The 60948-nt window shown below is 38.8% G+C and overlaps 1 protein-coding gene across 1 annotated transcript; it reads right to left on the minus strand.

Moving 5' to 3' along the window:
* Positions 1-13611: 13611 nt before the first annotated feature.
* On the minus strand, positions 13612-56095 carry PAPSS1 (3'-phosphoadenosine 5'-phosphosulfate synthase 1). Its single transcript, XM_027736292.2, has 12 exons — positions 55827-56095; positions 47091-47205; positions 43776-44011; positions 42302-42440; positions 40091-40209; positions 33676-33789; positions 31661-31772; positions 29059-29264; positions 26855-26990; positions 26363-26631; positions 22635-22864; positions 13612-14648 (listed from the first exon to the last, which is right to left on the minus strand). Exons 1-12 carry the CDS (start codon positions 55884-55886, stop codon positions 14510-14512), a joined length of 1875 nt encoding a protein of 624 aa, XP_027592093.1. The 5' UTR covers positions 55887-56095; the 3' UTR covers positions 13612-14509.
* Between the last annotated feature and the right edge of the window lie 4853 nt (positions 56096-60948).

Genomic DNA, 60948 nt, shown 5'->3' on the forward strand with positions numbered 1-60948 from the left:
GCTGAACAATCAAGCTATGCCTCTTCTAGGTTCTCTTGTTTACCTGATATTCACAGCAAATGGTTGCTGACACTAGTTACTGAAAATCAGCAAAACATACAGGTGACACAAAGCCAAAGCAGTGTATTAGAACCATCCATCCATGTGCATTTCACACTTGCCAAACAGAAATGTATAACGGATATTACTGTTTAATAATACACACATTTTCAAACTTCTAATAAGCCATTACCAACCATGGTGGGTAACAAAAATTTAAACTTAACAGTAGTGAGCAACATTGTCTTTTGGAAGAAAAAGAGCTAAACCACAGTTTAGCAGTTTTAACTGTGAAACGAGTTCTCAGTAGAATTGCCTGCCTGCCTGCTGTTTATGATTTCCCTATTTCAAGAGGTTTTCTGTAATAAAGCCACAAAACCACCAGGCATTTACCCTTATTGGCTTTTCTGGAGTTCATAGATCCATGAAACAGCGCAGTCAGGAAACACGTTGTTCCTCTTTTGACATCATTATCCGGCTTATGTTCCCCTCAGCCTTATAAGGAAGAAGAATTTGATCACATCTGAATGCTACTGCAAATCTTATTCCTTTGTCATTACAGTCAGTGTGACATACACAATCTGAGATCTTCTCATTCAGGACCAATGACAGTAGAGATGAATATATTCTGGAGGGGCCCTCCTGTGGATCAACTGTATGCCTTTGTATAGCTCCTCCTCTTACCTACAGTATTTCATCTGTTTATAACAATTAAGAAGTGCAGTAGCCAATATAGTTGTACTGCAAATAAAGTTGCAACATTTTTCTCATTACACCACGACTCCTTTCCATGTTTGCACTCTACAGTATTTGCATGCTATGCTGATCATCCCTCCATTTGAACCACAGTCTCTATGAGGGGGAAAAAAAAAAGAGGAAAAAAAAAGTTTAAAGAAAATTTGCTGCTCATCCACTGGTAAATATCAATTATGAAACACTAAGGACTACTAAAGAATCATTTTCTGAAACATAAGAATCTTGCATTTGGAGAAGGAAGGTCAACTTTATTTTTTAGAAGGTAAAAATATAAACCAGGGCTAATGAATTATTAGAACTCATAGTTTTGCATTACAATAAGACTACCTTTCAAGGCTCATCTTGTAAGTTGTATTTCATTTATTCCGAGAAACATATCTCTTCCAAAGCTCTCCATGAAGCTACTTTGATACTAATACCAACTAAAAGACAAACTACAGCAATGGTGTTTAAAAAGGAAATCCAAAACACCACACTCTTCAATTGACTTCACAGTAATTTTTAGCAATAGGAATAGAATTAATATCTTTTAATCAGTTCCATATTCTGTTGCCTTGAGCAATACAGGTGCCCAAAACTCAGATGAAACTTGGAGTTCATACATGCTTTCAGAGGTCATGTGTTTTGGGGTTGTTCCTTTTTTCTCTTCTTTCTAGTAATCTACAAGACTCCTGGCTATAAATTGTTCCTTCTAGCAACCACATGCCAGGATTTTGCTGGCTATTTTTATTCATTAATACCAGCTGCTTCACAGTGCCTGGATGTAACAGCAAAAATATGTATATGTGTTTTAACCATATGGTAAAAACTGATGAAGGCCTTTTATGTAGGATAATCCATACACCCGGGGTATATGAATCTCTTATGCAAAGACCAGGCTAAAAGGCCTGCTCTCCACTTGAACCTTCAAGGACTCACATCACTTTCCGAGCCAAATCCAAAAGTGCATGTTTGTAATGCTCCCATTTCCATCAGTGTGTGTTTTCTACTTAAGTGGTAAGCAAGCCTTTATTAACATGCTGTCCAGGGATAGCTTTTACCGTTGCACTTAAGGCTAGAAAAGCATAGGCTTCCCTCTCACAAGCATTAGGCTTTGGAACACTTTGGTTCCAAGAATGTTCTGTTGCCGTTATAGACTAACCAACCACTTGGCTGATTAAGCAATATGGCATCCAACTCCTTCTTCCATAGCTGTTTTAGCCTCCAATCCCAAAAGGGATAATCAAATGGCTTTGTCACTGAAGAAAACAGATGAAACTCAAGAGAAACATATGTTGTGGTTAAGATGCTTTCTGTCTTTTCCCATATCTCTCTCTATATCACTATACACGTACTTAGAAATACTTACAAACACCTCAGTATCTCTTGAATGGAACAACACTGAAGAAAAAAAAATATGCCTCTCAATTGTCACTTCATATAAAAAAAATCTTTTCATTACAGGCATATCTTTTATTTCCCGTTACGTGATTCCCACTAAATAACACTTAGGACTAGAATTCTACAGAACTAATTCTGTAAGCCAAAAGGCATCAGCAGGAAACTCACCCCTTGATTATAAGTTAGGATAAAACTCATCTAGTAACATGATTTCACCATACTGAGTACACCTTGGTCACCCTTTAGGCACCCTGTCCTCTGGAAACAGATTTGCATATCTAGTGCATAATTCCAGCAAATCAGGAAATCATCACCACATGAAAAAATTTATAAAATTTTAGTTTGAAAAAAAATTGCTTCTAAATTGCTTCTAAATCTGAAGATTTATGTCTAGTTCTAATGTTAATTGAACCGGTTAAGCCACAAGTAAAACGGTTTGATTCATGAGCGATAACTATCATTTAATAGAAATCCAGAGAAACCAATAAACCAAAAGTGAGGGAAGTTAAGATTTGGTGAGTTCTTCTGAGAAGCAATGAAAAGCCCAATCAAACTTTAGAAAGATGAATCTAGTCTAAATTATCCCCTCATGCTTGAATAAGAATTCTTTAAGATGAAACACAACCCTATAAAACTACATATCCTAGAAACTAAAATGCAAATATTTTTGCTTAGGACTTTCAGTGGGAGAAAAATTAATAATTTAATTCACTATTTTATTTATTACAGAAGTAGTCTGATGTCATTACACTAAATGTATGCTTCTGTCAGAAGGAAACAAAACAAAACACAACAAAACACACATCAGTGGCTAGATATTTCTTTCTTAAGAAGATAAAATGGAGAGTAGAAAGGACCATGTTTCAAAAGTTCTACACAGATAAATATACACTGCACAACTATCTCCATAAAACAAAGCTTAAATAAGCCCATAATTAAACCCTATTCTGTTCCTGCTTTTTATTCGGGCAAAAGATCAGAGCAAATGCAAGTAAGCATGTCACATATGAACAGCAGGTCTAGCTGGTATTTAATTTTGAGGAAAACCGATATAGTCCCGCTCGTTCAGCAGAACTCTGCAAAGGGAAGACTTTTATTCTTCTACACGCATTTACAGAGAATGTTCAATTTTACAAAATAAGACAGAAGGGCAACCACTAAGTTTTCAACAATATACTAATCTCCAAATTAAGTCATTCTAATATACAAGACAGCAAGGCCTGTTCAGCAGCATCAGGAAAAGATCATGTACTGACTCCTGCAGCGAAACCACAATGCTCTTTTTTTCTTTTACAAAATTACTTTTCCAAGGACAAGATTCACCTCTGAACATAAGAGGGCATCTGCCAGCACTGTCACAGAAAAAAAGTCCAAATGTCTTGAAAGTCTACCAAGGCAAGAACATGCTAAACCAGCTGTTTCCATAGAAGCCTGTTCTCACAGAAATCTATGTAGCACTTTGCACTTCACCCATTAAATTAATTCCAGAGCATGATCAGTAAGGGCAGATCTGCTGTTAGCCCACTGGGAATACATCTTCTAATTATTGCAAGGTCAACAGGCCCACTGAGAGGCTCTGGCAGAGCCAGAGACATGTTCACGTGTAATAATCACCGATGTGCAGATTAAACATTGTATTTTCAGGCTGGGTTGAAAACACTCATGGGTACCAGAGAAAGGAAAAATCTGAGACATCAAGAAACTTGTCACTTTCCAAGTGCCCTTTTCTATCCTCCTACAATTTAAAAGTGCTATTAATTAAAACAAATTTAGCTGCTCTTGGATAACTGAAAGTCAGTTTAGAAACAAAAAAAGATGATACTCAGTTCTTTGAACAACCTTAATCTTGCAGCTTTTATGCAATCAGCTCTTTAATATAGAAATCTGCTTATGATTAATATCAATGAAAGCACTAAATTCCTTTAGTATTCCATCTGTGCTGATTTGAAATCTTGATGTTCTCCCATCCCCTGCCCTCACTGCAAGATTGGCATGTTTCTACTTGAGAACTGCCAGCTTCTCTTTTGCTCTTTTGTTTCCAATGAAACCTGTAACAAATAAGTCTTTTCTGATTATTTCCCAGGTTGTGCATCAGTTCCATAGATGGTGGTAGAACAATTCTGTGAACACCTCACAAATGAAGTGCTACCAGATGCAGTTTAATTATGTCATACCACAAACAAAAAGGCTTTCCTCATTAGCATAATTATGTATCATTTACCTTGAAATACTGAGAAATCACAGCCTTTATGTCAGATTAGTAGCAAACAAGGTTTAATCTCTTTGATCCATGTTGCTCATCAGGCAATCATTGGAGAAAACAAAATACAGAACAATGATGAGGTCAAAAGATGAAGTGTGTGTTAAGAGACATTAAGAGAAAAAAGTAATTCAGAATTCTTCACTTTCTTCAGTTCAGAATTTCAGCTGCTTCCATGTCACTTAAGCTTGTATTATTTTCCTCATTTTTGAGAAGAAACCATTCTGGTTGCTGCACTAACACTGCGATATATCATGGCAAGAATAAATAGCCTCCTACAAATAAATGCAGTGCTCTACTTTGCAGATCTGGCACAAATTCCTTCAGCAGGCTTCACATGTACATTGCCACTTGGTGTTCCACAGGTAGAAGCATATAGAATTAGCAGTAAAAGCATACGGAAGCAGAGCAGTCACAAGTAGTTGCAATTGTTTTTACTATCTGACTACATCAGAGGAGAAGTTTCTGCCAAGTATGGAAATATCCCAGGATATCTGGAGCTGCAGCTTTTCCAACCTTCACAGCTCTTGTGAAGAAACAAAGGTTTACTGGGTTTGTTTGAGATGGAAATAACTTTCTTCACAGTAGCCCACATGACACTGCATTTTGTATTTGTAACTTAAACAACACTGGTAACACACCAATGTTCAGGCTATTGCTGCATATTGTGTGCTTGCACAGTATCAAGGCATTCTCTGTTTCTCAACAAGTAGGCTGTTGACTGGAAGTTGTGACATAAAAAGCAGCAGCAAAAGCATAGAGAGATGGTGAACTAGGACACTTTGGTTTATACTACACTAACTGTTGTTTTCAGCTTCACATATATGAGGAGGCAGAAAGGGAAACCACATGCCCAAAACCATAGACCACGAAAACATGCTCCAGTGACAATAAAAATAGCAGAGCTCACTGAAAATCATGCTCAGGAAACCCAAAAATTCTGGCTGTGAAATAGACTCGGCATCTGCCACAGTTAGGAAGCAGCTGAGCCCAAAGAGAACGAACTCCTGGAGTCCCACAATGCTAGCTAAAGTCCAGGTGAACCCTAAGTATGGAAGTCCAAGGCTGTCAGGTCCAAGACCAATAATCTCAAAGGAACAAAGGTTAAGGCACAACCACATGGCAGACAATACTTGCTTTTCTAAAGAGAAAAGCAAATAGAAGAATATTAATTCTCTATATGATTTCTTCTTACACAGACGAAGTTCAACACATTGTGTACACAAGATTATTCTAGATGAACATTCTACCAGAGAAAGTAGTGGTATTTGCCTTGGCTCCAACTTGTTATCTAATGTACAAAAGATCCAATCCCAAAGTTCAGGGTCTCAGTTCCCCTTTACTCCACTTCTTTAACTGGAGTGCAAGAGTTGTCTTTCCTTCAAATGTTTGCCAAAGCTTGATTGATTCAGAGTTGCTGTCTTAGCTGCTGGGTTCTTACCTGTGTTTTTCAAGCCCAGAGAGCTAATATATACCAGCAACTTTCTTGTATGTGGCAGATGTAAAACGGAGTTTGGCCTAAAGGGGAACATGCTAACCCCTCAAATACTGCCTACTCCATTCATAATATTTTATTTTTTCTTTTATTTTTATTCTTGTTTCTTTGAATGTTCTATACTTTGTGATTTTATATAGACAAAATAATGAAAACTTGTTAACTGTTATTCTAGAGCAATGGTTTTGAACTTTCGAGCTATGCTTCTCAGAAAGGCTCAGACTACCATTATAATACCCTTAGAAGTTAAGTACATAATAACAAGATGTCAGTCTGACTAATGTTTACTAAAACAAACAAAAACCCCAAACAAACAAAAAGCCCCCTACACAGCAGTAGTAGTCTGCAAACAAAAAAAAAACAGACCATATGCCCCTGTTACATTGACCCTGACCAAAATCAGAAACTCTATTGTCACAGAACACTCTCCAGTCCCTTCTCTCATAGTTCGCACAACTGACTGATGAAACTGTAAACTGCATGAGTTCCCTTTCAAACTGCGATGTTTCCCTCTGAACATACAAGCTGAGAAAATTTTCAGCCTGAAACAATAATAGTATTTTATGAGAAAAGGAAGAAGATGATACAAGAGGAGAATGTATGATGTTACGGTATCGTATGAATGTATGATATTTTATTAAAACTGCACGTGGAGATCGCGCAGACATAGAAAATTCCACAAGAACCATGAAATGCATAATAAATTCATGCTGCAAAAAAATCCTCTTCAGTGCTGGAATTCTTCACATTAATGGTAGTCTCCCTGGGGAGTATACACAGGCACAAAACTCTTGGTTTTACTGGGCAGACCTTCTTTAATTTGTACTGATCATTTTGTAAGCCACATTTTTGTCTTTATTTGGCTAGCTAAGTCTGTTTCTTCTGAAAACCTAATTGTGTCACATTGTAAAAAAACAGTGGCTTACCCCTCTTCTGTCAAAATAAAAGGCTCTGTGTAGTCTAACATTCTGTCACAGGCTGAAGTCTCAGTTTGCTCAAAGAGCAAAGAGTTAGTGCACACTCTGGAGGCTCTCAATATAATCAGATTAATTTCTCCACAGGCAGACAGATCTTTTTTCAAGCTCACATTGATGAACACCAAAGATGTCTTCCAGAGTTAAAGTTCTTTCATTAATTTCATGGTTATGCAGAAAAATCTCTGATGAAGAGTTATTTCAAGTTACAGGTGAAAAAAGTTAATTATGTATGTCTAAATAAAAATATGAGTTGGCTTGTTCAAAAGTGTCTAGTGCAGGATTGGTCTAGATTGACCAGGATTTTCAATTCTTTGCCAATCCTCATTCAGCAAGTCCTCAAACTGAATACAATGCAATTTGTTGAATAAGAAAGAGAAAACACATTGGTCTCCTACCAAGACACATATTTAAGCATAGAAATTGAAAGATCAGGATATTTATGTTTAATTTTTCAAGCACACTAAAAATGTGACAAGAAAGCCGCTTTTTTTTTTTCTCCTGAAAACTGACTGAAGAATATTCATTGGTGGTATGCTCAATGCCTCCATATTCACATGGAGCCCAGTGACAAATAGTGTCCCTCAGGGCTCTGTCTTGAGACTGGTGCTTTATAATATCTTTATCAATGGCATTAGGGTTAATGACCTTTCCCAAAAATCTTCGCTCGCCGAAGACTGGCCATTATATATATCAATGGCACAGACAGCAAGATCAAGTGTACCCTCAATAAGTTTGCAGATGACACAAAGCTCAGCGGTGTAGTTGACAGAACAGACAGGATGCCATACAGGGGGACACGGACAGGCATAAGTGGGCTCAGGCTTAAGAAGTTCTCACCTAACGGAGTTCAACAAGCCAAAGTAGAAGAGGCTGCATCTGCAACAGGGCAATCCCAGACATGAGTCTAGACTGGAAGAAGAGCTCATTGAGAGCAGCCCTGTGGAGAAGGATTTGGGCATTCCGGTGGATTAAAAGTTGGATATGAGCTGGAAGCGTGTGCTTGCAATCCAGAAAGCCAACATTATCCTGGGCTGCAACAAAAGAAGCCAGCAGGGTGATCCTCCCCCTCTACTCTTGTCCTCATGAGAACCCACCTGGAGTGCTGTGTCCAGCTCTGAGACCCCCAGCACAAGGAAGATGTGGATCTGTTGGAACAAGTCCAGAGGAGTGCCACCAAGATGATCAGAGGGCTGGAGCACCTATCCTGTGCAGACAGGCTGAGAGAGTTGGGGTTGTCCAGCCTGGAGAAGAGAAGGCTCCAGGGAGATCTTACTGTGGCCTTTCAGTACCTGAAAGGGACTTGCAAAATATAAGAATAGTGACTTTTTACATGAACACAATTTTAAACTAAAAGAGAAGAGATATAGGTAAGATGTGAGGAAGAAATTCTTTACTGTGAAGGTGGTAAGGCACTGGCACAGAATGACCAGAAAAGTTGTGGATGCCTCATCCCTGGAAGTGTTCCAGGTCAGGCTGGGTGGGGCTTTAAGCAACTCGATGTGTCTGCCCATGGCAGAGGGTGGAACTAGGTGATCTTTAAGGTCCCTTTCAACCGAAAACATTCTAGTTTTCCGTTATTTCTTTCTGCACATCTTTTAGGAAGAACATGCTGCTTTAAATTTGCATTTGTACCCTAATTACGATTATAGAAAAGGCACAATATTCTTTTGAAGGTGTGCTAGTTTTGGCTGGCAGTTAGTTTTCTTCACAGTGGCTACTATGGGTCTATGTTTTGGATTTGCGCTGAAAACAGTTCTCATAAAAGAGAGATGTTTTCATTACTTTGCTGAGCAGTGCTTACACAGTGTCAAGGCCTTTCTTGCCTCTCACACCACCCCACCACCAGGGAGACTGGGGTTATGCAAAAAGCTGTGAGCAGACACAACTGGGACAGACGATCCCAGTTGACCCACGGGATATCCTGTAGCACATGTCAGCATGCTTAGCATAAAAAGCTGGGGGAAGAAAAAGGAAGGAAGTTTACATTTGGAGTGATGGTGTTTGTCTTCCAAGTACCCATTACACATGACGGAGCCCTGCCTTCCTGGAGATGGTTGAACACCCGCCTTATTCAACCGTAAGAAGTGGTAAACAAATTCCTTGGTTTCTTTACTTGTGTGTGAGTCTTCTGCTTTAGCTATTAAACCGCCTTTATCTCAACCCATGAGTTTTCTCACTTTTACCCTTCTCATTCTCTCTCCCATCCCAACTCAGGGGGAGTGACTGAGCAGCTGTGTGGGGCTTAGTTGCCAGCCGGGGTTAAACCACATATTAAAAGATGTGGGTTTTCATTGTCAGTGCTTGAATGAGGTTGTATTTGACAAGAAATCCTCACAACAGGAATGAAGCACATCCCTGAACCAAAGGCTTGTATGAAAAAGAACCAAGCTAGAGTTGTTTTAATAGTTGATGAAAATTCTGTACACCACCTCTACATAAGATTGAGGTTTACAAGATGACTTCTTTGTACAGAGGGGAAAATGATCAAACTACAATAACCAAAATAGCCAAGAACGTTTACAAAGAAAAACTTTAAAACTTGAATGTTCTTTGCAAAGCCATTTCGTGGTAGAGCTCGGAAGTGTGCATCTATTTAAAAATACAGCACATCAGAAAAACTGGGAAGAATCACCGCTATTCTGAGTGTCTCTAACTACCAAGTAAGGCATACACATTTTCAGTTTTCAGAAAGCAGTATTTTTCCTTGAAGAAATAATGGACAAAGGAGTTATAAATAACTGTCTCTAATGAAGTGTCAATAATAAAGTGCATTTTGCACTGTACTTACAATGTTGACTGATGATATGTTTAATGCTCTGCTGTCACATAGTATGATAGGAAATTTTTGCTCATATAATTGTAATGCTGGATCTTTCAGACAGTTTATATTTAAACTAAGATACAGTAATAGCATAAAACTTTTTCCTAGTGGAAAGTTATGCTTAAGCATGATCTTGTCTCATAATTGTCTTCACTGTCTGGAAACAATTGAATCAAATTATTAAAATATTGTTTTTCACAGGTCGTAGATGAATTATAAACCAGGCAGAATTCAATGTCATATGAGCAATCCTGCAAATAACCTTCCACGGACTATCCAACGGCAGTTTTCCATTGTACAACAGGCAACCCATTTGAACCCAATGTTTAAGGGTCAAAGAATCTCTTCTGCTTTCACTTGTCTTTGAGAAAGCTGTCGATGAAATCAAATTAATAATACAAAAGCCTAAACATTCTCTGAGGAGCACTCTTGACATCAGAAAGATGTTTCCATGTTAGAGTGGGTTTGTCCTCCAGAAGAAAATGTCGTGTTTTGTAATAAAATGTATCGACAATATTCAGGAACTATTAATACGTGGATACTGGTGTCTTTCATCTGTCTCATCACAATTATTGCAATGAACTTTGCTATCAGTCATTACAGAAATAATTGATTTAGACCACAACAATTCAGACACAAGTCATCTTGTTGGAAAGCCTGAAGATGTGCAGGTGCCCAGCAAAAACCTGAAAACTCACAGCTTAGACTGCAATCGTAACTGCTGTTATGAGGTGAAAATAAGCAGATATGGCCAAAATGTTTGTATTCTTCTCATACAATGCAATTGACAGTGATGAAAGTAGGACACCACTGACAAAACAGCTTTGCTTGCAGAGAATAAAAGCAAGATTTGGGCACTATTTCCAGTCCACTAAAGTTTATAATGAAACTGATTTTTTCCCCTCTTTTTATACATAGACGGGTATCATTCTGACTACAATCATACTTCAAAGCATTGTGTAGATGAATTTTGACAAGAGGGTCGGATGACTGCTCTTATACTGCATCCAAGACTTCTTGAGTTTTATGGCATATAAAATCTCTGTATTCTCTGTTTTAAGTTGGAGCCACTAACAGTCTAAGAATTCCAGATGCGGCTTTAAAGCTCTGTTTTCTAGCTTCCAGTGTAGTTGCCTTTCCCCCTCAGCTTCAAAATTATATCAAGATGAGGTTTCTAGGGCAAACAGCTCTGGAAATACTGAAGGCATGATTCTGGCTCACGTGCATATGTAACCTCCATAGAGAACAAACAAGTGATTTTAATAAAGACTAAATAATGAAAAGCAATACAGGTAAAAAAAAAATGCTAATACCACAAGAGCAGACACAGAGCTTGCAGGAGACACAGAGAAAACCCTTCAATGGACACCTCAAAATCCTAGTAAAAATCCAGCTATATTCATAATCAAAAAGTTTTTTTGTGAATGAGAAAGCAAATTTAAAAGAAGCACTGGTATTCCAGCCCTCAGGCTTTCTTCAAGGTAGAACAAAACAAATAAGCAAAAACCTCTGCATAGTCTTCCTTTAAATCACATTTACATCACACCTGTTTGGCTGCTGGCAAGGAAATCTCTTATCCAATGAATTCGCCATTGAAGGCTTTAAATTTCCCCTTTGCAATCTAGCTTTTCAGCTCCATCTTTACAAAACTAAACATTAAAAAAAAAAAAATTGAACAAGTGTCACTATTTTCACTAACAGCATCTAAATCATGCATTTTGGTAAGCAAGATCAATTTGTATAGAACAACAAAATACTAATTCTTAGCTATGGTTGCTTTCATTCTAGCATTTAATTTGGCCAAATCACTCCAGGCTGAAGTTCCTGGGTTTTTTATGGGTGATGGTGAAAGATTTTGTGTCAGGTTTAAGGAGTAGAATACCATCCCTACACATTTCCTAATAGTTTTCAAGCACCACAGTAAATTACACTGCTACAGATAGATAAACAGACATACTGCAAAGTCAAATAAAGATTCAGTTTCAATCTTATTTTTTCCCATCAGTTCTCCTGTACTATATGAAGGAAAAGTTTTTCCTTTCCCTGTCTTTGGAGACAGTCACATAGATGCAGTAAACTGATCTTCTGACTCACAGGGAAGCAGAGATGAGAGCTTTTTTCTGTTCCTACAACGCCTAGCACAAAAGATCAAAGGTTCATGACCAGAGATACAAGGAATGATGTGTGTGTGAATACTGAAAGTCACACACACACACACACACACACACAGTTTTTGAAGGTGTCAGCATTTATAGGGAATGGCAATAATACACTGATTAGCACCTAGCACCTAAACTGTTGGGAAGGGAAAGGAATCGGGTCTTCACTGTTAGTATTTATTTAGGATGCTCAAAGTAACTTTTGTTCCTTTTCTAGTGTGGAAAAACAGTAAGTTTAACCTCTGACCCATTTGGGAAACTTTTTGAAATTAAGGAAATATGAAATGCAAGGGAGGTCCAAATTCAGGCAAATCACAGTATTGGCTACACAGGCCCTGGTAGCCTTTTTCTACATCCAGCAACATCATGCCACAACAGCCCTTCATTTCCTCCCCCTCCTGACTTCTACTGAATTATTCCAGATGTAGAAGCTTGATTAGCTAAAAAAAAAAAGACTTGTGACCTAGTCTACATTCTCCATTTTGCATCTCTGATGTATTACTGAGTTACTACTGCTCAGATTCCCCACTGAAAGAATCAGACAGAAGTCAGCATCCTCAGCATTTATCTTTACATCACAACCTGAAAATCCTTACCTGAAAAGTTACCCTGAATGTTCATATTAGTCAAAAAAAGGCATACAGAAACTCACATAAGAAAAGATGAATTCTCAACCACGAGATTCTTTATAAAAAGTTTCCATTTTCTTAAGTTGCTCATGGGTACTGAAGGAGTCATTTCACCTAGGAGAAGCAGCAATTTTGTAACATTTATTTAACCTTAAGGATTAGGGTTTGGTAATCTCCACCTACCTCATTTATCTTGTAATTTGAAAAGCTGGATCCAGATTGTCTTTGTATCAGCCATGCAGATCAGGGGTGTTACTACTTCCATATATCACAGGTCTCCTCATCACAACTATGAGCAATGAAGAAATGGGACTGCACACACACAGGATTTGGTCTTTGGGATTCTCCACGGATCTCTTTCTGCATTTCCCTTTTATTCATACTCTTACGTAAACAGCACCTGGTGTTGTCTTTCAGTTAACCAGAATTCCCAGGATCTTGCTAAACTGGTGTTTTGATTCCACACATTCACACTCGTATCATGTTGTGACTGTTTTCAGTTGTGGTAAAAACCATGCAGACCAAGCAGATCGCTAAGCAGTGATCCATTTTAAGAACACAGCACTCCCTTTGTCAAAACACCAGTCAAGGTTGACCCTCCTTTTTGGTTCTAATTAATGAATGCAGGTGCAGGCTGACTCAGTTTGTTCCCACAAGAACCTTCCTGCCATCCAAAAAATCTAGATGAACACATGCTTCCTCCAGTAGCAACATTCTAAAAGCAATTTTGAGCTGGTTCCTCTTATACACACTGTTTAACAACAAAAAAATAAGTGTCTGTGACAAGGATGTAAGGGTAAGAGAGGTTATGACTGTTCCACTGATTACCTGCAAATGCTTGAAAATATCCCAAAAGGTCAGTGTTACTTCACACTTTAAAAAGTGGTTTGTTTATTTTTTTTATATTTTCCTTTAGCAGTTAATGTTTCACATACTGAATTAACCAACTTCAGGATTTCTGAAGAATCCTAGAACATCATATGCTTTGTCTTTCAAGCAAGCAAAGCTGACTCAAAAGAAGAAGACTATTCTTTGGAGACCTTGAAAAATAGCCAGAAAATTAATCTCCGAACTAAGCATTTTTACCACAGGAAATGCCAAGATCTAAGGATTTATTTTTTTTTTATTGCAATAATTAAACATGAATTTAAGTTTGGTCTGTCATGCTTTTTTAAAGTTGTAGTAGGCTGAACACGTATATCTAGAACCAAAAACTGGCAAGTTATATCAAATGAAGTAAAACATTCCCTGTTGACACTTATGGCAGCAAGCATATACAAAAACAATATCTGAATTTTTTGACAATTCAAAGTGAAAACTAGACATTTTATTTTATTAATTATGGCCATCTTTACAGGTCCACAGCAGAAAAGAATCACCATACAACACAATGAACTCCAAAATTAAGCAAAGAAAGCAAAATTTTAATTATGCTACATAAAAAAAACAAACCAACCTTCTGTTTTTTCATTACATATAATGAGAAATAAATTTTAAGTGCTTCTGGACATGATGATGAGATAAAGATGAGGACACTTTTACAGATGTTTTGAAACTGACTTTACTTTTTTGATTTATAGATAATCTATCCATAGTTAAGGGACTAACCATTACATTTTGTCCTACAAACTACAAAAACCAGACACTAGTCAGCACTTTAAATAACATATGAATGAGCTGCATCTATTTAAAAGCTGCAGAACTCAGGACAGAGGCAGTAAAATATAAAAAAAATACAAGAGTTAAAAATCCTACTGCAAGAATATCAACTGTAATAAAAGAGAAGACATTAAAACCAGCAGCTAGTTAGGTGCCAGGACATAATAGAACCCATAAGGACAGGCAAAGAATGATGCTAAGTTAGGAAGAAAGAGTCTGCTTTCAGAGAACTTCCTGACAGACACCACAACAAAGCAACATGAATGGTGACTGTGTGGTCCCCTTCTCGTAAATAAATCAGGCGTCAAAGGTTGATCTGCAGCTAATAAGAGGCCTAAGCCTTCTCCAAGGATTTGTAGTATTCTGTCAGCACGGTCCAAGCCTTAGGAGCCATGAAGCCTTCCGGCGGGTTTTGTCCTTCCCGAGCCAGCTTGCGCATGCGGGTCCCCGATATAAATTCAAAGTCTTCATGGCTGAGAGAGTAGGAGTGGGGGCAAAAGGAGGGGGAAAAAAAGAACATACTTTAAAAGCAGACAAAGTTGCTCATATTCCTTCTGCTTTCTTGATACTTTATACATTTCTTCTTGTGAGTATAATGCTGTATAGCAACTATAATTTCCAGACATTTGCCCCGTACTGCCAGTAAATCCCAAGAATATACACCCCCTACAATATTCAGTGTAGGTAACTCTTGAGGTTTTAGCAGCACGGCCCAACTGAACTACTGTGGATTTAATTCAGTCTGTCCTTCCATTGAGCCTGGCTTGTTCTCTGTGAGGAAACAGAATTCCTGTTGAGGGAGAACCATCTACTCTACCTACTGTCTCAGCCCTTTGTCAAAGCAACAGCAGCCATCCTGTTTTGCACCTTGCCTTGCCATGGCAGGAAACCTGCCCTATGAGCTGATTGAATGCACCTGTGCCAGTTGAAGAAGGTCATTTCAGCGCCACCTTGAGAATGAGTAAAAAACAGCATTGCAGCAAACCTTAGTGACGGATCAATGGCAGAACAGAGAAAGCAAAAGACTCAGAATCTAGAGGAAAGCTCCACAACTGAGCCATTGCAAGACACTGAGTACACGTATACATATATATACATATCAATGATGTGGCACATACAATTCAAAATAAAGAAAAAAGCAGGGGAATAGTAAAAATACCTTCCCCTAAAGATGCTTCTCCCTAAAAATCAGAATTCAATTGGACAAATGCATAAATGAACACAGATCAGAATTGTTTACCATTGTTAACATAAGAATCTAAATCATTATCATTAACTTTTCAGGTATGTGGTCATAAGCAGCAAAAGCTCCACAAGTTAAATTACTCCTCACAGGACTGAGACAGTAAAAGCAAGACAAGAATGCCAGAGTTCTATCAAACGCTCCAAAGGAAAAAATTATGTATTCTTAAATTAAGTAGCAATTTTACTTATGCCATTCACTCAATTTGCAGCATGTATGCATTACTCATTCTTTACTTGTCTGTTTGAAATAAAAACCAAGTATTGATCTCAGATGCACATGCCTTAGACAGAAACAAGAGCCAAGTGTGCATATCAGAGGGCAGAACTTGGCTCTAAGTGTCGGTCTACACTCAGTAGGGTATGGCAGTTAGCAAGATGCAGAAAGCATTCCACAGTTCCCTCTCAGAACACCACTAGCCCCATAACTTTTTGATTTGCCCTCCCATACATGTTCTTTTCTTGTTGCTTTCAATTTAGGACTGTGGGTTCCTGAAGTGTCGCAACAAGGCAAAAAATCCCTACTGTACTTCAATTCTGCAAAATATGAATTATATAAAAATGAAAACGTAAGGTTGATGTAATTCCATGGGAGAACAAGTTGTCACTACTATTTATAACATTAGAAAATTTTGTTCCTTAGCAGAGAGATGTCTGCCCTTCACTAACACTGCCTGAAGGTAACTTGTGTTCTTTGCAAAGAACTATTTCTATAAAATATATATGAGGAAGTGATAAGCCTGGTTAATTCTGTTAAAAAAATACCAAGTCTTCAAATGATCTGTAAAAGAAGAGTAAGGTAAGTGCTATAAAGTTTCTCCATGTGTGGTTTTCTCCTCAGTGTGGTAGCAATACCAAAGTTTGAGCGTTAAAAAACAAAAAGGTGCTTTATACTGTCCTTGTCTGCTAAGTTTTCAGAAAACCACTCAACTTCCTCTGGTGCCCTACAAGTGAAATAAAGGTACTAAAGTTAGATAAGTCACGTAAGTCTGTTTCAACAGACAGTCAGTAAGACAATTCCTTTAGCTTCTTCCTACTCCGAGTAGCACAAAAACCAGTTAGGAATTCAAAATATCAAGAAAGAGAGAAACATGAAAAGAAGCTAAGGAGATCTACAGAAATTATAAGAAAATGAAAGAAAATAATGAGTAAGGACAATCTCAGAAATATAGTACATTCAGCACCTCATAATATTTCTAGAAATGTTTCCAAAATATTATTAAAAAGTACAAAAGTACTAATGATGCCCACTCATTATAGCAAACTTCTATTTTGAATGGATTTTTCTTTATAAAAAAAATTACTTTTATTAGTAATCACTAAAGTGACTCAAATGGAGCTTTGGCAAAATATACTGTATGTATTTTTGCCATTTTAAAAATTACGGCATTTATAATTCTCCAGTTTAATCTCTGCTTTCATATATAAAACAGAGTATTTGAATAACCACTCAATATTCATTGTCTTTACTAATGGCAAAAATCAAATCTCTTGAATACCAGAAACTGAGATTTCTGCTAAGCAGAAAAACCTTATCAGCACTGTCACCACTGTGGTGGGATGTGAACCACAAGCATTTTGAAATAAAACATATCAGTATGAATAGTTTGCTTCAGCAGAAAGAGAAGACAAAAAGAGTCATCAAGTAATTTTGTTCACAGTGAATTTTGAGGATATTAAGAGATATCCTGTATAAGACGGATTTGAGTGGAACATGAGAGGGGGAAACATTTGACCATTAAAGACACTATGAAATATAGATGCCAAAGCCATACAAATTCTTTTCTCAAGTCATATTTGAAATTACTCTCAATGAAATTTAATCCAAGCCTTTTCTGAGGATGGGATTTAAGTGCTTTTGAAATTTTTATTCAGTGGCTGCTGGAATTCATTTTCTTTGAGCCACACTGTATGCTAGTAAATGCTTGTAACATTGATTTGACCTTTTACTACCAATTGAGTTTGAATAGTACTGACATAATACTTTGTGTCAATGCAATGAAAAGCATTCTCCAAAAGAAAGAGGTAAGGAAGGCAGAAAGAAATCCTCAACAAAAATTTGTCAACAGAAAAACAGTCCTGAAACATATTACATTGAAGACTGGTATTTACTCCCTGCCATAGCATCCTAGGACTCTACTACTCTCACAGTGTGGAAAAACCACTGTGAGAGTAGTGCTCTTAAATTTCCTCACTTATGGAGGACAGGGTGTCATGGGTAGAGTAGAAAATACATAAGTCTGCTGAGCTCTCATACATCCAGCAAAAGGAGAAAAGGAATCTTTTCTTACACTTCAGATTGTGCCCTCCTTCCGTACAGACAGTATGCATATAGACAGCCACAGGTGCACAGGATAGTATATTTGGAAAGCAGTAAGGCATTTATTAAAAATAACATAGGAACAAATCTCTGCTGTTAAATAATCTTCAAATTGTTCACAGTAACTGAGCATTGGGCTCAAAGAACACTACAAACCACACACAGAAGATTAAGAATTCACAGACCAGTTCTTTCCTTTCTTTCATTTAAAAAGACTAATGTTTTATTCTCTTAAATGGATTTCCCTTTTATTTTGTGAATTTGGTAGTTATTTTACTGTAACACCACAAGTGACCCCAGCAACCATCAGAGCTCTTCGTGCTTTACAAGCTCAAACACTCTTAAGAGTAGTGTGTGAGGCTAAGATTTCAGAGACCTCATGGTTCTTGTAACATAATGAAGATATCACCAGTTTGCAAGTGGGAAATGACTGCATGAAGATGTCCACAGTCCTACAGGAAACCTCCTCTGCTGTATCTCTGAGGTGTTGATACAGTGATTGAAGAGAATATTTTTTTCCACTTCAACATTATGACCTACAAGTTTAATCTAAATATAGAACATACTACATAATAGGTTTTTGATTTGGGAGCACTGAAGATCAGTCATAATCTTGGGAATCCTGACCTTCTGTTAGAGTATTCAGCACTGTGCAAATGACCTTCTTGGAATTCCCATTTTCTGTGGTGTCTAGTGCTCTCAAGGTCTTAAGAAATTACTCTTAAACACAAGACACATGATAAAAGTACAGACCATTCATTCATAGTCTTGCCTACAAATTAATTTTTTAACAAACATATGGAAATAAAACAATAATATGATTTATTCACCCTGGTCTGGCTTCAAAACAATTGTCACCTTCTACTCAGCTGGCAAATTTCAGGTCTGATTAATTCTTGGGACAATTCACAGCCTCCTTATCTGGGGTCCAGTTCTAACCTTAAACCCTTTTTAGAATGATTTTCTCTGAATTTAAATTTGCCTTTGCAGCATCAAGTCATGACTTACACCACAACTCCTACAGGAACAGAATCTTGTCCCTTATAGCGTCAAGTCTTTGATATGTCAGCCTATATTATGCCTTGGGAATGAATGCCCCATGTCATTGAATGAACCTGCAAGTGTCAGCAAGGTTTGAATCCTAACTCATCATGAACAAACTCCTTATGAAATTAGAACACAATATTGTGATTAATATTAACATTTGCAAACCAAATCCTTTACCTGCTGTGAATGAAATTCCTTTCTGATCAGCAGGAGAGCTTAAGTCTTCTGAGGTCCTGCAGTGTTTCAGTGTATCCTAAATTAAGTATTAATGGTAATTGAGGAACTGCATTTCACATAACTAAATTAGGGAGAACAGCCAAGTGTGCTTATCTCAGCCTCCCACTATCACTTTAAAAACCAAACAAATTGAGAACAATATGTACTTAGTTGGAGCAGCTATCCTGTAAGTATGATTTGATAGTATTAAAGCACTCATGGCAATCATATTAAAGGTCCTGAGAATAAACCATATAAAGTTAAAATCTCTCTTCTTCACAGGTATTCATGCTTCATGAACATTTTACAGAAAGCATGAACAATCTGCTCCAGTCACCTTACTTATGGGTGTCTTTTAGCCAAAATGTTCTCATCAGTTTTCTTTCAGGAAAAAAACAATGAAAATTTATTTCCAGACACTTTTGTGGCTTTTTTAATTGCCAGACTAATTTCCTTTCTTAATTGAGTTTTTTTCTCAGCAGCAGTCTGTGGCTGCATTTTATAGGACTGATCTTCCGTAAAGAATTGGGAATTTCTGCTCACAAAACCAGCCACTATTATTAAACCACCAATCCCAAATTACACTTGTCTGTGGTAACTGTTTGTGAGGCCTTTTTGGCTGAAGAAACACACTGTTTTTCTGAAGGAATTTCAGCATTGGGTAGGGATTTTTTGGAGAGTGGGGGTATTATCTGTTGGTTGTTTGGTTCTTCCGCTGTTGTCTTTACACTTCACTCTGTCAGTGGTTTACAGGTCACACATTCTTTTGGAATTTCTCCATTATAACTTGAATTCTTCCTATAAACTTTTCCAAATCATAACTTGACACTATAGATCCAAAATTCTATGAAATATAAAACTGTAAAAACTTGAATAAAGACTGTAAGAATATTCATACTAGTTTTTATATGCATTGTTTCTTCAGAATTCTGTGCAACTGGAAATGCTCAAGCTTTCCACAGAAACTTAGATTAGGCTTGCTATCTGAATTCAGCAACAGCAAAAAGGGCAATTATTTTTTTTTATTATTATCATTTAGACTAAGGGGAAATAAAACGAAATTATCTCTACCTGTGCTGCTGTATATCACTTCAAATGTATTCCTCAAATCCCCTTCCTAGATCTTAGTTTTAGATACATTTTTTTCAATAATATGTTTTAAGATTTCAGTTTCATGAGGTGCCAAACCTAGTTCTAAGATGTCCAAGAAACAAATTAAAACTTGTGCTAGCTTCATGAGGTAAAATACAAATATGATTTCAAGTCCCTGGTTATTCAAGTCCTAACATTCTAAAGGGTGACTTTATTTAAACAATTTATACTAGTTAAGTTTTGTGCATCACTCTGCAAATAAAATTGCTGTGCTGCTATTACAAAGGCTTTTACATCAGTCTTTTCTTACCCCCTTTCCTCACACTCAATGCTCCATGATTATCCCTGAATGCAACCAGGATGTTTCTGCCTTTCCTTACTAACAGGGGCACATGTAGATTTCCCTTCTTCCAAGTGACTTCATCTCAAACACAGCACCACAGCAGGGCAGCATGAGGTCCTGACACACAAACTCAACAGTCATGTTCTCCAGACCGTTCCCAAGCAGATATTGGGTCTACTAGGGCAGCACACACTCTGAAGGATACTAATGGAAGTGAGAAACAAACTGAACTCTAAGATGAACTCCACAAAACTGCGCTTGTGTGGACACCTCTGAGAGCTGGAGGCCTTAAGCACAACAACCTCTTGGAATCGAGGCAGCACACCAGAGAAATTAAGGGCCTTTGTTACCAATTTGGAGGCAGGGTCAGTGTAGGTTTTTTGGTACTTCCCAGGCTTGCCACCAAGGCCATGAGCAGCTCATCCATAGCGAGGTATCACACAGTTGCCCAGTATCTTCTGGTATGTAGATGACCAATGCCTACTCAGCATCTGAGCACCTACCACCACAGGCATACAAGGAACGCTATCAGCAAGTGTTACATCTTTCTCATAAAGGCTGAGCATGAATGTTTAGGGTGTTACAAGCAAAGAACTCTCTGCCACTACTAATTCTGCAGCCCCAACTTTTCAGACATCCTTCTGGCAGTTGGATCAAGGTTCAGGAAACCTCTCACCACTAGTCAAAGATCCATCCTCCACCATCCCTACAGCTTGGGATTGCTTTCAGAAGCAGAAAGGTAATTCACTAATATCAGCAAAGAGTCCAACTGCAATAACCTCTGCATGTCTTTGCTGCCAAGCCAGGTGTGGTGCAATTGCCAAATTACAGAGGCGCTCAAGTTAGCAGATGGTGTGTATTACGGTTTCTCAAATGCACCTTCCCAAATGGAGGAGCATAGGGGACCTGAAAGAATGGATGACCACACGGGGAAAGAATAACTATATCCAGCAGCTAAGACACACAGCTCAGCTATAGCTCAGTCCAAGAGAAACCCACTTGCCATAATCTTTCATACGTTCATTAGTGATGTAAATTCTGGAACTACTTAGTTGGCTGTCAAGTCTCCAAGCCTCAAAGAATTGAAAAAGGTGCAATAGAAATCAAGTTACCCATTTCTAGAACAAGTTACAGCAATGCTTCTGTGCATACAACCTTCTCCCCCAATTTTCAAGCTGCCTTTTTCACCAGGTAAGTCGTGAATATTTCCACAAACATCCCTATTTCACATCTAAGGGTCTTCCACCAGTACTGACCCTTTCGTATTTTCAGGCAATCCTCTCTTCCCTGCCATCCTCCTTAGAGTCAAACATCACATGGTCCAGGGCTCTGCCACATTTTCAGCATTACACAGATTATCTTCAAACACAGCCAGCTGCACCCACCCAAGCTCTAACTGTCTGGAGCCTACCAGTGTTCTGTCTCTAGCAAGCAGAAGCAGTAAGGGCTCTCTTTCCAGGGAGCCTGCATGTGTCCACATTGCCATCTAGAGGATTGCTGCCACATCCCAGTCCATCTACCAACAGTGCGTAGGGTACAACAGAACAGGATAAATTCCGTCAACAGAAGGGCAGAACTGCACACTAGTAGCAGCATGGTCCATTTTCCATGACAGTTACAGAAACAGGGAAAAAACACGCAAACCAAGGCCTCATAGACACAGTGAAAGGATGAAAGGGTGCACATGATGCAGCCTGAAAACCCCGGGACACACAATGGTCTTAGGGCATCATTTCACGTTATTATTTAACAGAGAAAACAGCTATTTGTCAGCCCCTCTTGTCCACTTTCTTCTCCGTGTTGCACACTCTCATTGCTTTTCTTCCCTCATATTTGATGCACACCTGACACGTGAGAAGCATATTTAGAAAGATAAAGCAGTAGAAAGCTAATCTTAACATTATAATAAATAGTAATATTTTTCTCTGGATTTAGCAATCTGTGCCACTCTGTTCCAGAATTAGAGAAACTCCAGTACCTAGGAGAGGTGAGTCTTGATGTGTCAGCTAAAGTTAGATCAGGTAGTTGCACTGTGAAGCAAATCATGCTGAAATCAAGCTGCATTAGTGATCTAAAACCACATCTAAACACTGCCATGTTTGAGCAATATGAAATTAATTATAAAAAATTCTTTTATGTGGGCAGGGGGTAAAAGGCAGCTGTTGCTCAAAATTTTCTTAAAATGAAAATACAACTTACTGATTAGAGTCATAATAATCCATGCATTTCTTTTTCTTATTATAAGCTGCAACCCTGAAGGGTACAATTTCCAGTGCTCGGAGGCCTGGAGCCATTGTCAACACTTTGGCACCGTGGGTTGGTTCATATAGATCTTTCCCAGTGTCAGGGTGTGGCATCCCTGCTGGATCTCGCCCTACAATGTAGAAGTTAGCTCCTGCAACCATCCGTGATCTGCAGTGCCACTGAACCTAAAACAGAGACAAGGGAAAACAGTTAACAGAAGAAAATGCTCAAAATGTGACCCTGAAAATGTGCATGCGTTCTATATATTTATCTATATTCCGCATTTTCCCTAATCAGACATGATTTTTACTATGAAGCCATAACAAAACAAAGAACCAATTAGGTGAATCACCATCAAACTTATAGCTAAAACATACTATTCCCCTGTTTTATTTGCACAGTAGGTGCTCAAAAAGTTACTTCAGCACAGTGGAACATCATGGCAAGAAAGATGGAGCTCATCTGTTTCCTGGCTCAGTTCTTCCTGATCTCACCCTCCATCTCTCTCCTTTTATACAAAACAAAAGCAACTGCTTTTGGAATCTTAGTGGAATCTAGCTTTATATTGCTCTAGTTTACTCACAGCAATTTCTCTAAAAAAGCATCCTGACCAACAGATAGCTGACAAACATTGGAAGACAAGATAGGCTACTTTAACACAGTGTTCATAAGTAATCTAATCAACTTGCCTATACATTCAAAAATTACCCATGCTTAGCATTTTCAACTTGTACATGTGGCAAGGATGTTGTCCAAGGTAGAACTTTAACACTTAGTCTGTATCAATATGAAGACCCAAAGGACATATAAACTAGGTACCTAGTGCACCTGAATGCTTGGAATAGGTTTTCAGAGTATGAAGACTGACTATTTATACCATAAGCTTCCAAGATGAGAACTGATAAAGCAGCTCCAGCTTTGGTAACTATTTAGTCATATTTCCACAATCACTTTGGTATTATTTGATGTTAACACTTCTATATGAAGTGGGGAGGAACCAATATCCGATTCGGAAACTTAAGTCTTATTCAATTTTTGCTTGGATACATCAACTCACTTGCACATAATATCTGAAGTATTGTAAATACAGAGAAACAATTTTCCCATATTACTTGGATGCATGTTTCAAAATGAGTGGTTTCATAACTAACAACTTGGATTTTACCTTTTTTTTCTTATAGTTGAGTTACTACTGAAGGTAAAAAAATAAATACTTCAAAGGAAATTCTACACATGAACTATTTAATCATCAGCACCTTACAATCAAAGAAACACTTTTAAATTATTTAGAAATGCATCTCTTTTACTAACTACGGTGAGAGGATTTTTTTCTCCTCAAGACTGTTCAAAGTATTTACTAGATAAAACTGTTAGAGATGCTAACAGTTTTTAGACTGACAGTTTTTAGACTTACCATGTCACAGAATGTTGTTGGATTTTCTTAATTTCTGTATGTAATATTTTCAATACCAAATTTAACCGTACAGTACAGGAAAAGCAGAATAACTATTACATTATTTTAGGAAACAAAGACTCAACTTCGGAAGATGTCAATATGCTTTCATACTAGGAAGTATTCCCCTAAAAGAAATGTCACACCATCTATATGATTTAGTATCTGCCAAAGAATACTCAGAGAAGAGTTTTAAAAACCAGCAAGTATATAACAGTGGTTTCTTATATATGCAGCCCTACCTTCACACACAACTCAAGGGCCTACCCAGTAACTACATAATGTAAAACAGCTTCACAAGTTGAACAATACTAAATATCTGTCAAAACATCTGGCAAGCACTAAAGCAGCTCTCTGGGCAATCTGTTCCAGTGCTCGATCACTTGCACAGTAAAGAACTTCATCCTCATGTTCAGGTGGAACTCCTGTGGGTCAGTTTCTGCCTGTTGCCTCTTGTCCTATTGCTTGGCACCACCAAGAAGAGCCTGGCTCCATCCTCCTGACACTCTCCCTTCAGACACTTGTAGGCATTGATGAGGTCCCCTCTCAGTCATCTCTTCTTGAGGCTGAACAGGCCCAGCTCCCTCAGCCCTTCCTCACAAGAGAGATGTTCCAGTCCCCTCATCATCTTTGTTGCCCTCCACTGGACCTGCTCCAGGAGCTCCATGTCTCTCTTGTACTGAGGAGCCCAGAACTGGACACAGCACTCCAGATGAGGCTTCACTAGGGCTGAGCAGAGGGGCGGGATCACCTCCCTCAACCTGCTGGCAATGCTCTTCCTAATGCACCCCGGGATACCACCGGCCTTCTTGGCCACAAGAGAGCACTGCTCTTGTCCCATTTCTATACATCTATACTACTTCAGAATATATTTACTTTCCTAAGCAGGTAAATTTATTGCATTTTGATAGAGTTTTCCCTTACAGAACTGTTTCTTTTCTTCCAAAGCACTTATCAGGAATGTTAAAAATAAAAAACCAAAAGTGCTAAATTGGTGCTTCTGAAACATGTCCATTAAGATCTTTACAGACTGGAAAGCCACATCCACCCTGCAGATAAGCATATTAACAGCTGCTTGTTGCTTTGTAAAGCACTTGCACTACAGAAACAAATCTAGTACCAATGTCTTTTAAATGACCTATGGAAAATTATTAAATAAAAAATCTCTTTTATAACTTGAACAAACATTACTGTCAGAATGTATTCTGAAGTCACTGGAAATATCATGTAAGTTAAGAAAAAACTTCTGTTCAGAATAAGGATTGTGGATTTTGTTCCTTCTCATAAATACAGGAATGAAGTAGAAAATCTCTGTTAATTCTCAGAAAAGGTCTGTGGGGAACTGCACAAGATTCCCCACAGTAACTCGCTCACATGCCTCAACTAGAACTGGGCTGCAGTTTTTTCTCCGAATGGAAAGGCAGTGCAAGCTCTGTTTGACCAGTCAACTGGCCAGCAGAAAATAAGTGACACCTGTCTAATTTAATTTCACGAAGTAAGATCTCCTATCTACCAAAAAGCTACCACAGAGTTAACCTCTGAGCCTGGTCAAAACTTGAACTTCTGTGACTCAAGGTGGAGCAGAGGACAGAGAAAAAAAAAAGAGAGAGAATAAGATGGAGAATCAATATCCCCTAGAGGAATTGACCTCAAATGAGAACATTTATTCTTTCTGCTGTTTCCCACAAACCTCTAGGGATTCCAATCCAAGACCTGGCTCCTAAATAAAGTGTTGTCAAGGAGTTGTTTCATACAAAAGCCTTGAAACAATTCTCCCTGAATTAAGTTTGCCAAAAAATAAACAAAGACTGGTTTTTGTTTAATTTGTGTATAGCTCTCCAACACACCAACTTTTTGCTTAACAGTCATAAAACTTAAGTACCTTAGCACTGAGGACAACCATTTGTTAAGTTAACAGATCTTATAAATCCTTCTGAAAAAGACCGTAAAAAAGGAGGAAGGATTAATTTATTATTATACCCTTATAACTGTAAACCTAATATTTTCTCCCACCATTTTCAGCAAAATCCTCCAATATAGAAGTTTTTTCATAAAAGAATGTTTTGGTTGATGACAGAAAGAGACTTGGTAATCTGGTTTCCCAAGGAAAATGAGTCTCCTTTCTCTCCAGCAAAAAAAACCCACAAGACACAAACATCACACATAGCACTAATACTTAAGTGCACTGTCAAAAGGGTTTGGTTTTATTTTCAACTCTCAATTTATTTACCTCAGTTGGTCCAGCGTACATCATGGGGGAAGGGAATATAGCTACCACTGTTGTTTCTGGATTCAGGATTCCCTCCTCCAGGACTGCAGCATGTTGCTTCATGCGCCACATCAGAGGAACATCATCCTCCTTTGTCCAGCCTCCAAGAGGATGCAAGAGCAAAACTGGGCGCCGGTAGCCACGTTCCAAAAGTTGCTTGTGGGTATCCTGCATTAAAAGAGCATGGCCATTGTGCACCGGGTTGCGTAACTGGAATGCAAAGACAGCATCTACGGAGAAAAAACAAGACAAAAGATATAAGAAAAGCAAGTTATTTTATTAGGAGGTGTACAACCACAGAAAAATATTCAGTACAATCTTTCCTCTGAATTTTATTAAACAAATATAATAGCAATAGTCACGAGTCATTGAAACAATGCTAGCCTCAGTGGCAGCAGCACACATTTGGGTAAGTCTCTGCAGGAAGAAACAAAACAAAAAAAATGTACTTACCGGCATTCATTTCCTTGAATTTCTGCCTTAGTTCAGCTGGAGTGAGACGATATTGATCTAGTCCATCATTCCAATAAATACGATCAAGGACCTGCAGATCTCCACCTACAAGCCAGTTCCCTTGCTCCATAACCATCTAAGAAAAGAAAGGAAATTCCTCGTTAGGATTAATTGTCAGCATCTCATGAGCATCTACAACATTGCAATGGGAACACATCTTTACCAAAGAAGTGTTCCAGGTTAATTTTATTTGACAGTTGCAAGTCAAGCATCAACATTAAAAAAAAAATTTAAAAAATCACAGTAACATAGTCCAGACACGTAGGAGAAATGCACAAATCCTTAGCAGGCATATGCCTTTCTTTCAAAATTAAAGATTTTTTTAATATGTAGAAATGCAAGTAGCCAGTATTCTTAACCAACATCATTACATTACAAAGATAGTGTTTGGAAAGCCTTATATATTACAATTTATTTAGTTACAATTTTTTCTTATTTAATTACAAGATATTAATACAATGAAGTTGGCACACTTTATGATCAAAGCAAATACAGCTGCAGTGTCACCCTGTAATTCACAAGATTCTGGTCAGCAATTAAGTAAGAAGTAAACAGTTCTGATTAACTAGTCATCCACTTTAACTGGAATAAAATCAGAATCTTGGAAGTAATATGGCTTTTGGATTTGTTTCATGGTAGCACTTTACGGAAGCAACATATGTTGTACACTCACTACAATTCTTTTTATATCTTTAAATATCACCTCACCCTTTATCAAAAACTAATTATGGCAAGCTGCTTAACATATTCTAGCAGTGGCCTCAGAAAATTTCTGAGGATGCATTTGCTTTTGAAGATTGAACCACAAAAAACTTTCAAGTTTCATATACATTCCTGATTAATTTTTTAGCCTTATGTAATTTAAAGATGACAACAAATGTTCATATAGCAGAAGACACTACATACTACATCCAGAAAAAATTAAGAGTGGATTTTTCAATTTACTTCTGTTTGAGATAATGGACCTGCTGGAATTAAATGCTGCTACAGTAATCATTCCCTTCCCAAAGAAAATGCCAGATTTTGACATCTCACCAAGGTGGAGGAAAGGTGTAATAATGATATGAAGATGAGAAATATCTGCACTGCTGAAACTCTCAGGTATCCAAATATTTCTGATTAATTAAAAAGAGCCACCAAATTTTTGTACTGTCATGATACTACTATAGACCCCAGTACAGACATAAGAACATAGTTCCTCATCTTCTACATTAGTTTCAGGTATGACATTATTGCATTATAAGAATATATTCAAACTTTGACTGCATGAGATTTTCTTAGAATTTCTTAAATTTGTGTTAGATTTTTAACAAAAAGGTACTTATGTTCATCATCACAGAACACACCAAGGGCTTTGAAAATCTTCTGTTAGTCATATAGATACTTTCAGAACATATCAAAGGCTTTCCTTTTTCAAGAGCAAGGTCATTATTTGAGGCTTGATTTCTTTTTATCTAATTTTAAGACATACTTGTAAACAAAAAGAGACTACAGAGAAAAATGGGGAAAGAAACATATTCTGGCTCTGCAGAGCTAAGATGCAACATTTACATCAGCTTGCATAACCAAACACAGCGTTGTGATAAGTATGTTACAATTAGAACATTTCAGTGTGACATACACATAAGGCCAAGATAAAAAAACATAACGAACACAACAGAGGGGAAATTACTCCCCAGAGAGTTAAATGATGAACTCTCCAGGAACAGGGCCTGTTTCAAAAACATCTACACCAGGCAGGTCTCACGTGCTCCCCATGAAGGCAGAATAGAAGTTTTCTATTCTTCACAATGCATATATCCGCTGATTAAGGAGCTTTGATGATGCATCTGGCTGCACAAAGGGATGTGTTTCCTAGGCACACTGGAGGGCAAAGTTCCCTCTTCTGTAGCACAGATTCTACAGTGCATTCTAAATTCATTTCATCTGTACATATTGACATTAGATTTTCACACTAAGTGCAGACTATTCAACAGCTGCACAGAAAAAAAAACAAGACCTTTGTTTCTGCTAAAATATTTTAATTAATTTTCAAAGTAGTTTTGTTGTCAAAGTACATCAGTCACAGACACGAGCTTCACTTAATTTGCAGCTCCACAACAGTACAGCTCACAGGAGCAGATTTTCAACTTTTAAACACACACCTTGATATAGGGATGTTCCTTGCATGTCGTTCCCCATTGCCTAGCACAGCGTTCCTCTTTCCTGTGCTCGTAGAATTCGGGATTACGGAGAATGGCAACACGGCAACCTTCATACACCAGCGCAATTGCTGTACACCCGTCGAGTCTTTCTTTGTCTTCTTGAGTAGCCGTTAGCACTATAGGCACTGACAGATTAATAACTCCCCCTGCAGAGGCGAAAAAAAAGCTCTTATCGTTAGTAATGGTCATCAATGATATTACGAAAATCTACCTAATCTAACAAGCTAATTTTAAGGCTGTAAGTGTACCACACAACAGGTAGTTCAAGCACCTATTTTAACAAAGCAATGTTTAGAATGAACTCTTGTATAAGATACATGTGCTATAAAATCGAGCAAACACTGAGGTTTGAGAAAGGACAAACACAGTACTGAAAACAGCAAGTACTTATAGCTGCACACAAGTATTTAGACTGCAAGGATACTACTTTTTGGGAATCTCAAATTAATACCTTGCTCAAGAATCTATATAGAAGGTAGAAATACATAAATAACATTTTTAACATTTTTAATCATCTAAAATATTAGGCAAGATTGCTACTGGAGTGGATAATTAGTAAAAACGAAATAGCATACTCAGTAGTCATACTTTTGGTCCATAAGAAAAATTCAATGCGATAGAAGCAGACAAATGTACCAAGTAGTTGGCATACATAATTCAACTATTTCAAAAGGTGACTTTTGCTGCTTACTTAAAACTGTATTCAGATTCAAGCACATACACCTCAGAAAAAAACCTTTTGAGTTAGGCAAATATTTTGCATAGTTTGTCCAGCTGAAAGCTTACCAGCTCCTTTACTTCTAAAACTAAGCCAGTGTATCTGAATTTCAAGGTTATGTGTCATCCTCATTTTTAAGCATCTACTTCACTACCAGATGCTGGAAGTCTTGTTTTTCTTGACTACAAAAGTGATATTTGAGAAACTCAGTGGAGTAAATATTGTAAGTCTCGTATGAAGGCTTGCACTCTAATGAGCATACACTTGTTGAATGAGTGCAAAACTTTTGGGTGGCCTCCAGGAGAAAAGTCATGAATCCCTTAAAGGTAACAGAGGTTTTGCTGTTTGCCAAGACTCTAAATAAGGCTAATTTCACTATTATTTAAACAATGCGTATTTTACAGGGAAATTAAATTTGTTATGAAATTAAAAATTACAAAGCTGGATGAAAAGTTAAGGACAAAAATAGATCCCCCTTCCTTCATAATGCATAATGCATGCTCTGCTCCTCCTAAATTAAGTCTTGTTGATCAGAGTGATTTTCAAAGCAACTAGGTCCTAAAAAATTGAGTTTGGCAACAGTCACAGAGAAAGTGGTTTGACACCCCAAAATCGATAATTAAAAAAAGCCTTTTGCTTTGCAAACAAGTAAATAAATATTTCAAACTAGGAAATATAGAGATACCAAACCTGTTGATTATTAAATTTCTGCCCGTGACCAGTAACAAACACATAATACCTCTTACATTTTGCTTCAGCCACTGTACAAATAAGAAACTGAGGCAAGGTAATGAAGGGAGTTTAAGTCACAGATAAGCACAGGTTCAGGATGACGCTTTTTTCACGTAACTTAAGATTTAAAGGGTTGTTTCCCCTGGATGGATGTACAGAAGGCAAATGGAATAAAAACAAAACTAGCAGTCCAAAAGGATACTGCAAACTTTAGATCCAAAATAACAGGATGGCATTATGCCGCCTAGAATAGTACAGAGGGACTTACAGAAAAAGGCATTAGAAAATATAGGAGGGACAACAGACATCTATATCATAGAACTGAAAGAAAAGTGACTTTTTTTTCTGCTATTTGGTCTCTAGCAAGAGAAGACTAATGCAAAAGGAAGCATGGAGACAGGAATAAGGCTGGAGTAAAACAGAGCCTTCAAAGAGGAATAAATGCAAAGTGACAGAGGATCACAATCAAATTCCAAAACCTGAGAATGTTATCACTTAGTCACTACCTTAACTAATGCTTGTTCTTAGCCAACTGGTAATGCAAAATAAAATATATTCATTTAAATCATCACAGGATAACTACTAAGTCACAGTAATTCAATTATTTGTGACAATTGTTCATATTCAAGCCACATCCTCAAATTCTGATTTCATACTTGCAACAGCTCCAGCATTCAAATCAGTTTGTTGTCCTCTCTGTCTTTACTAATACAGAACAAATCTTTTGGCACACAGAGCTAAACAGCAACTAAAATGCAATTCTAAGTTAAAAAATCAATTTCGTCAAAACAAATTAGAAATGTGGATTTTAGAATTAAAAGTTTTTCATAAATGAAATCATTTGAAAAAGTAGAATTTGTAAAGCCAAAAAGACAAAACATTCAAATTCTAACACAATAGTAGCTATAAAAAGAATAAAGCCATCAAGTTTTAAACTAATTATTATCATATTCTATGCTCTTACCCCTGATCCCGGTTTGTGCACAAGCCTGAAATTGTGTTACCACACCACCACTAAGAAGCAAAGCATGAACAATATTTTAGAGGTAGGATTAGTCTGCTTGATTCTACAAATGGTGTGTTTCACCCTACCATCAAGGAGACAGTCAAAGTGAAGGCACTGTAGGTATTCTCTCTCTCTCATAAAGCCATTCAGGGGTGTTGCCCAACCTTCTGCTAGCACTTGCACCCACTGCATATCCACCTTGTAAAGAAATGGAGAAACAGATTTAGAGCAGATAAAAGTTGTTGCTTAATTACTGACAGGTAATACTCACAATCATGTATAAATCATAACAGATCATTATTTAATCCTAAAATGCAGGATAGTATAAATGCAAGATTTCTCAGTATTATAGTTTTTAATCACAAGTAATTCAAAGTTTCTACAACTAAGGAAGAAAGAACAATTTGCTCCTCACTGTTCACATTTTTGGCTATTTCCAGTCTTACACTGGATCAAATTTCCATTGGTTAAAAAACAAACTAACAAACACACAACAACAAACTTTATCTGTAAATGTTTAATAATGTTCATCTTCACAAAATTAGAGAGTCCCACTTGCCTTTATTTTTTTAACAAAGATAACTAAAAGGCTAAAAAAAAAAACAAAGAAAAATAAAAACAACACATACAATTACCACAAAAATATCAGAATTATGGGTCTGAACATTAAGACATCTAATCTTAAAACAAATTAGAAAGAAATTTCTTTTTACATAAACTAGTGATACAATCCAGAAGCAAAATTATCTCTGGAGTATTACTTCATCTAGTTCAAGAGATATCAGCTTACAGAGAGTTTCCTTCCTTAGCACTTAAAGAGTCACACTACGACTTAGTGTGTGGCCTCTATTATTTCTGCATGTGTGCTACTGAGACTTGGTCAGGGCTTTGACAAGGACAGACTTTGCTTGTGCAAGTCTCTTTTGTGAAGAGCATGACTAATTTTATTACACCTTTTAATTTATGCTGAGGCAAGTGCAAAACACAGTTTCTTCCCAAGCTTAGGTTATATACTTGCTTGATATTTAACAAGACACTGGTTGGGGGTGGAGGGAGAAATTATTTGTTTCTCTAGATAGGGAGTAATTCAGAATGGGACACTACAGAAATTTAATAATGGTGACCTTAAGTATTTATTGCTCATCAGAGCAATGAATAGTTTTACAGACACATATATGAAAAGGATCCAGTAAAATTCAGTGAAAGGAAGCATTCGTAGTAGTAGAAGACTAAGCAAATTTTAAAACTATTTACTTCAGTGCTTCGTATGTCATCTCAATCCTTCAAAGTCTAATCACTGCAGATGCTCAGCTCTGAGCTTAGTCACCTCCTAGAACAAATGTTTAGCTTTAAGTTCTACTAATACTGTCAAAAAGCCAACATAAAAACTCATGCATTGTATCTGTGTTAAGGTTTAGTTCTTCAGAAAAAGGAATGAGGTAGAATAGAAACACAGCCCGAAGCAGTTTCAGCTAATTTATCCAAATTGAAAAATAATGCATTAACCAAAATAAGAACAGGGTTGATCAAGCTGATGCATGCTTTTCTACAGTCTCTGTGCTGGAAACCAGAAAAGTAGCATGAACATGTTCTAATCAGAAAAAAGCAATAAAATAGATCCAATCATCTCTCTATAGACTTGAGCTTGCAATTGTTTGAGCTCAGTATATATATAAAAGGTTACTGTTGTTCATCTGAAGATTATCAACAAGAAGAATCAAGAAGCAGTAACTGATTTCCTTCATATTTCTAGGCAATTACAATTCAAAATAAAATGGTTTGTGTAAGTAAACTGAAAAAAAAAAAGCAATCCTTCTAGAAACAACTACTCATACAAGATATGCCAGGCATAGTTTGGTCCATGGATGAGTGGGGGTGTGGAAGGAAGTCACTCTGAATGTAATCTCCAAGGGTGGGATAAACTAAGTAACGTTATACCAGATATTATTCATGAAATTATGCTTTCTCTCAAGAAGAGGGAAAAGGTATATCAAGATATCTTCTGTAAACAGCACAGGTATTTCAACTATATCTACTTACACTAACCAGCAGATTAGACTGTCTTTCAACTTTGGCAATAAGACAACTGAACACACAATACCTTATTTATTTCCAAGGTTAACAGAGACTCAGCATCTGTTTTGGCCAACTGTAGCTTGTTTTCTGGCACGTAAAGCTCTTTCACCTCATAAGAGGCATCCACTGGTACAATGTCCTATACAAAAGGAATAAACAAAACTTAACGTTTGCTCAGAATGTTTCTTGGACAATGAACACATGATCAAGAAGTAAAATTCTAATGATGCACTACGCAGTAGCAAGAGTTTATACATTATGCAATTTTTACTCATTTAAAAGTCAGCACTGTTCCAAGATTATGATACATAACTAGTTACTCAAGCCAGATTGGCTAAAGTGAAACATTCTGACGAGATTTTTTTCTAAACCTTAAGTAACCAGTATAACATTTACCTAGTAAATATTTAACTATTGGATTGAGTGCCATTTTTATGACTTATTAATGCCTACATTACCTACAAGAGAAAGCCCCTTCTCAACAGAAAATTATTAATACAGAAGTACAAATTAAATGTATTTCCTACAGCTAATGATAACACCAGTATCCTAATCTATATACTAACACTTAGAATATTTAAGTGTGAGGCTATCTGTGCATAGATATGCAATGAACTGAAATCTAGCTTTATGACCAGAATATCAATTTTTTATTAAAAAAAAAAAAAATCAGTTTTCCTCCATGTGTATTAAACAAGACATTCTCGCTCCACAGTGCTTAAGACTCAAGATCTTACACTTCTCATAAGATATGAACACAAGGATAAAAAAATAATTTAAAAAAAGGACAAGGCCATCACAATAAAACTGTAAAGAGTCTCCTCCCAACAACAGATGCCTTACTAAGTCAAAACTCAGTCAAGTGTTCCACTGACGTTCAGTAGCAAAAAATGTGTGAAAAGAGGCTCATGGTTCTTTTTAAAACACATTTTTCAATGTGTTTGTTTTGGAAACCTTTGTAAAGTAATGTGGGTTTTTTTGAGAAAAAAACCTCACCCTTACAGCAGAGTATATACCAATCCCTAAAAACACACAGTTAGCTCAGGAATTTATCATATTTATCAGACATCAGGCACTACCTCCATGGAAAGTAAAACAAAGGGAGTGGGATGATGAAAGCAAGTGGGAGAGAAAATGACTGCAGGAGTAAAAAGATGTGGTGAGTCTCACTGGTTGTTAAATAATTCGTATCTCCAAAGACAAATAAAAGGAACACGAATTAAACCAGCATTTAGAAAAAGTGTTTTATAAGGAAAAGCTCAGTCCATTACATATCGGACATAATTTTGGAGGCAGATTTTATTAGACAGTAATTAGACAGACTCCTGCCATAGCAGTAAGCCCAGAATCAAATGAAGGTGTTGCCTCCTGTAAGGAACAGTATAATGAACGAGTACACATTATGCTGCTTCACAGAAGATTTCCCTCTGGAACCTATTTCATTACCATGCTAGAATGTCCTAATTTTACAAAACATCAGTAGCTTAAAATAAATGTGCCTATTAAAAAGATCTCTTCAGATATTATCATGGGTTTAGTGCCCCACTAATGGGCAAAACAAAGGTTTCACAATGCAGTTTCTGTCAACAACCTACTTCATTATACATATGTAAACAGCTTGAAGACAGTTCTAGCGACACTGTGTCTGACATTTAGAAAACTTCTAGGATTAGTAAACCTAGACTCCCTTGCACACATAAAAGTGGTATTTACAACAACAACTTAGATTTAAAAAAATCCAACAAAACCAGCAGCAAAAGGAATCCACGTCTTCAACTGAATGAATTTTAGGAAAATGCTAGGTTAGCAAGCCATCTAGTGACCATTTTAAGGCAGCAATTTTACTCAAAGCTTAATTCTACCAAAGGACAAGTTACACAATATTTCTAAATTATTTCTCAATGCATTCACATAAATGATGCACAATAATAGGCATTACAGAACCACAGAATATGCCGAGTTGGAAGAGATCCACAAGGATCATCAAGCCCAACTCCTGGCCCTGCACAAGACCATCCCCAAGAATCACACCATGTGTCTGAAAACATCATCCAGACGCTTTCTTGAACTCTGGCAGGCCTGGTGCTGTGACCACTTCCCTGGGGAGCCTGTTCCAGTGCCCAACTGCCCTCTGGGTGAAGAACCTCTTTCTGATATCCAGCCTAAACCTCTCCTGACACAACTTCAGGCCACTCCCTCAGGTCCTGTCACTGGTCATCACAGAGATCAGTGCCTGCCCCTTCTCTTCCCCTCACAAGAAGTTGTGACTGCCTCAGTCTCCTCTTCTCCAGGCTGAACAGAACAAGTGACCTCAGCCACTCCTCATACGGCTTCTCCTCAAGGCCCTTCACCATCTTCGCTGCCCTCCATTGGACACTCACTAACAGCTTAATATTTTTCCTATATTGCAGTGCCCAAAACTGCACACAATATTCAAGGTGAGGCCACATCAGTGCAGAGCAGAGCAGGACAATCCCCTCCCTTAAATGGCTGGCGATGCTTTGCCTGATGCCCCCCAGGACATGGTTGGCACTCCTGGCTGCCAGGGCACTGCTGACTCATATTCAACTTGCCATCGACCAGGACCCCCAGGTCCCTTTCCACACCACTGCTTTCCAGCATCTCACCCCCCAGTCTGTACGAACATCCAGAGTTGTCCCATCCCAGGTGCAGAATCCAGCACTTCCCCTTACTGAACTTCATATGGTTGGTGATTGCCCAGTGCTCCAATTTGCCGAGTTCTCTCTGCAGGGCCTCCCTGTCTTTGAGGGACTCAACAGCTCCTCCCACTTTTGTGTCATCTGCAAACTTGCTTAGTATCCCTTCTAGTCCTGCATCCAAGTCATTTATGAAGATGTTGAAGAGTACAGGGCCTAAGATGGAGCCCTGTGGAACCTCACTAGTGACAGGTCACCAGTCTGATGTTACCCCACAGTGTGTGGGGTAACATTCACTGTTACCCTCTGTGCTCGACCCCTGAGCCAATTGCTCACCCACCACAAGATGTGTTTATCCAGCTGTGTGCTGGACAGTTTGTCCAGAAGGATCCTGTGAGAGACAGGATAAAAAGCTTTACTGAAATCGAAAAAGATTACATTGACTGGTTTCCCTTGATCAGCTAGGTGAGTTACTTTGTCACTGAAGGAAATCAGGTTTGATAAGCAGGACTTTCCTCTCATGAAGTCGTGCTGGCTGTGATCAATGACTGCGTTGTCTTTCAGGTGTTTTTAAATGCCGCCTCACACTGTGTTGGTAGTTTCTCTGCTGATGCCGATTGCCTCTGGAGGTCATCTAGTCCAGCCTCCTCCTCAGAATTGGTCCCAGCACAGATGGCTGCTCAGGAACTTGATCAATCGCATATTTAGTATCTCCAAGGACAGAGCACCCACAAACACTCAGAGCAACTTATTCTAATAATTGATCTTCATAGTGGAAGACTTGTTTCCCACGTCTAGTTTGAATTTCCTATGTTTCATTTCATGTTTTTTGACCCTCATCCTACCCTTGTGCACCTCTGAGAAAAGTCTTCATCAGTTTTTTCTATACCCTCCTATCTGGATGACAGAAACAGCAACAAGAATTCCTTTAAGCCTTCTCTTCTCCAGGCTAAACAAGTCCACTTCCCCTCAGCCTCTCCTTCTGCAGTGACATACTACAGTCTGTCCATCTTGGTGACCTTCCACTCGATTCACAGAAGGACATCAATGTCTGTCTTCTACTGGGTGAGGGAGAAGGGCACAAACCTGATCATGGTATCCAGATGAGGTCTCACAAGTGTCACATAAAATAGCATCTCTTGAGCAATTGGCTATGCTCTTGCTATTACAGCAGAGTATGCAGGCAGTCTTTTTGGCAGCACGGGTACATGTTTTCATAATGGTGACAAATGGCTTTATAATGCCAAACAATTTATTTCATAGAATCATAGAATCACTGAATGGTTTGGGTGGGAAGGGACCTTGAAGATCATCTTGTTCCAATCCCCCTGCCATGGGCAGGGACACCTCTCACTAGACCAAGCTGCTCGCTCAAAGCCCCATCCAACCCGACTTTCACACTTCCAGGGATGGGGCATCCACAGCTGCTCTGGGAAACCTGTTCCTGTGTCTCACCACCCTCAGAATGAAGAATTTCTTCCTTAAATCTAATCTAAACTCCCTTCTGTCAGTTTAAAGCCATTACCCCTTGTCCTATCCCTAAATACCCTTATAAAAAGTCCCTCTTCGGCCTTCTTGTAGGTACCGGAAGGTGCTATATGGTCTCCCTGGACCCTTCTCCAGGCTGAACAACCCCAATTCTGTCAGCCTGTGCTCATAGGAGAGGTGCTTCACCCCTCTAGTCATCTTGGTGTCCCCCTCCTCTGGACTCACTCCAGCAGGTCCACATCTTTTGTGCTGGGGGCTCCAGATCTGGACAGAGTACTCCAGGCACAGTCTCACAAGACAGGGAGAATCACTTCCCTCGACCTGTTGCTAACGCTTCTTTTGATGCAGCCAAGGATATAGCTGGCCCTCTGGGCTGCAAGCACACATTGCTGAGACATGTTGAGCTTCTCATCCACCAACATCCCTGAGTCCTTCTCCCCAGGGCTGCTCTCAACATTTCCAGGTGCCTTCCCCTTACTGCCATTATTGTTTGAACTAATATACAGACAGACCCTACCTATACTTTTAGCAGACTTCTTCCCAAATTTTTTCACTGTTATTGAAACAAAACAAACATCCCAAATTATTGTTAATGCTGCTGGTCTATGGTCTTTTGCCTTACTAATCACAATGGATTACCAAACAAAAACACAGACATGGCTCGTTCAAACTACAGGAAATCTACAGAAATTATATTCTCGAGATGTCATGGCATTAATATGGTCTAAGAACAAGACATGCCTGTTTAGCCTTGCCTTGATTTCATTGTCTCTCACTGAACTAAGTAACCACTAAGATATCTTGCCATTCATGACACTGTTGTCTTCAAAGAAAGGGAAAAAAAGTGCTAAAATGTGCCTTAAGAAAAGCTGACTGGGCTAGGAGCCAGCATTCAGCACTGTGTACCAATACAAGACTTTAGGGATCACTGTCTTGGCACATGTAACATTGTTTTTTACAACTATGAAACATACTGAATTGTTCTCCAGAGCTGGAGACGCAGGGTCCCCCACAGTCAGGAATTGCCACCTCCCATAGTTAGGACTCCTACACGGCTCAAAACATTCATATGAGCAGTAGGATAAAAATCTAGAATTCTCCTGTGGTTTTCTGCCCTCTCTATTTCCTGAGTAATCTTGAGCAAGCAGTCATCTATGAAGAGTTTTCTTGAAAATTTCAATACAAGAGACTAAATTTCTCCAGAGTTGTACTGGCACAGCGATGAGGTCTTTTGATGAGTGCTGGCTACATGATGAGGTCTTTTGATTGTATCAAGTTCAATACCTGGTGGAGCTTTACTCAAGCTACTGTCTATACCCTAGTTTTCCAGAATATCTATCTCACAAAAAAAACCCAAAAAGCATGAATAATTGTCTGTAAGAGTATCTCAATTAAAATAGTTATCTGAAATTTCATCCGACTACCCACTGACTATAGACAAAAATGTAAGGAGACATATTTCTTCTACATGAGGATTAGCAAATTCTGGGTGTATTGTTTCAAGAGGATAAAGTCATCTCATGGTTGCCTTCACTTTCAGGCTTGGGTTCGGGGGTTTTTTGTCTGTTTTGTTTTCTGTGGTAGGTTTGTTCAGAGTGGGGTTGAGTAATGAGCTGAATCCACTTATCAGACAACAGGAGATGGCCCAGAGACTTCAAAAGGAATGGTGTAGACTGCAGGCATGAACAAGGAAGGAGACCTACCTTTTTAGAAGCTATGAAACATAAACTCAACTCAGTCATGTCAAGAAGATCAGCTTCCTGAACTGTTCATTACACAATTGCAGGACCACTTTTACTAGTGCAAGAAAAACAGTGGAAACAAGGGAAAGCAGACAAAAGCACAGCATCCTCTATTTAAGTCAGCTCAAATTACTATGTAAGTGCATCCCTGCCTCTTCATACCTACAGTATACATTAATTTCTACGCTACAGAGACAAAGTAAAAAAATTCAGACTCTTTAAAATTGGTTGCTAGCATTTGTAAATCAGCATTCATTGTTGGTTCCGTAACAACTGAGACAGCCTTCTCTCCCTTCCATTTATTAGTTATGACAACTAATATAAATTAATTTTCCATTTGTCCAAATCTTTTTTCACTTACACATCAATGTTGTTGCAATGTTTACATTTAAAAAATAAACAAGTAATAGGATAAGTTCAAAAGCTGGAATTGAAAGATGTATAAGCCTTCAACTCTCAAATACTGCCTTTGCTTGTCCCAGCAGATACATTCAGACTGAAGGCACAAATACTTCAAAAAAAGTTACTAAGATATGTCTCCATTTCTGCTCACCCTCTCTTGAAGAAGTTCCACAACCTGCTGTATACAATCATTCACATCACAGGAATCAGTTTTCAGCACAAGCTCTGGGGCTTCCGGTTTTTCATACTCTGAGTCAATCCCAGTAAAACCTAGAGAACATAAAAAAAAAATCTTAGGTGACTTCTTCCAGAAGATGAGTCCATTTTAACACTGTTCACAGACAGGTTTTTAGATATAAACCAACACAACAGCCCAAGAGTACAGAGTTTTAGCTTCCTTAATATAGGATTTCTTAGGGAAATCAACAAGTTTTTTCTTTATCAGACTATCTGTTAATCCTACTATCTGACTGCATCAAACTTCGGCATTCTGCAGCACACAAAAAGCATATTTTTGTTGGTGAAGCTATTTGATTTATACTGCAAATAGAAAAGGAGCACTGGCAGAAAAACTGTGTACGTCAACCCAGAGTTAGTCATCCATTCACTGTCCTTCATCATCAGCTGTTATTGTGGCTCTTTAAAAAAAAATAATAAAGAATATTATGAACTTCCAGTATATATGTAAATTTACGCTCATACCACCAAGCGGTACTCAGAAGTAAGGAATTCCAACACCTATTACATTAGTTTAGCTAATATACTCAAGATAGCTGCTAACATAAGATTGATGAGTGTGTTTATTATAGTTATAACAACTGTCACAGACTGTACAAGCTACCAGTGACACTTGTTCTGGCTAGCAATCTGCTTTGAAATAGTGGAGATTCTGACCACCCATGCATAAACAAGGAGGAAAAATCAAGGCCAAGGGAAAAGACTGTAAGCACTACAAGTCATATCTGCAGAAGGAATATCAGCTGGGCTACAGCAACCGAGCATCTGCATCCTCCACAAGTGCAAATAAAAACATTAAAATTCGAGTTTTTCACTTCAGGTTTAAATACCCTCAAACTTAGTAGCTTAATTCCCCATCTAATAAAAACATCAATTGCTGCAGTACCCCAAGTAATAAAGAAAGGCTGGTATCTTCCAAAAAACCATATACTATAGAAGGATCTGATTACTGGAGGAATGGGAATAGGAGGCAAAGAAAGCGTCCCATTACCATTGCCAGAGAAAAAGAAGATAACAGTTGCTGACATTCCTTGGGAACTGGCAAGTTCATTGAACTTTCATCCTTCGAATATCAGAGAGGTCATAAGATACAGCCACTGCTAGATGCACTCATAGCTTACTCAGGCACTGTATACTTCACTAACACTTCTACAGTTAACACAATTCCATTATGAGGCTTGTAAAATTAACAAAATATTAAGGACTCTATACAGCACAAATAAGGATTCTGTACAGAGCTGTATCTCCGTATCATGCAAGCTCAAGCCATCTTTGCTTTGATTCTGAACAAACCTTAGTTCAGCCTTATTTATTTCTGGCCTTCACATGATATTCTGGAGTACTAGCAGCCACTACTTCTGAAGAATCAAGCAACCACTCATTTAGAATGTTTTAGATTTACTGAAGTTTATATCGCTTTCAATTAACAGTATCATCATTACAGCATCTGCAAATTCCACCGCAAAAGCGATCACTTTAAAAATAGTTTTGCTACTAAATACAGGTTAAAAGAGCTATCATCAATCTCTGCAAACTAAATGTAACACAGAGCAAAGAAGCACTTGAAATAATACTTGCAATGAATGATTGCATAGCTAAGCTTCTTTTTATTGCAGGTTATACTTAAGTCTTGACCCGAGGCTGGGGATATGAAATCATTTTCATGGGCACTGGAATAAAACATTAATTTCAAAGTAAAAGTTTGCCTCTTCAGACGAGTTCTTAACAGTCTTTACAGGGAGACAGCAATCATGCTTTACTTCTTAGAAGAAACTAGCAATTCTTTATAGACTTCAGAGAGAATCAGGCTCTTTTTTAACCAGTCAATGGACACACAGAGGAGACAGATTAATTCTCAGTCATAAGAGGTTACAACAGAAACTATCATTTGCTCAAGGTTTTTCCGTGTGAGGCCAGATACTTTTGCCCTTTTACTGTCCTACATATTTAAATAGTCAGTTCCATGAGTTAGAAATCGATCCCAATTTTATTCTCAGTGCTGTCCCAAGTCCATGCTGTTTTTAAGAGTGGTACAGTCACAGACCTGAGCACACCCACTTACGTGGAGTCAAATTACACCAATGTTTCACTTATGTAGAAAGGACATAACTACATTTAGATTCACCTTTAATTTCTCCAGCCCTGGCCTTCTTATAGAGTCCCTTAACATCTCTCTGCTCACAGACATGCAATGGAGCATCCACAAATACCTCAAAAAAAGGCAAACTTGCCCCTTCATGAATTTGTCTGGCATTATTACGATCCTGAAAGAAAACAGAAGAAAAATCCGAAAAGGTTGCATCCACATATTGTTACTGTCCTTCTGCTTCTGAAGTTCATTTTAAAGAAGCAGATAGCAAAATGTAAACAAGCTTTCGAAGTTTGAAAAAAGAAACATGATTTGATCAACTGATGCTCTGCAAGCTGCATCAGTGTGGCTACAGTACATCACATGGTAAAAGCTGACATGAAGATATATTTTACATTAACTTGATTTATTAAAAAAACCAAAACCAAAAGCAGGCATAGAGTGCAGGATTTTCTATACATATATATATATATGTATCTTAAGAGTTACATCCACCTAGCTGAGTACAGTCAAGAAGAGGTGTTACCTGCTGCTCCTGACATAACCATCCTCCTCTCCAGAGCCCCAGTTTTCTCTACATTCTTAAATCTGACAAGACTTGTGTAGTCAAACTATTATATTATTTCTATGGCTTGCCAAGCATTGAAACAACTGGTGAGTTGCACTTGGAGATAAAAAAAAAAAGCTTTCAAAAATCCACTAAAACCATCTGTTACTAAATACGGTTATTTTCCTCATATTGAAAGACTTCTGTTTTACTGGAGGATCTTGAGTTCCCTGAATTATTATGGGAAGAATTGTTTGTACCACTATAACTAAAGAAATAACATACATTATTTTCATTAATAACACGTGTTACAAACATGTAAGCTGTGTCATTCTTCAAGATACTTGGGTGTTCACACATCCTTTTTGTCTTTCCCATCTATGTTCTCATATACTGATGAAAACGGTCTTCACAAAACAATGTGAACATGGATTTAGGCTGATTTTCAATACTGTATAATGTCATGTTGTATACACAATATGAGAAAAAGTAAAAAGAACTACAGGCAATTAAAACATTTTTCCCTTAAGCCACTCGGTAAAAATAAAGTTTGCATTATTCATTCACTAAAGGAAAAAAATGCTTTTAAAAACAAACTGAGTCTTCAGGTTAGATGTAGTCTTCATATTTATAAAGTACTGGATCAAACAGGATACTGTCATTTTAAGAGTCTTACTTGGAGCATCATTTGGCCTTGTTCCTAATATTAGAGTAATAATTCTGCCTTAATAGACTGAAGGACAGTTCTAGTTATACAACTAATGTAAACTTTTTTCACATTTAATGTTTCTTATCTGAATAATCTCCATAAAGAACAACTGTCACCAAAAAAAACAAGCAAGTATTTGATTCTGGCTAAGTTCAGAGAGGGATTTCTGTAAATAAAATTCTGAACGACATTTTGTGCTTTGTATTTTTCCTACTCTTCCTCTAGATGTTTTTCACATTGTTTTTCACATTTACCTGAGTATAAGGAGAGATGAAACTAGTAATGCACACCAAACCAGCATCTGCAAACAATTTAGCAACTTCAGCAATACGACGGACATTTTCTTCTCTATCTTCTGGTGTGAAACCCAGATTCTTATTAAGGCCTTGGCGAATATTGTCACCATCCAATGTGTAGCATGGAATACCATGGCATACTAAATACTCCTCCAGTGCCATACTCACTGTAGTCTTCCCAGCACCAGATAGACCTAAAATATTCAATAACAACATAAATATATGTTATAAGCACAGAAACAAGTTAAGGCAAGTTGTAGTACACATACCGCTGCTAGTATGAAAATCTCCAAGTGACAGGCATCAGCAGCAATGCCTTTCGGATATGCTTACCTGGAATATAAGCCAATGCTTTTACACAGACAGTTGGCATAGGGAGAGTAAGGCACAACATTAAGTGTGTAATCTGAAGTAGGTCAAAGAGTCTGGCCTTGAGAGCTGCTGCTTATAGAAGTTATGCACTTTCCACAGTGCTGCTGCTGGCAATTGTTACTACCTGAGCACACTAAATTCAGAAACCAAACACAGTTAAGGTGTTATGTTTACATGACAAAAGATCTCATATTGAAGTGAATTTAGTCATCAAAAGAAATGGAATCAGGCCAAAACCACACTTTGTTCTTGTTCCCTGCAGAATAACAGCACTGAATAAGACACCACTGACAAAACCAAACTCATTCAAAACTCTCACACAGCAGTCATGATCCACTAACTGGTATGTGTTGGCAACAAAGAAAATCGTAATATTAAACTCTGGTACAATTCAGAATCTTTGGCAACAAATCTTTAAATATTTGAGAAGTCTTGCTGGCCCTAAAATGTCCACTGTTTGAAGTTGGAAATTTATTTAAATAATTTTTCAGACTAGATTTCAGTTTAGCTGGAGCACATGCTTTGCTTCAGCTTATACCAAGAAGTCAATTCCTAAATGGAGCACAAACTCAGTTCTTCATAAGACGACATTTATCCTTTGAGCAAGAAAAAAAAAAGGTAATGGTAGTATAAAAAAAAGGAGCACTAGTGGGTGAAGAAAAATGTTTTTATCTTTATTAGTGGTGATTAAGATTTATTCTAACTTTCAAAGAAAGAAGAAAAAAATAATCACACAAACTAGCAGTTTGGTATTACTTTCATGCTAACAAGCATGTTCTAAGAAAACACAACTAAACTAAAAGAAAAAGAGTCATTGCATTGTTTCCTCTGGTGCCCACTACTACCAATAGCCAACTCAGTTTGCTAGTCTTCCCTCCTCCCCATCTTTTTTTTTCTTTTCCTTTTTTTTCCCTTTCATGTGTGTGTGGAGGTTGTGGTAAGTTCACCGATGATTTAGCAAGTTGAATCAGCTCAAGGTTTGCTTGAGCAAGCACTACCACTTGTGCAAGACAAGAGAAGAAACACAAGGCAGAAAACAGAACAATCTTCTTTTGGCAGCAATTAGGTACATCCCCATCACAGAAAATAAACATGATAGTTCAAAATAAGATTACAACAACTTAGTCATTTACTCCTCACTGATGCAGTCTTTGACTTGCCATTTTTGTCCCCACATCTAGCTTGCTATTCACTCAAATGCTCTAGCTTTTCACACACCATTTGGTCTTTAACATGCAATGAATTGCAAAAGTTAAGGTTATACATTAACGAATTTTAAAAACAGTCTTTAAGCTGACAAGTCTTTAAAATAACTTGCACTCTCAAAATTGCATATTATTTTGCAAATGAAAATAGTGTTTTTCCCTATTTTTGACACATTCCTCAGGGTTTTGTTTACTAAGACCCTCTGACTCAACGTTCATTAGAACTGAGCTCTCGCATAAAGGCTGGCTTAAAAATGAAAATCAATCTCTGAAAGAACTTTCCACACACTCCCACCCCATGAGTGCTGACGAGGTGAGAGAATCTTGGAGTTTACCAACATTTCATCTGTTATTCCAACACCTCACAGTGTTTTGAAGAATCATGTTTGCACAGTTCTAGAATGGTTAATATTACTTACTATGCCTACAGTCCTTTTCACTCCCCAACATTACTGCTCAAACACTCTCAATAACCCAGCTTCCCACACACACTTAATACCTTACCACCACCCTTCTTCCTGAAGAAAAGGAAATTGAGCACTAAGATTACACTTGTTTTAAAAGAACGTTGACTGGAAAATGTTGCCATGTAGATAACTGAGAAAACATTTTTATCATGACTTTTTTCAAAGTGATATTAATGAATTACCAGGAGAAACAGAAAGGCAGCCTACCAGGTCATTTGAGCATTGAGAGACAGCCTGGAGCTATGTGACAGAAACAGGGAGAGAAAGGGCTCCATTCTTTTACCAAAGAAATATGTGACAGAAAGCTACTGTCTCAAATCTGTTTGGAATGACTCTCAGCAATTTGTTATCAACTACTGCTTTACATTTCACTAATGCTAGTGGAAACAAATTTTACTTAATGTAGTAATTTTCTCTAATACTCTCTCAAGATCTTTTGTGTCACAATACAACAGTGCTTTAAATGGTTTACAAACCAATCACATTACACATTTTGTTAGATTTATTTTTTATTTTCAGTTTTAACTAGAAGTGACTTTAAAGGAAATATATTAAAGCTTCCAAGAACTTTGAGAGGTAGAACAAAAAAATTCCCTCACAGTTATGAAAACTGTCTTCCAGAATTATTTACCCCCTCTTTTTACAATCAAAACAATTCAGAGAAAAAAACCCACATAGCTGATTTCAAAAATAGCTCCCAGTATGCATTGCCTCAACATGCAATTACTTTCCAAAGGCACAGGTTTGTACCAAAAAGTTATTTCAACCCCAGGAGACAAGAACATTCCAAAGAGAAGAGGCCTTTAAAGAATCGATTCAGAAATACAGACTCTTACCAAAAAAAAATTAGGTTTCATTTGTTAATAATGGACAGTACAAAGAGCCAGAACTGGATAAAACAAAGGAAAAAAAAAGAAAATAAATGAAACACCCATACACAGAAAATAAAACCACCAAAACCCTCCATACATTCCCAAATTCAACCAGAATTAAGTAGCAGACAGTATCAAGAAAAACAACCCTCCCAGTGCACTGAACAAAATACATTCTCAAGTTATTATCTGTCCCAAAGCAATTTCCTGCTAGTCTACCCAAAAATAGTAATAAAATTGCATCAAGGTCTTAGATTACACAAACATTCAACTCTGCATGCAAAAAGGAGCTACAGCTAAGTAGTTTTTCAGAAGAGTAACTAAAACAAAAGGATCCTCAGTAATCCATGACTGTACCTGTTAACCAGACTGTGCATCCACGAAAACCACTTCTTGTTCCTACCACTTGGCCTCTTTTATTCCTGCTGACATGATGAGCTTGGTAGGTAACATTGGTTGCCCTTTGCATTCCCTATAAAAGAAGAAGTTTGTTAGGTCTTTAACTTCTAAAGGGTGAGTTGGTAAACCATATTGAAACTTAGTCATGGGCACAAATAAAGACTTGGAGGCAGGAAAATGGAGTTAAAAACAATACCAATTCCATCAGCTGCTGAACTGGTCAAAGGAGACACATGAAATTAGAAGTGTCACCCATAGCAAACCACATCCCTTGTGCTCCTTCTGTGAAGCTTGGGATTGACAGGTCAATCAACTACTACTTTCAAATACAACTTGTTTAAGAAAAATCAACCATAAAAAGACAGATGAACTGCTAGAGCTGCTAGACTTGACTTCTACTCAAGTAATTCCAAGGATCTGCTTGATATAGCACCATGGGATAAAGCCCCGGATGGAAGAGGGGCCCAAGAAAACTGGTTGATATTCAAGGATCACCTCTTCCAAGCTCAGAGGTGATGCATCCCAAAAAGAGGAAGTCAGGCAAAAAAAGCCAGGAGACCTGCATGGATGAATATGGAACTCCTGGGAGGGTGGAAACAGGGACAGGTAGCCTGGGAGAAATAGAGAGAAAATGTCTGAGCAGCCAAAGATCAGGTTAGGAAAGCTAAAGTCCTGACAGAATTAAATCTGGCCAGGGATGTCAAAGGCAACAAGAAAAGCTTCTATATGGGTACCTTGGTGATAAAAAGAAGACTGGGAAAAATGTGGGCCCTCTCTGGAAGGAAAAGGGAGACTTGTTACCCGAGACATAGAGAAGGCTGAGGTACTCAATGACTTTTTTGCCTTGGTCTTCACTGGCAAGTGCTCCAGCCACGCTGCCCAAGTCACAGAAGGCAAAGGCAGGGACGGGGAGAATGAAGAACTGTTGCCTGCTGTAGGAGAAGACCAGGTTTGAGACCCTCTCAGGAACCTGAAGGTGCACAAGTCCACGGGACCTGATGAAATACATCTGTTGCTCCTGAGTGAACTAGTGAAGGAAGTGGCTAAGCCACGATCCATCATATTTGAGAAGTCACAGCAGTCTGGTCATGTTTGAAAAGGAGGAACATAACCTCATTTTTAAAAAGGGAAATAAGGAAGACCTGAGGAACTACAAACCCATCAACCTCACTTCTCTGCCCATCAAGATCAAGGAGCAGAAGCTCCTGGAAACTGTGCTAAGACACAAAAAAATAAGGAGGTGATTTGTTACAGCCAACACGGCTTCACTAAGGGCAAATCATGCCTGACAAATTCAGTGGCTTTACAGTGTTGGTGGATAAAACAGTAACTGATACCATCTACTTGGACTTGTGCAAAGCACACGACACTGTCCCACATGACATCCTTGTCTCTAGACTGGAGAGACACATATTTGATGGAGGGAACACTTGGTGTATAAGGAATTAGCTGTACGGTCACACTCTTAATAGCCGTGGTCAACAGCTCGATGTCCAAGTGGAGAGCAGTGACAAGTGCTGTTCCTCAGGGGTCAGTATTGGGACTGGCACTGTTTAACAACTTTGTCGGTGTCAGGGACAGTAGGATCGAGTGCTCCCTCAGCAAGACTGGCAACAACACCAAGCTGTGTGGTGCAGTTGACATGCTGGAGGGAAGGGATGCCATCCAGAGGGACCTTGACAGGCTTGAGAGGTTGCCTGTGTGAAGCTCATGAAGTTCAACAAGGCCAAGTGCAAGGCCCTGCACCTGGGTCAAGGCAATCCCAAGCAAAAATACAGTCTGGGAAGAGAATGGATTGAGAGCAGCTCTGGGCAGAAGGACTTGGGGATGACAAGCAGCTAGACATGATCCAGCAGCGTGCACTTGCAGCCCAGAAAGGCAACTGAACCCTGGGCTGCATCAAAAAATTCGTGAGCAGCAGATCAAGGGAGGTGGTTCTTCCCTTCTATTCTGCTCTTCTGAGACCCAATCTCCGATGCTGCAACCAGCTCTGCAGCCACCAACAAAAGAAGCACACAGACCTGTTGGAGTGAGTCCAGAGGAGGGAACAAAGAGGCTCAGAGGACTGGAGCACCTCTCCTGTGAGGACAAATTGAGAGAGTTGGAGTTGTTCAGCCTGGAGAAGAGAAGGCTCCAGGGAGACTTTACAGCAGCCTTCCAGAACCTAAAGGGGGCCTACAAGAGACTTGGAGAGTGACTTTTTACAAGAGCATCTAGGGACAGGACAAGGGGGAATGGCTTTAAACTGACAGAAGGTAGTTAAGATTAGATATTGGGAAGAAATTTTTACTGTGAGGGTGGTGAGGCACTGGAAAAGGTTTCCCAGAGAGGCTGTGGATGCCCCATCCCTGGAAGTGTTCAAGGCCAGGTTGGATGGGGCTTTGAGCAACCTGGTCTAGTAAGAGGTGTCCCTGCCCATAGCAGGGGGACTGGGACTAGATGATCTTCAAGGTCCCTTTCCAACCAAACCACTCTGAGTCTGTGTTTTTATGAATTTAAGTCTAAGATCAAATGGATTCTCCCTTTTTCTGAGCTAAAGGTTTCTGTCATAAAACAGCCAAACATTGGCTTATTTTTAACTCTCAAGAGACATTTTCATTGCAAACTGTGCATGTCTCTTCAAAGATTGAGTTCAGCAGACACTTCCAAACTACTTTGCCTTTATGTATGGTATCTTCAGTCTCCAGAAGAGAGAATTTATCATAGATTCTAAATATTTAAAGAAAGTACTATTTCTAAGGAACTTATTAAAGAATTTACTTTAAAAGATGGGCTTTTTGTAACATAATTTTAATTAAAACAAAGCTGGTTACAGAGTTTCTTAAAATCATTAATCATAATGACCTGCTCTACAAATATCTTCAGTAAGATGACTCCACTGTCAAACACATTTCACAATCCAAAGTCAGGGAGCCCTCAGGAAGATTAGCCTTGGCATTCCCTTAGGCTTTAAAGGTATCTAACTATATGAACTTTGTTTGTAAAAGATCAAGACCTTAGACAGCCAGACAGAGCATGAACAATCAAACAAAAGGGGGTGAGTGTGTGTTTGAGGTGTGAGAGGGATTAGTGGATATGTAATGTTGCTTTGACTTCTCATGCTTACATATTGCAAGATATTTGCACTGTCTTCTCCTCCATCATTGTATCAGTGCCAGTTGAAAATGAAAACACACAGTATATTTAATATAAAAGAAATAAGGGAGTATATTTCTCTATGAAGAACTAATAGAGAGCTGTTCATAGGTTTAGAGGGAGACACCACAAAATAGAGTTAAGAGAAAAATGGTATCTACTTGTGATGGCTTCAAGGACTGCTGTTACATCATTCTTCTATTCAAAAGTTTATAACTTCACTGGAAGTCAGGAATTTATGTGATTGTAAGTCCCCAATTTTATACACAACTATAACAATAGTTAATACAAACAAAAACTCAACATAGGAACCAATGTTCAAGATTTAAATACAATAACTCTATAATTCAGTTGTCATAGTCCAGCACCCATAAGAAACCATGACCTGCAAACAGGCTATAATCACAAAAAATGAAGTGATATGTGCTGATCATGTTATCTTCGATTAATTTATAACCTAAAACAGAACTGTTCTGTGCACAAAGTCATTGCAATATGGTCAACTATTTCAACTATGATCAAAGTCTTTCTTCTTATAGTAGAAACAATACTACATAAAATTGGAGATTTCAGTGAGCAAATGCATAAATTGTGGTATTAAAACCAACAAAAATAATTTAAGTACTTCAATTAAAAGATATACCGTGCACAATGAATGTACACAGCCATTCAAACAAATACAGTAATAGCAACATTCTTTCTCATTAATTCCACTTGTACTGGATTGTACCAGGCACTGGACAAATAGCAGACAGTCTCAAAGCACAGATCTCATGCCACTGTCTCAGTTAGCTCTCTTACATTAAGACATAAAAACACACATGCTTTGCTTTTGACTCCTGACAATGAGTCTATTATCAGACTCATATTTTGGAGGTCAAATGTCTCATCCAAGGAGACTTCTTCCAGTCCACATTCCATAACATCAGTTTTCTTTGTTTTCCGGAACTAAGAAAGCTGCTCTGAAACCGATCAGGGTACTACACTAGGTTTACAAAACACAGGAAAATCTGAGGAAGCAGGCCAGAGGGATTCTTAAAATGATGAAAAAGACACACACACACAAAAAAAAGGTATTAATAACAACTTAGCAGAGATGACAAATCACAGCAAGGAGAAGGCCAATAGATTGCTAGAAGTCAAGGCACACAAATGCAACAGAGCAGCCAGCAGGCTCAGCAGTGGGACAATAATCTATCTGTACTTCAGAAGCATTTAAGACTAAAGGTTAAAGTGCCCAAACAGTCTGCATGCATACAAAAACACATCCGATGCTGTCAGCCACCCCACCTTCTGTATCTGCATATCTGCACACAAACAAGACAGTTCAGTGCTACTCCTGGGCAAAGCAGTACCAAAATCCCCCTTATCTTCCAACAGAAAACCACTTTTTATAGACATGCTCTAAAAAGTTAATAATTTAGCAAGCCATTCTCTGTTTCTGAGGAAAAAAAGAAAAGCAGTTGCCTAATCATGTCCACTTTGCTTCTAAATGATTTGCTACTACCACTGAGCAACTAAAGCTGAACCAGCTGAACATTAGATCTTCAACAATATAAGTTTTTAATTACTATCCCTGACATGTACACTTACTACCAATGCTGATGTGGCACGGAAAAATATTCACTGGATCGTATTGGTTGTGCTCTTAAATTATTTAGCCAGTCTTCAAACTCTACTACATAAAATCTGATGACTATCAACTGATGAAATTAAACGGCCATCCAAAATGATATCAGAAATATAGAATAGTCATTTCCTCTTACACACTGTCAAAGCATCTCTCACCTTGGAGATCTGTATTATCAATGTTAAAAGAAATTAAACATAAGAAAATGTGTAATAGAAAAACTCAGTGTAATGCACAAGTACCCTTTGAAAAAGCTATTTTAAAATTCTTAGCCTATTGTATTCACTATAATAGTCACTACTGAAAGGACACACTACATTTTTGTAAAAGTGCTACTGAAAAAAGGGCATTAATCACAAAGGTTTTCCGCTTTTTTACAACCATTGGATATTTCCTCTCTGACATGCCCACAAAAATACGTCTTCCACCCTGAGATACAAATTTAGTGCATCTGCATTACTTCGAAAAATCCTGCATGTTAATATTTTCCCTCCTACTCAACATGTTAAACACAAATAATGCTTTACTCCACTGTGATTCATTACAGTTTGCTTCATGTGAAATCTGAATTGCTGAAATGTGCACTGGAGAGCTGCAATGATAAGAAAGCAAGGAAGGATGACTCTGCACTTTATTTTTTCTGGCATAAAGGTAAAATTTTAGCTTTGCAGGTAGCTGTCCAGAGAAATAAACACAGACATCCAAAAACCACAGGAACAAAAGAAAGAAAGATGATGTGGGTCAAATGGAAATACTCTGTCCATTTCTCTATGTACAGATTTGCTGAGATAGATGACCTAATTTTTTTATTGTCTTTCTTGATATTTTGCCAAGTTGCATCTATAATTTTTCTTTGCCAAAGCCAAACCAGACTATTAGTGCCTAATACCTCTGATGTAAGAACTCAGATAGGCATCCAGATGAAGAAAAGCAAACCCAAGTTGCAATGCCAAGATCAAAAAAAAGCCAAAAGAAGAGATTATTGATTTATTGTTTCATAGTTAACAGACAGATGGCATATACACTGGCATAAACTGAAGTTATTCTTCATTACTTCATAGCAACAACGAAACATTGTGCTTTTACAGTCACTTTACATTAAATTTTAACTTTTCACAAAGCAAGACCTCTGGGGAAGGAAGTAAATCTTTCCATGGCAAGCAGACACACCCCAAGCTACAGCATCAACTTGAGACAGTTTTGAGGTCGGAAGTATCAGGAAGGAACTGTGTATACAAACTGTATATACTGAAGAAGCTGTGACTAATTCCAATCCTCTAGGATGACATTGTTGGTTCTCCAAGCTAAGAACTCCCATAAGCTCAAAAAAGCACACAAGTAGCCTCATCTCTGAATTGCAATCTTACTTTTAGTGCCCTTCTCATTTCCCAATCATCATAGATTTTTTTTTAAGCTATTTACTAACTTGCTCACCATATGCCTCTGTTATCAGGGATACCCTGATAACAACACATTTTTATGACGTTTATTCTTCACCTCTGATAATTCAACCAAAGCTTTCTTTTTTCCCTCCAAACTGGCACAACGGCCAAACAGCAACTCAAGCAGATGGAACATTGACCATTTTCTTTGTCTACATACAAAAACAAGCAAGGAGAACAGATATAGTTCCAACACAAAAATTCAACTACCACTGACGCTAAAACTGCATATTTACATGAGGTTTCAGTACCTGCTTATCAAAAGTTCTGCCAGAAATACCTTCCAGTAGTTACTGTCTCAAATTCTCGTTTGAAAATTTGTGCTTTGACTTGGACAACTGTGCTTGAGAAAAGAAGGGCAAGCCCAGAAATTATATCTGAGCAATAAGATCCTTTAGTCTTTTAAAAACCTAACAATTCCCCAAACCATTTTCTAACATAGCCTACAGCACTACATTTTCTCCCACTAACAACAAAAATTCTTACTTTGATTCTCACAATGCCCACTGGAAAGCAGTTTGCCACAGTGATACCGATACAAGACATCTAAACACCTATGCATGTAGCGCCACTCAATCTGCCAAATGCACACTCTCCTGCCACTTACACAGACTATATCGCCCTCGCCAGATGCTCTAAAGCTGGGACAGTTTCAAAAATCATAGCAGCAGAAATCAGCCAGAATCTTCTACAGTACTGTGTATACAAGCAACTCAGTGCTGACCATACTATGAGGAGTGTATTTTCATGTGCCACCTGCTGCACTAACAGCATGACCAAAGGCAGAGACAGCCTGTTCACCAGTGGACTCACTGGCTGGCATCAGAGGAGATGGACAAGAAACAAAGCCAGAAATTACTCCACTGAATATGCTCTCAGGAACAAGAATTGGAGCAAGTTCTCTTTAGGAGTTACCTGCAAAATGATGCAACAGCTGTCGTGTTAGGAATTCAAGCCACTCTAAAGAAAGTGTTTCAAATGTCTTCCTATCAAGCTAGTGTAGTGGCAGTGTTTGCAGCTACGCTTTGTGCTGCTCTGTAACTGGGGAGTTTGCTGTGCTCAGAAGGGGGCTTCGCAACAGCACTTCCACAGAGAGAGGTGTATTTTGAATGGCGCTGGACGCACAGAGAGATTTTGGAAGACAAGGCTCTGCCTACTCTCCTAGGGGCTGCCGATTCCATTAGGGTATAATAAGTTGCTTTGACTTTGCTCTCAGCTGAACAGACACAGAGTCAGAAGTGCCAGAACATTTGTCTGTGGAGTGTGTGAATCAGCAGCATTTTTGTTCCTGGTGAAGCTTCTTGGTTTATAAAGAGCATTTCAATTGAGGTCTTCTGAAGAAAAAAAGGAGAAGCGGAAGACTTCCTCTGCTTGCCACGTAACATAGAGGGGGTTGCTAACCTCGGCTGAACTCAGCAAATACTTAATGTCTGTTAATGTATTTCCCTGGTTTGGACAAATCCATCTTGGCTTTGCTTATAACAAATGAAATAATACAGAGTAACTTTTTAAATACACTTTGTTACCCCCATCCAGACATCGTCTATTTCATTATCTTCTACACATCTGATTTTGCTTTTTCCTCGTGCAAATTGAAAGAATGTAACTTACCAATTACTCTGTTATGTAAACAAGTGTGAACTTGTACACAGCGGAAGAGGCTTGGACAGGCACAACATCTACCAAACAGTTTTTAGTACCATACCAACTTCTCCGTTTTTCAGGTAAGAGTTCCTTTTAATGGGAAAAGCATGGCCTGTACTACTCACAGCAAGACTTCAAAGACTGATTTACACTCTTATGTTCATATCAAATGTTTTCTGGATCTTATGTCTCGCCTGTTTCAGCTCAGCATTGGTTGAAATAAATCGTACTTTTTTTTTCCCCACTTGTCTTGCATCATCGAAACTATCAAATGTTCTCAAAGGCCTGCAATGTATCTTCTAAATAGCTGCATTTTGGTCTTTGCTGTAAACCGATCTTCCCCCACCTTTATGAACAAGAATGAAGGCTTTGGTTAGGTTTTTTTTTAAGCCCTGTCTCGACAGTTTTCCACATCACACCCGCCATACAAAGAACCTCAGTCTTTGGCCAACCCAGGTTTATGAATGGCCACATTGTACATCGCATTCTTAAGCCTTCCTTCTTCCAAGCCGCTGGAAGCCGAGGGCTCACGGCGGAAGAGCCTCCAGACGCCCGGTCCCCTCCGGAGGGGCTTCCTGCCCTTCCCCAGAGGAGCCCCCATGCGCGCCCGCCGGGCTCCACGGCCGGGCTGCCGCTGCGCTACCGGGCTCGGACCGCCGCGCCCTCCGCCCCGCATCCCTCCCCGCCCGGAACAGGGAGCCCCCCGTCCCGGCTGCCGCTGCCGCCCACTGCCACATCACCATGGAGCTCGGCCGCTGCTTCCTTCCTTCCTTCCTTCTTTCCTTCCCTCTGCTCTCCCCCCGCACGCCCACCTGCCCGCAGACCCGCCGCACGCCCGCTCACCCAGCTCGGCACCCTGTTGCTCAGTTTGACTTTCTTGCACTGGCTCTCGGGCAGCTCCATGACCGCGGGGGCAGCGAGAGGAGGAGGAGGAGGAGGAGGAGGAGGAGGAAGAGGAGGAAGGGAGGAAAACGCGCCTTCCCGACTGATGCTCGGCGAGGATGAAGCCGCTGCCGCCGAGGAGCTGTGCCGTCTGCGCACACCCGCGGCTCGGCCAAAGGTGGTGCAGGGAGGAGCCGCGGCTCGGCGGCAGGGAGGGAGGGACGGAGGGAAGGAAAGAAGGAGGGAGGGAGGGAAAGAGAGAGGGAGGGGAGGGGAGGGGAGGAGAGGAGGGAGGGACGGACGGCGGCAGGAGTACCACACGCGCGTGCGCCGCGCCGTGACGCGCCCGGGAGGGCGGGGACCGCGCGAGGCGCCACTTCCGCCGCCGGTGCCGCTGCAGATGGTGGGGTCCCTGTCCCTGTCCCTGTCCCTGTCCCTGTCCCTGTCCCTGTCCCTGTCCCTCTCCTTCTCCTTCTCCTTCTCCTTCTCCTTCTCCTTCTCCTTCTCCTTCTCCTTCTCCTTGTCACTGCCCTTGGCCATGTCCTGCCCGTGTCCCTGCCACTGCCCGCGACCCGGCCCTGCGCCCACCAACGTAGCTCGCCTCATTCGAGAGGACCTAGTCTTGAGCTATGAGGAGAGGACGTAGTCTTGCGATGCATCAAGGGAGGTTTAGGTTGGATATTAGGAGGAATTTCTTCACAGAAGGGGTGATTCGGCGTTGGAATGGGCTGCCCAGGGAGGTGCTGGAGTCAGCGTCCCTGTAGGTGTTTAAGGAAAGGCTGGGCGTGGCACTTGGTGCCATGGTCTAGTTGACAAGGTGGTGTTGGGTCTCAGCGATCTCAGAGGTCTTTTCCAATCTAAATGATCCTGTGCTTCCCAGCCGCTCTCCACTACAATATTAAGCTTGGGTGGCACAGCAGAGGTGTTCTCTCTTGTGTGTGGTGCTCCCAACCTTCTCCAGTATCGCGCAGAGGAGAGGCTGTTCCGCCCCTCAGGAAAAGCTGTGGGCCAGGGGGAGGTGTGGAGTGGCTGTTGTGTTATTCTGTGGCAGGGCAAGCTAAAGACACAGCCAGAGCAGAGCACTTTTCCCTGCCTTTGAAGTAAGATGGGGCTTTGCTGAAAAACCTTAGCTTGGAGGTGATGAAACTGAGAAGCAGTAGAGTTGGCATCAGTGGTGGTGCTGTCATGAGTGACTGGAAAGGCAAGGACTGTTTCGATTGAATCTCCCACCTTACAAAGATCTCCCCGGCAAACAAAGATAATCCCATGCTGTGCTCTAGGAAATGTCTCTTATTGTGAATTTAGAACCAGAAGTTCTTGGGTTCTTATTTCCAGAACTGAACTGCTCTAGCAGTCAGGTGCTAATCTTAAGGTGTGGCATTTGTTGTATAAATATTAGCCCATTTATGTTAGTTCAAGCAAGGAAATGCTTTAGCACTTAAGTGCTAAAGGTGGAATGGTGCTGTAATTACAGGAATTACATGTACTGTAAAAACATTAGTCTGTCCACAATCTATCTTGTAGCATGTTTGTTCTCCGATGGTTTTAACAGAAAATAAAAAGGCCCTCTTTGTGGATCAATGTTTACTCCTGCTATATCAGAAAGACATCCTTCCAAAGAAACTAAGATGTTGGTTTAAAAGCATGTATTGATATTCAGATTAAAAGCTTAAAATCCTTATGCAAGGTAGATGATGTCTCTGAAATCAAGAAAAAATAGTTGGAAATGCTCTCAGTCAATTTGAAGGTCAGATGAAATGAATACAATGTAACTAAGAAATTTAAAAATTGCAGTTGTTTATTTAGGCTTGACTAGAACATTATACCACATATTGTCCTGCAAGTAACTGTTCAACAGATGGTCCCTGGCTGTATTCTTACCATGACAAACAATGACAGAGGCAGGGCCTGGATTTTAATCAGCAGTGGTCTCCCAAGCATGGAGAGAGAACCAGCACAGTGCTGTGGAAAGGTGAGTTAAGAGCTTCCCCCTGTTGACTATCCAGTTATTTCTAGGGTGTCTTTGGTTACTTGTGCTTTGCACAACATTGTTTTACATGGCTTGAGAGTAATTCTCAAAGTTATTTGTGGTCACATTCTTTTTAAAATTCTACTGTTATTTTATCATAATTATTTTGATGAGATAGGTACTGTTCATTCTGCAGTCTGAGAGACAACAGAGGAAAGACGGTGGTTTGCAAGAGATGTAAATTAAATCCAAAATAAAAACAGCCCACTTAATTATGCAGCAGTGACTTCTTACAGGTCCATTGGGCTCCCTTGTAATACTCACTCATTGGCTGGGAGCAAACCAGCAGATTTTTTTAAATGGTCTGCATAGGAGTTTTGCTTTGGTCAGCTGCTTGCCAGCAAGGAGTCCCATCCCATCATGGGATCTTTCTTGCCACCTGCTTTCTGAAGTAATGTTGTTGGATTCTGATTTGAAGGTTGAAAAAACAAGGCTTTGAGCACAGGTGAAGTTTTAGGCACTGGTATTTAGAGTTCGAAAAACTAAAAGAGAAGAAAATGCAGTTGTATTAATTAGCATGTACACACAATACCGCCCAAACAGATTGAAGGCAGGGAGCTGCATGATTCCTTCCAGAAAATGTTGGAAAAAAACCTGATGAACGGACCATATACTAGTGAAATGTGAAGTATGTCTGCAAATACAGACACTATTGGTCAGACAATGACATAATCTTAGAGGTGATAAAAAACTGTTTCTGAACAGCAATTCCTAAAATAGATCACCTTTTATGATTACATTAACATTCTAAAATATTGTATACATATATATGCATATATAGCATAGTAGAATATTGTTGCCTGTGTATTTTGGTGCTGAAAAAAAATCTCCGGAGCAGTTAATTAGGGGTGAGATAAGAAAGGGTTTATTTACCAAGGCTAAGATGTTATACGACACGCGCCCTGGCCGTGCCTGAGAGGTTACATTTTATAATACCATCCATCCAATCCCAGATGTGTCCACCCTTTGGCCCTTCCTCTGGTCCGCCCCGGGTCCACCCCCTGAGAAATGGGTCTGGGGGCTTTTACTTCATCATCTTCACCATCTTCAGAGCACAAAGGGTACATAGTTACCTAATTTTTGACCGTATTCTGTGGTTTAGGCCCTGATATGCTGCTCTGTCAACTGTCTAGGCCTTGCCTTGACAAAAGACTGAACACTCTGCTGTATTCAGAAGCAGGATTGATATGGAAAGCATAGAATGGGGTAAGAGGGTTAGGGAATATATAAACAAGGGAAAGGAACAAGGGACAAGGGGGGGAAAGGGAGGTTGCTGCTTTTTAAAACTTACAATTCTTACAAATATTAGAAAAATAAAATAAAAAACATTAGGGGCTTAAGGCATCAATATTATAGTAAAACCACACATTTAGATAAGGAACATCACAGCATGGAAGGAACCACCACTACAGTGTTTCACCAGACATCCTGTCCCAAGATGTCAATTGAAATAAGAGAGATAAATCAAGCTTTAGGATTCAAAATATTCAAAAACATTGGATATTAGGAAAAAATTCTTCACTGAAAGGCTGCTCAGACATTGTAACAAGCTGCATAGAGAAATAGTGGAATCACCATCCCTGGAAGTGTTCAAAAAATGTGTAGATGTGGCACTTGATGACATAGTTTAGTGGTGCTAAATGGCATGGCAGTGTTGGGTTAACATTTGGACTCAATGAACTTACAGATCTTTTCCAATCTCAATGATTCTATGATTCTATAAGATTATTTTTAATAGCTTCCAGACATCAATTATAACATAAAAGGAATGTCTGAATTAGAATTGACTACAGACTAGAGATGAAGTATTCTCTAATAATTTCATTTAATACTTAATGGTTAAACACTGACCACCTACTTGTATATGACTGATATACAAACCTAGAAATCTATAAATATTACCTTTAAGATGCATGTTCTCTTATTTCTAGGAAGAAAAACAGTATTAATGAAGCATTCTCTAGAATCCACCTACAGTTGTCACTTACAATAAAATGAATGAGAAATTAGGGGAGAAATTCATTTAATATTGGAATTGTTCCTCTGGTAAGCATAGTGATCAAACTCTGTTGACATGTCATTCTCATGTAAAGATGCATCTATTCTTTTTTTTTTTTCTTGCAAAATATCCAGAGCAGAGTTACTCAGGTAGTCGTGCAGGCTGTCTGCAATTTTGCTCCCTTTTTTTTTTTTTTTAAAGATAGCATTTTCAATGTAGATTATGCTGCCTACATAGAAAAGGCTCATCATTGTTCTGTCAGCAGAGTTTCCAAACTTTATTTCTCACATAAATCATTCTTCTTTTGACACCATTCTAGTAAGCAAGAACTTTAGAATGTCTTTTAAACAGATAAAACATTTTAAGTTCTTTTCAAATATTTCTCAACACTAGAAATAGGGCCATGAAGCAATCTCTAATGGTTTTTAACCATAAATTCCTTATTCACTGGTCTCCTGTTGGAGGTGTTATTTTTCCTCTGTCACCAGGTTTGTGTAGTGGAAAAGATGACTGTCAAAAGCTACCTGAGATTAACAAAATTATCATGTCGATACTTCCCCTGTAATGCAGCTTGGGTTGCAGGCATATGCTCATCTACATTCAGAATAAAATATAGGAAGTCCTGTGTAAGTCCCATAGGTCAAAGATGGGAATAGAGGAGATATTTCTGGGAACCTTTTCTGTCTTTAGCAAAAGCTTTTTATACATTCGTTAATAATTGGACTGATATGTATGTCCAGCAGAACAGTGTGGCACAGCTGTTTAAAGAAGCCACAAAGAAAGATCAGCAGAAATGCTGATAAAAACCCTGAGTGATGAGAGTACCACTTGTTTTCTGACATACTGCTGAATGTTTAACTCGGACTTCCTTTCATGTCCCACAATACTGAGGATTAGAGCTCTCTTCCCAATTACGTTGCAAGTATTACATCTGCTGAGTTTGCTCTTTAGACAAATAAACTCACTCCACGTGCCATCAGTGTTCAGAATGAAGTGGTCTGTTTTGGCCAGAAGTGAGAGATGATGGTTGGTGGCCAGTTTCAGGTAATACAATG

Source organism: Pipra filicauda, unplaced genomic scaffold, assembly GCF_003945595.2.
Source record: "Pipra filicauda isolate LSUMZ 115617 unplaced genomic scaffold, ASM394559v2 scaffold17_size4572894_pilon, whole genome shotgun sequence".
Taxonomy (NCBI): Eukaryota; Metazoa; Chordata; class Aves; order Passeriformes; family Pipridae; genus Pipra; species Pipra filicauda.

Coding starts and splice junctions, on each gene's coding strand:
- PAPSS1 (XM_027736292.2), bottom strand. CDS start 55,886: ATGGAGCTGCCCGAGAGCCAGTGCAAGAAAGTCAAACTGAGCAACAGG. Junction 22,865..26,362: donor TGTACGCTGGACCAACTGAG/GTAAATAAATTG, acceptor TCTCTGTTTTAG/GTTCAGTGGCACTGCAGATC. Junction 14,649..22,634: donor GATTATTATGACTCTAATCA/GTAAGTTGTATT, acceptor CTACTCTCTCAG/CCATGAAGACTTTGAATTTA.